This window comes from Oryzias latipes, chromosome 20 (genome assembly GCF_053564925.1).
Source record: "Oryzias latipes strain Hd-rR chromosome 20, Olatipes_Hd-rR_3.1".
In the NCBI taxonomy this organism is placed as follows: Eukaryota; Metazoa; Chordata; class Actinopteri; order Beloniformes; family Adrianichthyidae; genus Oryzias; species Oryzias latipes.
This window is the reverse complement of record NC_136256.1, coordinates 30295579-30367266: the sequence shown is the minus strand read 5'-3', so window position 1 is coordinate 30367266 and position 71688 is coordinate 30295579. Positions and strand designations below refer to the sequence as shown.

Here is a 71688-nt window from a genome sequence, read left to right as displayed (position 1 = left end):
CTGCTCATAAATGTTCAAAACTGAGGCTTTTAAGGTTTAACCTGAACATTGACTGATAATCTACCATTATAATTCATAAGCACAGCAGATATTACAACTGGCCTCTAAAGTAGTCCTCTTTGTTTTTCCTCCAGAGGTTTGTAGATTCATTCTTCTCTGTACTCAGATTCATGTTCAGCGGGTGAAAACCTGAAGTGACTTTTGATTTTCTCATTTCTGTTCAGTGATGAGAGTAAAGAGGATCAGGACTCGTAAGTTCCTAACAAGAGTTCTAAATCCAAAAGGTTTTAGACGTAGAGAAACGCTTCTTTCATGGACAAACATCTTCCAGGCTTTGGAAGTTAAAGGTTAACCACCACAAACTGAAACAGCTACAAAAATGTGAACAATCACAGAAAAGGCAAAAGAGAACAGATGTTTGACTTTTCTAGAAGAGGCCATAGAGGAACTCCCAGGTTTCGGCTTCTTTTAACCAGATAAAAAAAGTCAAGTTCTAAGTTTCAACACAAACTCTGAAAAGTCTAAGGATGCACCAAAATACCATAAAAAACCTGATCATTAATCATAATCATAACCATTAATAAAAGTAGAGAAGCTGTAGGTTTCAGGCAGACGAGGATGAAAGAAAAGTTCATGAGATTCGGATCAGAGATAACCTGAAGGAGCTTCATTCAGACAGACAGCTCTCCTTCACTATTACAAGATCTTAAAACCAAAAATCCAAGCTTTAAGAAAGACTGCAGTGTGTCCATCATGTGACATCGTTCAGCAGCATTCTCAGGGTTTGTCATCACATCATAACCCGGATGAAGGTCCTGGATTGTCTCCGGGATCTTCCTCAGAACACGTGAGACGGGGTCCAGCAGATGTGGGAGAACAAAAATGATCAGATTTAGTGAATCACAAGAATGAATTGGGAGCTGCGTGTTCTAGAACCGCACTGGCACTGTGAAGAACTGAAAGTGTCAGAGTCCAGGTTTTCTGTCACTGTATGTAGCCTTGACTTGAGAAAGAGGAGGAATCTGAAAATGAGCTGCTGCTGGATTGAACCTGTCTCACCTTCCAGCTGTCTCACTTTTCCTGGCAGCTCTGCTACAGAAAAGCAGAAAAATGATGCTAAATGAGATTCCAGCCAAAAAGCATCCATGATGTGTTAAATGTGCGGCGGTAGAGGACTTGTTCCTCTGGATTTCTGTGTCAAACTATGAAAGCTATTGCTGTCGGCGATGCTCCTGCAGCCCTCTGAGCTCCGTGCGTATCGTGGCAGAGACTGGCATCAGGCCTGTTGCCTAGCAACCAGCACTGTGGAAGCTGGCACTGTAGTGTCTTTGCTATAGAAACGGAGAAGATCCTGACAGAACTATTGTTACCATGTTGAGTTAGACGTGCACCCCCGCACGTCTCTGCTCGTTTTGAACACAAACTGAAACTTCTGCAGGCGGCGCTCGGCGGCTCTTCACTGAAAGCATCTCTGTCTCCTCGCAGCTTCACAGGAACATCTACCAGATGCAGGTGATGTTTCCAGCCACGGGCCTCAGCAGCTTCAACTACTCCTTCTCCTACCTCTGTCTCCCAGACGACAAGAATGTCTGCATCGTCGATGACATCATCCGGGCCTTGGAAGAGATCCAGGCAGCCCGAGCCTCCAACCGCACTGTACCGGTCCTGCACTATCCCATCACGCAGCTGGCGGACGGACGACGGGCCTACATCGGTCACCAGCTGGGCGGCGTGCAGGGCTGGGGCCCCGGTGGGACGGTGCGAGCTCAGGGTACTGGAGGCAGGGGGGAAGGCGTGCGCTCTGCCAGGGCGTTGCAGCTCACCTACTACCTGCAGGTCCGTGGCGAGCTGATGGAGCAGGTGGCCGGCCTGTGGGAGAAAGCCTTCTGTTCTGAGCTCAAGCAGTTTGCAGCCTCACACTCCAAGTTGGGGATCTACCCCTCCACCTCGTCTTCTCTAAGGACTGACTTCCAGTTCTCCTCTGTGTTGGCCCACCGCCCTCTGCTGGCCAGCCTAGGCGTTTGCGGGGTGCTGGCCATCCTGTGTTGCTCCATGCAGGACTGTGTGAGGTCCAAACCCTGGTTGGGACCCTTGGCACTGCTGTCAATCACACTGTCTGGCCTTTCTGCTGCTGGAATCCTCAACCTGACTGGGGCCACATACAACTCCACTTACCTGGGCATCCCGTTCGTCATGCTTGGTAGGTGCACAGCCGTTTACCTGCATCTGTCAGAGTCCAAGCTGAGTGTAGGAGAGGCTCACCAACAACAGTAAAGAACAATCTTCTCCTTGTAGAGAAAGCTATCAAAGAAAAGATTGAATTTCTCTGCCAGAGAACATGACTGCATTCGGTTACCAAAAAACATAAAGGAGGAGTTTATGAAGGCTGCATCAGATGTTTAAGAGAACGGATTGTGAATTATTCACAAAAAACACGTGAAGAAACTATTAAAAGCTTCAGTTCAAGAATTAAATTCAAATAAAATAAAAAACTGCAACCCTGGAAGAAGTCTGACGTTCTAAAATTAATGAAAGAGAGGGACCGAGCACGGAAACAAAAAAGAAATCTCATAGTCTAAAATATCAATTTACAACATTAAGAAATAAAGTGGTAAAAAGCAAACAGAAGGCCAAAGCAGATTTTTTCTTGACAATTATTAAGAATGCCAAAGAGGATTCCAAAAGAAATTCAAGGAAACGACACAAAACGTAAAAAAGGTGTAGAAATAAAGGCAAAAGGACAAACTTCTAATGATCCAGATCCAGTTGCAGATGCCTTCAATAGATTTTTTATTGGATCTGTTTTCCAGTTGTTTCTAATGTAATGATTTGCATGTTTGTCCCATAAATGCAAAAGAGCCTCTATTTAGCTTAATGACTGGCACTGAAACTGAAGTCTCACAAACATTCAGGTCACTTAAAACAAGCAGAACAAAAGACATATTTGGAATGGATACTTTTGTGCTCAAAGAACTCAGCTCTACCTTAACATCTCCCTTAACCATTACTCTCCATCAATCATCTCTGAATCAATATTTCCTAATGCATGGAAGTCATCAGTGATTCTAATCTACAACAACAGAAACTCCATGTTGCTTTCAAATAACAGCCCAATCAAGATCGTAGAAAAGCTTATTCCCCAACAAATCATTTCACACCTCAACAATTCCTCTTTTTCTCTTCATCCAATGCAGTTTTAGAGCTCAGCACTCAACAGAGACAGCTAACTGCTTTTTCATAGAAAACATTAAACATCTATTAGATAAGGCTGGGGTAGTTGGGGCTGTGTTTCTCGACCTAAAAAAAAGCTTTTAAAACAATAAATCATAAAAAACTTCTGACTAAACTAACCACATTCAATTTCTTCTTGAACACTATAAAATGGATAGAACCATATTTATCAAATAGATCTCAGTCAGGATAAATCATCATCATCATCCTCCTCTCCACATCTCTACAGGTGTTCTGCGAGGTTCCATTCTAGGGCCTCCAATTGTCTCTGTCTACATGAATAACCTCCCTTCTGTTTGTTCAAATGTCTTCATTTAGATGTATGCTGATGACACTGTCATTTATGCAAATGGAAAAAACCCATCTGAGGTGGCAGAGAGTCTCTCTAAAACAATGGGACATGTTACAGAATGGTTGGAACAGTCGAGTTTAAGTCTAAATGTGAACAAAACAGTTGCAATGATCTTTTCCAAAACAAACCGTGAAAATATTCTGTCTGATGTTTTTGTGGCAGGAAAGAAAATTGAAGTTGTTGAAGAATGTGAATATCTGGCATTTTAATTGATAGAACATTCAATTTTAAATGTCAAATCCAAAAAGTATGTAACTGTGTTAAGTTGAACGTGTCTAATTTTAGATTTGTTTGGACAAATCTTTCACTGCAAGCTGCTGCAATGTTCATGAATGCAATGATCATGTCACACATGACATACTGTCTGGTCGCAGCCAAACAAATCAGCATTAAAACCTCTGGAGTCACTTTACAAACAAAACAAATGCTCGATAAAAAACCATTAAGACTGTGACGTTTTACAAAACACAAACTGTTAAGATGGGAGAAGATGATTAAGTATACAAAACTATGGCTGTTTTATCAAACCATCAATGGTCTGACATCCCCTCCACTCAGTCAGTTTGTTGAAATTAGATCCTTCTCCCAAAGAGACGCGAGTTTTACAGGATTTTATGAGAACTTGATTGACGCTTCGGATCGTCCAATGCTTTGACTAAAATTATGGGATTTTATTTGACAGGTTGACATGTTTGACTCTTTGTAGTGTTTACAAGTGCAGTAAATCATAAATGTAGTATGTAAAAAGAAAAGAGATCCTACCAGCTGCAGATGACAAACTCACACACTGTGAGTACAGAATTTGAAAGTAGCTCTACCTGTCCCATGGATGAAGATCATCATAACAAATAATCTGTTCCATCATACTTGAGAAACAGCTCAGCCTTTAAAAGCCTTTTTCAAGTAGATGATCTGTTAAAAAGTGTTGTGTTTAAAATTTGGATATAAAGTATAGTTTGTATGCATCATCTGGTCATGAGGGAGCATGTCCAGTCTGTCTGATTTACAATCACTGATGGAAAACCTCCAGCAGAGCAACATATCATCTGCATAAAACGGACACTTCCGTCTCTGTTCTGTAGTTTTCGCCTTTTCAGGCTTTTAACTTTCTAAATTACCTTATTTTATTTTTTTTGGTCTGAAGTATCACTCAGACCGTGGTCAGAATGTGAAGAACAATCATTTGCCCTCTGGATCTTTTCTTTTCATTCTGTTAAACATGATGATAGAAAGGATTCTGTTTAATATCCTTTATACCGAGTGAATACTCGATTCTGATTGGCTGATGGGTGTGCATTAAAAAGTGATAAACCACAGTGATAATGCACACCCGAAAAAGTAGTTCTGGTCACATAGCCTACATGTTCTGTATCACTGTGCTAGCTTCTTGTAAACAAACTTTATCTTCATCATCTGGACAAAAACAAGCGGGAAGAGGAGAACTTTCTCTCTTCTGTGATGCTTTATTTAACACATCGTGACGACCAGCATAGATATCGCTTTCCTTTGCTGCCGCAGTTATGACTGAGATGGCGCCGCACCACGTAACAAATACAAAAATAACAAGAATAAAGTACTAAAAACTGATTGAATATTTATTAATTGTGTTAGTGGCATAAGTGGGTAAACGGCCTTCCAAGTGTCCATGATCAGAAATGAACGCGCTTCGCTCCGCGTCAGACGGTTCAGGCTTCCACAGCGTGCGTTAATGTCTGATAATGTACAATTTCATGGGCCATTAACCCTTACTTAATACTTTCCATTCAAAACTAGCGATGCTAGAGGATGAGTGAATCAACTGTCCTGAGGTCGTCCTGCAGAGGGGATCTGGATGTGATCTCTGGAGCTGCAGAGACACTGATTAACATCAAATATTTCAGTTATGTTTGAGTTTTTTTGATGTTTAAGGGTAGGGTTTCTGAAGTTGCAGGAGTCTGTTGGGTTCATTAACGTTTTTATGTTTTTGCAGTTGTTTTTTGGGCTTCATGGACCTGAAAGATGTTTCTGGAAAAACCTTCAGAATTTTTTTAAGTCTTCTTTGTGTTGTTCTGCCGTTCTATGGAGTGATATTTCTGCCACCACGTTGCACACAAGTTGCAGGTGAAAATATTAAATATTTTATTATATATTATAATATATATTATATATGACTGTCACTGGCATCGCCAAAAAGAAATTCGCATACGTTGTGTGTCATCTCACTTTTTTCCTATCTTTGCTGAGTTAAGTTTCGGTTTGACGTGAGCAAAAGCTGCCATTAAACAACTGCTGATTGGTCCAGATTCTAACCAATCAAGTGTCTCTGTCTCAGATTGACGGTACTCTGAGTCAGACTTGGACTTTGGACTTTGTGTCGGTTCTGTTCTAACAGGGTTCTGCCGTTTTCAACCCTTCTGGCCCGTTTTTCTCAGAGTGAAACCCAGAAGGAGCAGCAAAGCAGCTAAAATCAAACAGAGTTTTGTATTTATTCATGTCTGTGTAGAGACCAACGTGTTTAAAACGTCTGCAGCAGGAAAAAAACGTCCGAGCTCCGACTCCGTCCAGTCAGAAGAAGTTAAACTTTTTAAGATTTTATCTGAACTATTGTTTTATTTTAATCAATAATTTTTGAAATATTAAGAGAAAATAGCATTTTTATGACTAATATTTTTTAACTTTAGACAAACGCTCACAAGTTCTAAAACATGAGACACTGTGAAAATGATAATAAAAGTTAAAAATGCTTCTTCTGCTAAATACATTTAGTCTGCTGTGGTGAGCCATCAATCTTTTGCTCATTATTGCTGTTCATCTAATATCCCAAACACGTGTGCAGCATTAAATAATATGTGCTTTAAATCTTTTATGGTTTTGTTTTAACTAACAGATCATAAAGAAAATTACTTTTCACTAATAATTTGCTCTGCAGGATTCACAGATCACACAGACCTGTTGATTTAATGTCAGCAGATAAACTTTACAGTTTATTTTACAGTTTCAGCCATAAATTCACAAATCTGACTTAATAAAAATCAACCAATGCTAAAAAAAGAAAGTATGAATTATTATAATTTATTATTAAAAAATGAAAACGTCTTCATCCAAAAAGACAAAAATGAGGGTAAAAAGAGCTGCTTCAGCCTCTGAGCCTCGGCAGCAGACACATGTTAGATTCATATGGCAATTTGATTGGTTAGAATCTGGACCAATCAGCAGCTGTTTAATGGACGTCAAACCGAAACTTAACTTAGCAAAGATAGGAAAAAAGTGAGATGACACACAACGCATGCGAATTTCTTTTTGGCGATGCCAGTGGCAGTCATATCACGCTAAGTCGCGCTCAAAGTAGTCAGCAAAATCAAAGATAGGACAAAAGCGAGATTTGACACAACGCACGCAAAAACATGTTTTGCAAACGCAAAAAACGTTATTGAAAGCAAAAAAAAATTGAAAGCAAAAAATATATATCAAAGCAGAATAATAAATGATTAAAAAACAAAAATTTAATATTTTCACCTGCAACTTAGACAGTTTTTTGTGCAACGTGGTGGCAGAAATATCACTCCTCACCGTTCAGGAATCCTGCAGAACCATAGAACGTTGTGCATTTAAACCCATCCACTATTGTTCTGAAGTCCAAGAGCTGAGATGTTTTTAAAGAGCAAATGACGGAAAACTTTCAGTCGTCTGGTGAAGAAGGAAAACCTGTTGTAACGCAAACTGCATTTTTAACCCCTAAACTCTGGAAAGAATGGGCTCAGTGAGCATGTGCTGTGTTTTCTCCTGTCTGCTCCGTTAGGTCACGGGCTCTTTGGCTCCTTCGAAATGCTGTCGTCATGGAGACGCACGCGGGAGGACCAGCACGTTAAGGAGCGAGTGGCGAGCGTCTTTGAGGACGTCATGCTGCGATTCTCCGGCTCCACGATGCTCCACCTGATGACTCTGGGCCTGGCTGCCTCGCCGCTCACCAACATGGAGGCCGTCCGGCTCTTCTGCCGCACCGCCGCCCTGGCAGTGACCGTCAGCTACATCTACATGCTCTCCTTCTACAGCTCGTGTCTGGTGTTTACGGGGTACCTGGAGACCGGCTACCGGCACGGCTGCTTCTGCCGGCGCGTCCCCAAACCGGACAGGCTGAGCTGTAAACCAGCCTGGTATCGATGCTTGATGTTCACCCGGTACCAGGATGAGACGCAGACCACCAACCCTCAGCTCGACCCGTCTCACACTCATATACCAAATTCAGACTTGACCCAGACGCGCACAACCATCAGCACGGGCGTGCACGCACATGTGGGTAACTGCACACACTTGCACCCACAGGCCAATGTCTCTGCGAGCACAGACCCCCAGGACTCGCACCTGTTGCTGGGGTGTGTGAGGCGTTGCTATGGAAACTGGATCACCAACACTTATGTGAAACCTTTTGTGGTCCTTCTCTACCTGGTTTACATCTCCTTCGGTTTGATGGGATTTCTCCAGGTGAGATGCCGTCACACAAACCAGCACCTCACAACTGGTGTGAGCTTTGCAGCTTAACACACTGTTTCTGTTCAGGTCACCCAGGGCTCTGATCCCAGTGCAGTGGTTGCCATGGATACAGCGACAGTCCTGTACACACGGGCGCAGCAACGTTACTTCAGCTCCTATTCGCCTGTGATTGGATTCTACATCTATGAGAGCGCCCCCTACTGGAATGCGTCTGTGCAGCGGGACCTGCTGGAGTACGCCAAAGGCTTCCAGAGGATCAGCTGGCTGGAAGCTTACCTGAACTACCTGTCAGACCACAACCAGTCCACCAGCCTGCCAAGGGAGAACTTCACCTACACGCTGCGCCACTCTTTCCTCCGCGATCCACAGTTTGCACACTTTGCAGACGACATCATCTTTGCAGAGCGTGGTCAAGGGGAGGAGCCAGATCTGGCAGCTTCTCGCATCTTCCTGGTCGCTAAGACGACGGAAAACAAGCGCGAGGAGATGTCAGTTCTGCTGGACACGCTGCGGCGCCTGTCCCTTACCTCTCGAGTTCGCTTTCTGATTTTTAACCCCTCGTTTGTGTACTTGGACCGATATGCAGCTGCGGTCAGCTCCCCGCTCAGACACTCCCTGCTGGCCGTGCTTTTCCTCCTGGGTCTGTCCTCTCTGGCCATCGTGGAGCCGCTGGTCTCTGTGTGGTTGGGCCTCACCTTACTTTCCGTCCAGTTCGGGGTGCTGGGGTTCATGACCCTGTGGGGCGTGGAGCTGGACTGCATGTCTGTTTTGTGTCTCATCTCGGCTTTGGGGCACTCGGCGGACTGCAGTGGGCCGCTCCTGTGCGGTTTTGCCTCAGGCCAAGGGGAAAGCAGGACTCGCTGGGTGAGAGCGGCGCTTGAGAGACACGGCGTTCCGTCTCTGCAGACGCTCATCTGCTACAGCGCGGCGCTGCTACCGCTCGGCTCCGTGCGCTCCAACCTCACGCAGACGATGTTTCGCTGCCTCACTCTCACGGCCAGCTGCTCGGCCCTGCACACCTTAGCCTTCCTGCCCGCCCTCCTCACCTTCCTGCCCCCCTCCAAGAACCGAGGCCTCCGACCTGCGGGGGAGAACCAGAGACAGGGGGTGGAGTGCGTCGAGATGAATGACAGCACCAGAGTCGTTGATCAAATCACCACCGTTTGAGGACGGAACACCTTCTCATCCGAACCTGCTGGAGCCGGGTGGGGGCGGAGTCATGGTGGTGGTGGGGTCCTCAGAGCACAACTCCACCCACATGAGGAGAGCCAGGAAAGGCAGCAGAATAAAGCTGGGCATTAATGATTTCAGTGTGTCGTTTCCATGGTTACCTCCCTGACGCTGAATGAAGTTTGACTCATTCACAACTTAAGTACCTGCCCACATAGGACCCCTAAAGAAGCTCCACCCCTTCACCCTCCACATGTGCTTTAGACCTTTATCACTCTGTTTGCCTTCTGCTGCCAGCCGACCATTACGAGCTGCAGAGCTGAGAGCCAAGACTCTATGATTTCTACTTTGATGCTGACCAAATAAAACAATGAAAGAAACTGCTTCTGTGGGTGTGTTGTTGATAGAAAACAGGAAGGAGCATGGAAGGTATGGAAACAACACAATAGGTTTAAAAAGTTCCATGGATTTAGTCTTTCAGGTTGAGGCTGTTTGCCTCTAACCAAAGACCTGACTGCTCTGGATCACATAGACCTCAGAAAACCCGCTGAGGGTTGAGAGGAGTCTACAGCAGTCCTTTATCCTCGCCCAAAGCAGGCGGCGTGTGCACGTTAGCGCGTGCAAAAGACTCACCAGGTGTCGAATGTTTCTCATGTCGCCTCGGCAAAAATCTTCCTCTTGAAAAAAATCATTTATTTGAACAACAGAAGTTCGGAAGGTTTGCAGTTTCAAAAACGCTTTTCCTTCTCACTGTCCCCAAAAACTAAGAGCTACACCTGAAGGCCCGTACACACCGGGACGAATATTCGCCAGCGTTATTCGCCACGTTTTTTGTGTTCACACCCAGGCGATTTTCGCTGACGATGAGCCGAGCGAACATACAATTTCATTCCCTGACATTAGATGGCGCTTGATGTAAAACAGAAATACTCCTGTACACAAGGTGGCGCTGCGCAACTTTACGCTTCTTAAAGTCGCTTTTCACTCAGAAGAAGAGAGTAAGTATTTACGCGCTTGTCAGAATCATACAAAGAAAACATGAATATTTCAAGCACCAGTAGCTCCAACTGCTGCTTGGTTCGGGGATATTTTAGAATGTCCGTCATTATTTCTTCGCGGCTGTGTAGACGCTACTTGGCGTCTATCTTCTTCGCTGGTATGTGTGTTCAGAAAGGCAGTTTTGTGTTTGAGCGCCCCCAAGTTGTGTTTTACTGTAACTTCAGAGGCTCCAGACACGTGTGCAAAAGCGCCATTCTCATTGGTCGAATAGATTTCGACGCAAGGCGTCAAAAAAAATAAATGAACCCGAGGCGGTTTTTTTTTGACGCTTTGACGCGTGGCGTTTTTTCGCGTCGGTGTGCACACTCTCATTGGTGCCCTTTGTTTAGTCACGAGGCGTTAAACGTCGGCGAAAATCGCCGGCGAAATTCGTCCCGGTGTGAACGGGCCTTTAGGCTGCAGGTGAGCACAGATTGCAAGAGAGGAGGAGGAAATAACAAATCCAAATCCATTTTTATATGAAAACAAAGGAGCTGTCATATTATGGCCTGGAGAACATCAGCCTCTCAGACACAGTGGAGGTATTATAGTGGTTTGGGCTGCTTTGCGGTTACATAAAAGGAAGGATATGCTGTAATTTATAAAAAGATCTGCTGCTTAGCTGAACATATGTTGCACTCAGAAACCTGATCATTGCAGGAAAGTTGCACAGTTCAGCATTTAGTAGAGAGGCATCCATCCATCGGTCCAGCCATCTTCTAAACCTGCTTTTTGTCTTTTGGAGTCACAAGGTTGCTGGAGCCTATCCCAGCTCCTGATTGGTGAGTGTGGGGTCCATCACAGAGACACACTCACATCACACTTAAATGGTAAATAGCGTATGCTACTAAAGTGGGCTTTAGTGTCTTGCCCAAGGACACATGGGCAGGCAAGGCAGCAATTGAACCTGCAAAGTTCCAATCAGAGTTGGACCACTGTACCTCTGTACCAGGCCGCCCCAAAGGAGAATTTGGAATGACCAGTTAACCTTTGTGGTATGTGTTTATCCTAAAAGCAGCAGTCAGAGGTTCAGTTCTGGTCCACACCAACTCAAATGTGTTCATCAGGACCAGCCAACGAAAACAGCAGCAGGAGCGTCGTTGCACCGCCCTCTACTGGTGGGTGAGCACACTTACCCAGACGTGACAACTTTCTGAAAGACAACGGGACAAAAGTTTGATTAAAACCATGTTAATAGATGTCTAAAACCCTGCAGCCACTCCATCCTGACCCTTTAGATCAGCTGTTGATGATAAAAGAGAAAACTGATTTAGGACACAGATCAACAGGAAGTGAAGCTAAATGGAGTTCTAAAGAAAGAAGATAGTTGTATGTTTGTTTCTTTTCCACAATAGCAATTGTATTTATGCATAGATGAAAGAATAAAAATCCTTCCTGTTAGCAGTGAACTCCTTCAAGGGTCTCTGCTTCCGAATTTTTTTAATGAAGAAATGATGAATAAAATTCAGAAAAAGACTGACAGAGGTCGGCCCTCAGTCTCTGTTTTTGGGGCAAAAGGCTGTATATTCGGCCCTCAGTCTCCTCTGTTTTTGGGGCGTAAGGCCGTAGATTCGGCCCTCAGTCTCCTCTGTTTTTGGGGTGTGAGGCTGTATATTCGGCCCTCAGTGTCCTCTCTTTTAGGGGCATAAGGCCGTAGATTCGGCCCTCAGTCTCCTCTCTTTTTGGGGCGTAAGGCTGTATATTCGGCCCTCAGTCTCCTCTGTTTTTGGGGCGTAAGGCTGTATATTCGGCCCTCAGTCTCCTCTGTTTTTGGGGTGTGAGGCTGTATATTCGGCCCTCAGTCTCCTCTCTTTTTGGGGCGTAAGGCTGTATATTCGGCCCTCAGTCTCCTCTGTTTTTGGGGCGTAAGGCTGTATATTCGGCCCTCAGTCTCCTCTGTTTTTGGGGTGTGAGGCTGTATATTCGGCCCTCAGTCTCCTCTGTTTTTGGGGTGTAAGGCCGTAGATTCGGCCCTCAGTCTCCTCTGTTTTTGGGGTGTAATGCTGTATATTCGGCTCTCAGTCTCCTCTGTTTTTGGGGTGTAAGGTCGTAGATTTGGCCCTCAGTCTCCTCTGTTTTTGGGGCGTAAGGCTGTATATTCGGCTCTCAGTCTCCTCTGTTTTTGGGGTGTAAGGCCGTAGATTCGGCCCTCAGTCTCCTCTGTTTTTGGGGTGTAAGGCCGTAGATTCGGCCCTCAGTCTCCTCTGTTTTTGGGGTGTAAGGCCGTAGATTTGGCCCTCAGTCTCCTCTGTTTTTGGGGTGTAATGCTGTATATTCGGCCCTCAGTCTCCTCTGTTTTTGGGGTGTAAGGCCGTAGATTCGGCCCTCAGTCTCCTCTGTTTTTGGGGCGTAAGGCTGTATATTCGGCCCTCAGTCTCCTCTGTTTTTGGGGTGTGAGGCTGTATATTCGGCCCTCAGTCTCCTCTGTTTTTGGGGCGTAAGGCTGTATATTCGGCCCTCAGTCTCCTCTGTTTTTGGGGCATAAGGCTGTATATTCGGCCCTCAGTCTCCTCTGTTTTTGGGGGGTAAGGCTGTATATTCGGCCCTCAGTCTCCTCTGTTTTTGGGGTGTGAGGCTGTGTATTCGACCCTCAGTCTCCTCTGTTTTTGGGGCGTAAGGCTGTATATTCGGCCCTCAGTCTCCTCTGTTTTTGGGGCGTAAGGCTGTATATTCGGCCCTCAGTCTCCTCTGTTTTTGGGGTCTGAGGCTGTATATTCGGCCCTCAGTCTCCTCTGTTTTTGGGGCGTAAGGCTGTATATTCGGCCCTCAGTCTCCTCTGTTTTTGGGGTGTGAGGCTGTATATTCGGCCCTCAGTCTCCTCTGTTTTTGGGGCGTAAGGCTGTATATTCGGCCCTCAGTCTCCTCTGTTTTTGGGGCGTAAGGCTGTATATTCGGCCCTCAGTCTCCTCTGTTTTTGGGGCGTAAGGCTGTATATTCGGCCCTCAGTCTCCTCTGTTTTTGGGGTGTAATGCCGTAGATTCGCCCCTCAGTCTCCTCTGTTTTTGGGGCGTAAGGCTGTATATTCGGCTCTCAGTCTCCTCTGTTTTTGGGGTGTAATGCCGTAGATTCGCCCCTCAGTCTCCTCTGTTTTTGGGGCGTAAGGCCGTAGATTCGGCCCTCAGTCTCCTCTGTTTTTGGGGCGTAAGGCCGTAGATTCGGCCCTCAGTCTCCTCTGTTTTTGGGGTGTAATGCCGTAGATTCGCCCCTCAGTCTCCTCTGTTTTTGGGGCGTAAGGCCGTAGATTCGGCCCTCAGTCTACTCTGTTTTTGGGGCGTAAGGCCGTAGATTCGGCCCTCAGTCTCCTCTGTTTTTGGGGTGTAAGGCCCTAGATTCACAGAAGTTCTGTCTTTTTGTCCTGCACTGCGTCCACATGGAGGAGAAGAAGAACGGCTGCAGTCAGGCTCTGCTCCACTGCTTCGACACCGTGCTGTTCCTCTTCACTAAAATCTAACAAAGGCCTGACACTGGATACAGTGGAAAACACCCCTCTGCTGCCCTCTTGTGGAGGGTAACACTGTCGCCCTCAGGCTGCTCCGCTCCTGTTGGATTAATTTGGCGTCTGACGGCAAACATCATTCCTGACGTTCCTGCTGCGTAGAGGACAGACGCATGAAGTTAGACTGGTTTGTCAACATTAATTCACCGTTTCACACTTGGTATTGTTTATCTCTGCCTTTCCCCACTGATAACTCACACAAGTGTGAACTAGCAGAGACGCACAAAGACAGCAGGTCCAGACTGTGAGAAGGAACTGCCTGGCCCCTGGATCCGGTACTACCAGCTGCTGCTTCCTTGGTGAGCCTTTAAACCGAGATCAACAGAAAAGGACAGAAAAAAGAGTAGAACTTTTGTAATCTCCTGCTCCTTTGTTGGTACGTGTTCTCGTGTGCATACAATGTCCTGCAGGCTTTGCATGGCAGTTTGTGATTTCCTGACACTCATAGAAACACGCCTTTCTTTTATGAAACAGGCGTGACGTGAAAGCTCAGCGTGAGAGCAGCCAAGTCAGGCAGCCAAAAGACGAGAAAGAAGCTCTGGAAGGATGGAACCACAAGTTCAGAGCACAGAGAAGATGACATGTCCTCCTCCGTAGGATTCCCACGCCCGTCATCAGCCGATGCTCCAAACAGGCATCAGGTGAGTTCCCTAAACACATCACTCTTTACAAAAAGTAACACATTCAAACAGAAAACCCGAGCGTGGGAGAGTGACACCGCAGGTACAAGCTTCTCATAGATTTTATTTTTGCCTTGATGTGTTTAACCAGAAAAGTTCTGGAAGTTTCTGACTAAAGTGAGCAGATCTGAGGGAAACGCTGGAACAAAACACCTCTATGGATCAACAACAGTAGAAAGTACAGCCTCAACAATGCCGAGAGATGACAAGGTTCCACACTCTGTCAGCTTAACTGAAGATGAAAATGCTTCATCATTTGGTCCAAAAGGAACTAGTTTGTAAAAGTTTCAACCAAATAAATCTGCTCTGAAACATTTCTTTTCTGTTTTTTTCTTAGAGCTCAGGCAGGAATTGTTGAGAAAAAGTTTTCATTTAAAGAACAAAAATGAAATTTGGTTCAAAATTGGGATGTCTTTCTTGTTTCTTTATGACAAAGTTACAGCTGAATTTCAGCTCAAGTCTTTGTAATTATTTCAAAAACGTCGACGTAAACTTTCTGAAACTAAATTCCTTGACATCATTATTCCATCAAACGAACTGAGAACAAAGCAGAACAGCGCAGTAATGACCGGCTTCATCCTTTGGGGAACCTGTTTGTTGCTAAAAAATCCTTTTACCAGTTAGTGTTCATTAACTAGTTAGCTTTACCCACCTTTCTTTTTACGTTTTGAGGAACTAATAAATGTCTAAAAAAGCCAAAACAGGCTTCATTTAAGAACATGTGTTATGTCTTTTGTCTGACGTTACAGTTTAAACAAATATGTTTCTGTGACAGTGAAATAAATGGGGCTAAAATCCTCAAACGCTCATCTTTTTGATTATGTGGATGGTTTTCGGAGCTGAATGAAGGACGCTGATTAAAGAGTGGAAATGAGAGCGCGAGTCTCCTCTGGGCGTCGTTCTGTTATTCAAACCTGAAGGAACAGATATGGGATCATCGTCTTTCTCATTCATCGGGTTCGGGCTGGGCTCTGTTCTTCCTTCACACGATTCAGAAGTAATGAAAAGGACGTTTCTTCTGCCTGTGGCTGTAAAACAACTATCTGTCCTTCAGTTACTTTGATGGATGTGTATATTATGTTTTCCCCTCCGTTTCTTAAAAGTTCTCCAGCGGGTTTGAATGTATTTCTATAAGCAGTTTATGTAAAGGAGCTGTTCTTCTGAGATACAGATCAGATGATTGTTTCTCTGGTTAAAACACAGATGTGCTGATGGCGTGTTGGGGAATGCGTCTGCTGAAGTGAGGCCATGTGATGCTCACACAGAGAAGGTTTTTTAGGCGCATAGAGTCTGATGTAACTTCACCCACAGGTCTGCTCCTCCCTGCTCCTCCGTCCATTCCTGCATTACTCATCTTTGCTCGGTTTAATTTACAAACGAAGACTTTCAATCCTGGCTGAGATTGGAGGAGAAAGTCACTTTTACTGTACCTGTTTTACATGAGCTCTCATTTTTCATTTATGATTTTAATATTGACATTTTTATTGTAAATGTAATTTATTGTTTCCCCCCTAGCCAGGACTCCTTCGAAAAAGAGATTCTTAATCTCAATGGGACAATTCCTGTGTAAATAAAAGTTAAATAAAAAAAAACAAAAAACGAAGACTTTGTCTGGGTTCCACAGCTGTTCCAGTAAATGCAGTGGCTTGAAAATCCATCCTAGGATGAAACATTGTGGGTCCTAATAAGACCAGAAAGCTGCCAGACATCCCAAATCAGCTGTTCCCTTCCACTGCTTTTGCACTCATGACTGTAAAAAAAAAAAAAAAAAAAAAAGCAGAAAACTGAAGGAATTTTGTGTTTTCAGGATGATGTTTGGCCTTTGGTTCCAGGGAAATTGCAGATGGAAACCTCATTTCCTCCAGTTGGTCTGGACTTTTCTGCTGGCAGTGGCTCCTCTCACAGGTAAACAGGTTCACTTATTTTTTGTTGTTTGGTCGGGCTGCCGCTGAAACTGTGGAGCTCTGCGGCTGAAACTGTGGAGCTCTGCGGCTGAAACTGTGGAGCTCTGCGGCTGAAACTGTGGAGCTCTGCGGCTGAAACTGTGGAGCTCTGCGGCTGAAACTGTGGAGCTCTGTCGCTGAAACTGTGGAGCTCTGTCGCTGAAACTGTGGAGCTCTGCGGCTGAAACTGTGGAGCTCTGCGGCTGAAACTGTGGAGCTCTGCGGCTGAAACTGTGGAGCTCTGCGGCTGAAACTGTGGAGCTCTGTCGCTGAAACTGTGGAGCTCTGCGGCTGAAACTGTGGAGCTCTGTCGCTGAAACTGTGGAGCTCTGTGGCTGAAACTGTGGAGCTCTGCGGCTGAAACTGTGGAGCTCTGCGGCTGAAACTGTGGAGCTCTGCGGCTGAAACTGTGGAGCTCTGCGGCTGAAACTGTGGAGCTCTGCGGCTGAAACTGTGGAGCTCTGTCGCTGAAACTGTGGAGCTCTCCGGCTGAAACTGTGGAGCTCTGCGGCTGAAACTGTGGAGCTCTGTCGCTGAAACTGTGGAGCTCTGTCGCTGAAACTGTGGAGCTCTGCGGCTGAAACTGTGGAGCTCTGCGGCTGAAACTGTGGAGCTCTGCGGCTGAAACTGTGGAGCTCTGCGGCTGAAACTGTGGAGCTCTGCGGCTGAAACTGTGGAGCTCTGCGGCTGAAACTGTGGAGCTCTGCGGCTGAAACTGTGGAGCTCTGTCGCTGAAACTGTGGAGCTCTCCGGCTGAAACTGTGGAGCTCTGCGGCTGAAACTGTGGAGCTCTGTCGCTGAAACTGTGGAGCTCTGTCGCTGAAACTGTGGAGCTCTGCGGCTGAAACTGTGGAGCTCTGCGGCTGAAACTGTGGAGCTCTGCGGCTGAAACTGTGGAGCTCTGCTGCTGAAACTGTGGAGCTCTGCGGCTGAAACTGTGGAGCTCTGCGGCTGAAACTGTGGAGCTCTGCGGCTGAAACTGTGGAGCTCTGTCGCTGAAACTGTGGAGCTCTGTCGCTGAAACTGTGGAGCTCTGCGGCTGAAACTGTGGAGCTCTGTCGCTGAAACTGTGGAGCTCTGCGGCTGAAACTGTGGAGCTCTGCGGCTGAAACTGTGGAGCTCTGCGGCTGAAACTGTGGAGCTCTGCGGCTGAAACTGTGGAGCTCTGCGGCTGAAACTGTGGAGCTCTGTCGCTGAAACTGTGGAGCTCTGTCGCTGAAACTGTGGAGCTCTCCGGCTGAAACTGTGGAGCTCTGCGGCTGAAACTGTGGAGCTCTGTCGCTGAAACTGTGGAGCTCTGTCGCTGAAACTGTGGAGCTCTGCGGCTGAAACTGTGGAGCTCTGTCGCTGAAACTGTGGAGCTCTGCTGCTGAAACTGTGGAGCTCTGCGGCTGAAACTGTGGAGCTCTGCGGCTGAAACTGTGGAGCTCTGCGGCTGAAACTGTGGAGCTCTGCGGCTGAAACTGTGGAGCTCTGCGGCTGAAACTGTGGAGCTCTGCGGCTGAAACTGTGGAGCTCTGTCGCTGAAACTGTGGAGCTCTGTCGCTGAAACTGTGGAGCTCTCCGGCTGAAACTGTGGAGCTCTGTCGCTGAAACTGTGGAGCTCTGCGGCTGAAACTGTGGAGCTCTGCGGCTGAAACTGTGGAGCTCTGTCGCTGAAACTGTGGAGCTCTGCGGCTGAAACTGTGGAGCTCTGCGGCTGAAACTGTGGAGCTCTGTCGCTGAAACTGTGGAGCGCTGCTGCTAAAACTGTGGAGCTCTGCGGCTGAAACTGTGGAGCTCTGCGGCTGAAACTGTGGAGCTCTGCGGCTGAAACTGTGGAGCTCTGTCGCTGAAACTGTGGAGCTCTGTCGCTGAAACTGTGGAGCTCTGCGGCTGAAACTGTGGAGCTCTGCGGCTGAAACTGTGGAGCTCTGTCGCTGAAACTGTGGAGCTCTGCGGCTGAAACTGTGGAGCTCTGCGGCTGAAACTGTGGAGCTCTGTCGCTGAAACTGTGGAGCGCTGCTGCTAAAACTGTGGAGCTCTGCGGCTGAAACTGTGGAGCTCTGCGGCTGAAACTGTGGAGCTCTGCGGCTGAAACTGTGGAGCTCTGTCGCTGAAACTGTGGAGCTCTGTCGCTGAAACTGTGGAGCTCTGCGGCTGAAACTGTGGAGCTCTGCGGCTGAAACTGTGGAGCTCTGTCGCTGAAACTGTGGAGCGCTGCTGCTAAAACTGTGGAGCTCTGCGGCTGAAACTGTGGAGCTCTGCGGCTGAAACTGTGGAGCTCTGTCGCTGAAACTGTGGAGCTCTGTCGCTGAAACTGTGGAGCTCTGCCGCTGAAACTGTGGAGCTCTCCGGCTGAAATTGTGGAGCTCTGCCGTTGATTTGACATGCTGAGGGAGATGCTTTTCTAGTCTTCCTTTGTGTGGATGTTTTTTTTTAACATATTTTCTAAAGTTCTTATTTCTAAGTTTCTCCTGGCGGTCTGGGAAAGTGATGAAGACGTATTATCTGGCTCAGCCCACAGATGCAGAGCGCAGCTCAATGATCCAACTAAAGCCCAAACTTCCTCTTTTGTCCATTGCAGCGGTGGGATATTTCCTGGGAGATACCAAAGCAGTACTAAATGGATGTCAGGACCAGTGGACCCTGCAGAGCGCCGTGACCATGCCCAGGCTTTTCCAGATAACGGTGTGTGTGGACGTTCACGTGGTCGTCCCTGGAGCCTGGGTCGCCTTCCTGTACACCTCGGTCCGCGGTCCCAATCCTGACTTAGGCCTGGAAGGAGATGCTACGGCAGTATACGGATGGCTACTCCAAGTCCGACACAGATTTCCTCTGCAGCTAGCTCCAATGCAGTGGCACAGAGTGTGTCTGAGGCGCGACGCAGAGGGCAACACCTTCAGCCTGGAGGTAACGCTGTGCAGTGTCATGTTGTACCGGTCTGCTGCATGTAACCATCCAGCCATTCACAGCATGAGGTCTATTAGTCAACAGTCTATTAGTTAACAGTGGGGTTCCACTGGGCTCTGTCTTTAGCTCTCTGTTGTTTCCCTTCAGTTTTTATGCCGTTATCCCCGCAGGCATCCTAAAACCGTGAGCTGTCATTCATGACGATGTGTTTCGGTTCAGGACTGACGCTCCAGCTGAGCTGCTGCATGATGTTGTTGGAGGATTTTGGAATAAAAAAGGAAAATGTTTTTTTAAAAACAAACTGCACATTAGAACAGTGACCGCTCATCTAAGGAGACTTTTAACCGAAACATCTGAATGAAGACTTTTCCAGACATGCAGGACTGCTGCAGTTATAGTGCAGTCATTTAACAGAAGCTGCAGACTCAAACTCTGGTTTGTTGAGGAATATTTACTGGAATAAAGTGTTAAAATGAAGGAAATAATAATTTTAGACAGAAAAGGTGAGTCGCACATTAAGTTACATGTTGGAACTAATGATGGAGTTTCTAACCTGGAAACTGAACCTTTGGGTTTCCTTTTTTGTTTTTTATTTACATCTAGGCCTAAGGAATTTTAAGAACATCAACTTTAAGGAGAAGCTTTAATAATATTAACATTAATATTAAGGATAATATTCTTAAAACTTAACAGAGATCACAAACCAGGCATAAAGAAGGAGAATTTGTGCCCAACATGACACAGTTGTCAGTAGGCATTACCCAGGGTTCAGTGTTGGGGCCTCTGTAGTTTAATTTTAGTTTTGAAGCCCGATCGCCTGCAAACGAGGGCGTGTACCCCCCCCCCCCCCCCCACAGGTCCAGGTGGATGCAGAACATTTCAATAATGTCCTTCAGTGACCTCCAGCAGAGATTTAAAGGTTAAAGAAAGTGGAGAGTAAATTTTTATGGAAATTAAGAAATGTCCCATGTCCATTTTCCTGTGGGTCTACCTTCCATACCTGTGCAGGTAACCCCAACCCTACAGGATGACATTAAGACACCATGTTACCCTTCGTCTTAGGATGTGGGTCAGGGTTAGGGAGCCTTCTGTGCAGAGTTGGTCACGGACGGAGCTGTGTTCCAGGTCAATGGGCGCATGGAGGCGGAGAGGACGGTGATCGCTCAGGCCATCCCTCCGTCTGGCACCCTGTGGCTGGGCTGCCACCCCAGACTGCAGCCCCCGGGGGTTCCGCAGGGGAAGGTGGAGCTTTACCTGTTTCGCATGTGGGCGGATCTGAACAGCCATGGTTTCTGTGAGGATGGCACTGTGATTGGCTGGGACTCCCAATTCTGGAGTGTGACCAGTTCCAAAGCCAAAGAGAAGGACCCGTACCTGCTGTGTGGTGAGAGCTGCTTTAGATTACTCTGCATGTTCAGAAACGTCCTGTTCCCTCTGAAACATAGAGCAGCATGTGTGCTGTATGTTTCCCAGCATGCACCTCTTTCTGCTGTCAATGATCTTTCACTGAAACCTGTGAACTTGAGAGACCAAACCCTGGAAGAAGTCACGCAAACATCCTGTTGATTCAGAAATGGATCACATTGAAGTTATAGAAATGACCGTTTGTTTGTCATGTCATTTATTGCAGTTTCAAAGTGAAAAATCAATCATGAGACGATTGTTTTTTAAACTCAGAACAGAATACTCAAAAAAAAGTGTTTCCTCGTCGTAAACCTTTATAAACTATAATCCAAAGACGACATTTTCACTTGATTGCATTTTTCTAAAGAAATGAAACAATTAATGATCCAAAATTTCAAATGTTGTGACCGTTTTCAGCCCAACTTTTAAAACAAGGCGGTTTTACAGTCAGTAAAGAAACCATGAACGACCACATGATGGACGCTGACCACATCAGCTCTGGCGTCATCTGCTGGATCTGTACGGCAACGATGAAGCTGGAAGTGGGGTGGCCCCTGACTACAGGTTACTCCAGCCACCTCAGCAACAACCAGGCGCTGCATAAAACCCCTGTTAAGTCCACCCACCTGCCAATCAAACGAATATGGGCAAACTTGAGTTTTGTTCTAAATGACTATGAATGTTAATGTTTAGAGTAAAATTGGACTTTTAACGTGAAGCAGCAGAAAACCGCTTCCTTTGGAAACCTTCCTCTCGAGGTCTTTGGAGGAGCTGCATGAGGGAACGGATTCCCAAAGACAAAGCTGAGAACAAATGAAGAATTTGAGTTCAACTTTGCAAAAGTATCATGGTTTTAGGTTTGACATGTCTGTCTGGAATACATGTTAAACGTAAATCTAAATGTATTTACATTCTGTGCAAAGTTTTGTCTTTCTGCATCCGTTTCTTTTTGACAGGTATCCCGTAAAAGTGCAACTTTCTGGGTTTGTGTCAGATTCTGGGATGGCTCGAAAACATATCATAGACTGAACAAAAGAACATTTATCATTCCCTTTAGCCTGTAAATGTGGTCCTTAAGAATCTGACCAGTCTACAGTCACTTTGTCTTACTGCTGAGGAAAAGCAAACCCACATTTCTGTGAGGTTCAAACAGGAAGTCGATGAACGCTCTGCTCATGCCACACCTCCTCTTGTCCAGCAGTGCATGTCCTTAGAGCATGTTACATGTTGAGTATTGCATGTCTCTGTTTGTCTTGTAGAAATAAAACGCTTTCGGCGGGAAGCAGGAAGCCACCAGAGTTCAGGTGCGGTTCTACCTTTCATACATGCTCTACAGCTCACTTTGCCTTAAAGAACAGAAAATCTAAAGCATTTTCACCTCAGTAGTTTCATTTTGCTTAAATCTGAAGTATTGTTGACATGACCACCTGTAGCAGCATAAAACCAGTTTTAATTGACTATTTCAGGAGCTACAATTGGTCCATGGACTGGTCCTGGAATATCTCGGGTTTTTTCTCCAGGTAAGAAAGACTGGTTACTCTAAACCAGTGTTTTTCAACCAGTGTGCCGCGGCACACTAGTGTGCCGTGGGAGATGGTCAAGTGTGCCGTGGGAAATTGCCCTCATTAACTGATCTAAAAACATTTCCCATCTCCAGGATTTCAGTTCTTTGTTTATCCCAACAGGCCCTGATAAAACACTAAGAAATTGGGAATATGAAAGATCATAAAATACTTTTTTCTTTGTGTTTATTTGATTCTATTCAATACATTTTGATAAGGATGACGATACCGCGATTTAGCCGCAGCTTTAGCTGTTAGGAAATGTTCCGCCCCTTTAACTGTCTCCACCAATCATTCTTGGGATCTTAATCACATGTCATCAGTCTGACCAATCAGAAGTGGTTAAAGTCTTCACTTCCTTGTTCTGAATTCTGCTGAAAATTCGCTCAGTTCTAACAAAAATACCAGCTAGAGCTCGTCTTTAGCGGTGTAGTTTTCCACAGAATCCGGTGTCGGACCGTGGAACAAGTGAACAAAACAATGAAGCTCAGAGACGCTAGTCTGTCTGCGTTCGGCGGATTATTGAACTACATCTCCCATGATGCATTTGGTTATTAAAGTGACAGTGTGAGCGTCTGGGTGCACGACTATCTCCTCTTAACGTCGTGAAACCACAACGACCACAAATCAAACGGTTTTTAAATCTTTTAACTTAACTTTTATTACATCTTTAAAAAAACAGCTGCAGCTTCCAGCTTTTTCTGCCACAATTATCACAAAAATGCATGTGAGATCATGAAGGGACTGTAGATCAATACAGACTACGAGTTTCTCCTTTTTTTTTTTCTTTTTTTTTTTTGAATGCCGGTGTGCCGCGGGATTTTTGTCGAGGTTGAAGTGTGCCGTGGCTCACAAAAGGTTGAAAAACACTGCTCTAAACTGACTCATATACCTGAAGCTTCAAATCTGCAGATGTAAGCTCCTTTAGAAAGGCTTCCTTCCAGAAGTTTCTACAGGTTTGTGACCTGCAGTGGCTATTTTAGCAGGTGCATCTGATGATGGGATGTTTCTGTAAAGACATGGAGGACTTCCATCCACCAGCAGTAAATTGGTAACATGTGACGTTAGATCAGGGACACAGGGTTTTTATCATGGCAATCTTTGCATGGAAAGCTCTTACGGTTAGAATATGAGAGATATTTGAAGGAAAGTTTGATGGATCCTGCAGATTCACGTGCTAACAGGCGGATTCTGGTTTCATGGTTCCTGTAGCGTTTTCCTGCACATCCTGGCAGATCCTGGAAACATTACACACAGGTGAAGGCTGGGCCGTGTTTTAGAAAGACCAGGGGCCTCATTTATAAACGTTGCGTACGCACAAAAGAAGGCGTGCGCCACTCTCTACGCCAGAGGTGGGCACTGAGGGCCGCATTCCTGCACGTTTTCCAGCATACCCTGCTCTGGCATGTTCTAATTGGATGGACACACCTGAAACAGGTAATCAGCCATGAGTAGGGCAAGACTATCTGGAAATCATGCAGACACACCGGCCCTCGAGGCCTGGAATTGCCCACCCCTGTTCTACGCAATAGTTGAGATTTATAAAAAGCAAACTTGACGGGAAAATGTGCGGTCCTTCAAGCTCTGACCCAGGCGTACGCACAAAAACGGGTGAAAGGAGAAACGGCGACGCCGTCGGCAGATGGAACAAACGCGTGAAAGTGAAAATGACAATACTGCCTCTCAGAAATAACATGAAGACTTCACAAAGCAAGTCTGACAATTAACAGCTACACCAACAGCCGTTTGATCGATCAGCAGTGGGAAAAAAAATCAATCAAACGAAAATTACAACTTCATTAATTCAAATGAAGACTTATTTTCAAAAAGAAAAGTGAAATATGTTCTGCAATATTGGCATGTTGTGCAATTCATCCTCATAAATAATATAGTTAACAGAACGAAATAATGTACAAAACTGATATTCTCGTCAATGTGTCCGTCTGGCGGAGCAGGAATAGGTGCGGGCGTGCGGACGGACGGACAGATGTGCTAATTGTCGACTGGGGAAAGTTGTTTTCATAGTAAAACATTTCTTCATAAGCTACAGAATTATGGTATTCATACATACACCATACAATGTCTGGCGTATGTATGCATGTCTGAATGTGACATACAGCAACAAGAAATTACATTTGCTGATCAATTTCCCATTTCCACGTGGATTATTATCGACATCTGTAGCTTGTCAGATGTAATTAAATGGAGGGAAATAAAATGCCCCATCACAATGCGTAATGACACACAATGGCTGATCTGGCGCTCTTAGAAGATGTGGCAAATGGAAGAATTCAGAGTGAACGCATCTTTAGACAGCAAGAAGACTTGCTGACAAACGAGGACGAGTGGTTTATGAGCCGGTTCTGACTTCCTCGAGCCGTCCTGTTGGACCTCTGCGGGCTTTTGGGGGGGTGTCACCCGGTGCATCTGGCGCGTCGGCGTCCCCCTCCGCCTCAGTCACCACTCCACTTAAAAGGGATTCCCCAATTCTTGCCGCTTGTCTCTCATCAAGAGGGGTCAGCTTCCCCCCCGTGGCAGAGACACTCTGGCGATGCAGCGCCAGACGTTTTTTTGCCTCGACTTTGATGTCCGACCATTTCTTTTTTATTTCGGCCACGCTCCGAGGTTGTGAGGCTACAGCATTAACGGCGTTTGCCACTCACGTAGCTTTTCGGCATTAGTAATGCCCACACTGTGCCCTCCAAACAACACTTTTCTCCTCTTTTCCACCTCGCCAACGATAACTTCAACTTCACATTGAGTGAAGTTAAGTTTTTTTGATTTCCTCTCGGTGTTTGCCATGGTTTCGCAATCAATGAATATTCATTTGTGGGCGTTTCACGGACTATTTATGGGCAACTATGGGCGTGTCATGAGGCCGCAAAAGCTGCGCTGCATTTAGAATTGGTTGTGATTTATTAAGGGAAAGATGCGTAGGATGTGCGTGCCCACGGTTTTATAAATCCGAATATTTCTGTGCGTTCGCACGTCCTATGTTTCATCCGTACGCCACTTCTGACGCAAATCCTACGCAAAGTTTTAGAAATGAGGCCCCAGGTCTTCACCAGAGAAGGAAGCAAATCCAAAAGCTGCTGCAGCGTTTCTGAAGAGTTATGCCTTCATAAAAACGCAGAGACGCTTTCAGACACGATGGAAATCCTTTTATGGGCTGCTTTTCTTCTGAATTACAGCGTCCTGCCAAAACATGGCAGAATGACGGCAGAAACTCAGGAACGCTGTCAGGAAATGGCCTTCTGCTTTATGCTGCAGACTTCTTATTGATCTGTCTGCTGCAACTGGATACTTCCAAAACCTTTAATCATCTGAGTAAATGGGTCATTTTGTCACTAAATATGGAAAGGTTCATTGTTTATGAGAGAAATCCTCAGGTTATGAAAACCCATGCAAAAGAGTCATTCAAGGAAATATTAGGTTTTGTTATGGCATAAAAACGTTGCTTGTGGATTCTGGTTTTGTGCAGAGCGACACTAAACGGTAGAAGCAGGAAAGTCCAAACACGGAAGGGGAATTCTCAGAATATAAGACTATATGATCAAATCAGCAGACAGAGCAGAAACAGCTGAGGAGTTGAAAACCTGGAAAGAGAACGTAAGAAAAATGATGGAAACACCTGAGGAAGAAACCAACGATCCTCTCAGGTGATGATCCGGGACCAACCAAAGCCCGAGAACCTCAGAACAGATCCAAAGATTCAGATGAAACGACGGGAGGTGGGGTCAGGATTCGGATGTGGAACAGATGATGTCACCACAACCAGTAGGGGGTTTGAGAGGAGGGGGGCAATTACTTTTCAACTTAATGCCACTTTAATGGTTTCTCCCTATGCAGTGAAATGTCCTGATCTGGTTTCTGTGTTTCTTCTGTTAATGCGTGATGCTTTTAAATGTCTAATAATCACATGTGTGTGGGGGGACAAAGACTTTTTATTTCCTAACTCTGACCTTACTCCACTCTGAAGCAAGGAAAGACAACAGGAAGTCTGACCCACAACGCTGCTTTGCTTTCAGACTGGAAATCCACACCCAGCACACCCAACCAGTCATCTACAGCCAGGTTAACCACGCCCCCCATCACAACTGCAGCCAATCAGCTTGCCTCGAGCACACACATCAGTCCAAGCATGAGTGCAGCTGCCAAACAAAATGCCGCTGATGGATCTGTGAATTCAGGTTTGTCTGCATACTGCAGATAGTTTCTAAATGCAGGAGATGGAAGAACAAAACCTTCATCCAGTCACTGCTTCAGTGACGTTCCCCTCACCCGTTTCCCTGACCCTTTCCCGTCACCCGATCCCCTCACCCGTTTCCCTCACCCGTTTCCCTGACCCTTTCCCGTCACCCGATCCCCTCACCCGTTTCCCTGACCCTTTCCCGTCACCCGTTTCCCTCACCCGTTTCCCTGACCCTTTCCCGTCACCCGATCCCCTCACTCGATCCCCTCAACCGATCCCCTCACCCGTTCCCCTGACCCTTTCCCGTCACCCGATCCCCTCACCCGTTCCCCTCACCCGATCCCCTCACCCGATCCCCTCACCCGTTTCCCTCACCCGTTCCCCTCACCCAATCCCCTCACCCGTTCCCCTCACCCGTTCCCCTCACCCGATCCCCTCACCCGATCCCCTCACCCTTTCCCGTCACCCGATCCCCTCACCCGTTCCCCTCACCCGATCCCCTCACCCGATCCCCTCACCCGTTTCCCTCACCCGTTCCCCTCACCCGATCCCCTCACCCGATCCCCTCACCCATTCCCCTCACCCGATCCCCTCACCCGATCCCCTCACCCGTTTCCCTCACCCGTTCCCCTCACCCGTTTCCCTCGCCCGTTCCCCTCGCCCGTTCCCCTCACCCGTTCCCCTCACCCGTTTCCCTCACCCGTTTCCCTGACCCTTTCCCGTCACCCGATCCCCTCACCCGATCCCCTCACCCATTTCCCTCACCCGTTTCCCTGACCCTTTCCCCTCACCCGATCCCCTCGCCCGTTCCCCTCACCCGTTCCCCTCACCCGTTTCCCTGACCCTTTCCCGTCACCCGATCCCCTCACCCGATCCCCTCACCCGATCCCCTCACCCGTTTCCCTGACCCGTTCCCCTCACCCTATCCCCTCACCCGATCCCCTCGCCCGTTCCCCTCACCCGTTCCCCTCACCCGATCCCCTCACCCGATCCCCTCGCCTGTTCCCCTCACCCGATCCCCTCACCCGTTCCCCTCGCCCGTTCCCCTCACCCGTTCCCCTCACCCGTTCCCCTCACCCTTTCCCGTCACCCGATCCCCTCACCCGTTCCCCTCACCCGTTTCCCTGACCCTTTCCCGTCACCCGATCCCCTCACCCGTTCCCCTCACCCGTTTCCCTGACCCTTTCCCGTCACCCGATCCCCTCACCCGTTCCCCTCACCCGTTCTCTTCTGTTACAGATCCACCTGTGCTGAAGTGTGACACGCGGCAGCTCTGCTCAAATGACAGTAAATCTGACCCCTTTTTGTCCAATCAGAGCTTGTGTACAGGTGTGCGTGCTGATTTCAGCTGTGTTCTCCTCACAGGTGCTTATTTTTGGATGTCTGTCACTGCGCAGGCCGAAGCACATGGAAATCTTCAGGACGTGGTGGGTGTGGCCTTTTCTCCTTTGATGTGTTTCTGTCAGACTTTCTGTATTTAAATCTTAGCTCCAAACTCGTTTAGCAGGTGTGAGAATGAGGAGCAGCATTCCACCCTGTGGTTCCTCATAGAGGTTTCAATGGAAGCTTAGCAGAAGTTCTGACAGCTCGGGTCATCCGACCTGCTCTGGTTCTGGTTCGTTTTAGCAGCCCCACCCCCATAGAGACCTCTCTTACTGGCTGATCATCGGCTTCTTCAAAAGTGAAAAAAACTTTTATTCCGTTTATATCCTTGTTTATTTTGAATGACATTCGTCGCCACCAGCTAATGTTTACAACCATAACCAAAGTTTTGTTGACCTTTCACCTCGGAAAGAGGTCACTATTTTGAATAAAAAAAACACCCTTCTGACCTTAACAAATAAAAACCCCTCAAGATTTGGATCTATGGCCTCCTAAATCCTCGAGCGTCATTGGGAAGCTACTTGGGAACAGTATTGGTTTGAAAGTTTAAAGGTTTTAACTGCGTTAGCATAACGAGCTACGAAAGTGATGGGCGTGTAGCAGCCGCTTAGCCAGTGAGGGCGGGTCAGGAGATGGCCATGGCGGGGGCGGGTCAGGAGATGGCCATGGCGGGAGCGGGTCAGGAGATGGCCATGGCGGGGGCGGGTCAGGAGATGGCCATGGCGGGTCAGGAGATGGCCATGGGGGGGGCGGGTCAGGAGATGGCCATGGCGGGGACGGGTCAGGAGATGGCCATGGCGGGGGCGGGTCAGGAGATGGCCATGGCGGGAGCGGGTCAGGAGATGGCCATGGCGGGGGCGGGTCAGGAGATGGCCATGGCGGGTCAGGAGATGGCCATGGGGGGGGGCGGGTCAGGAGATGGCCATGGCGGGGACGGGTCAGGAGATGGCCATGGCGGGGGCGGGTCAGGAAATGGCCATGGCGGGGGCGGGTCAGGAGATGGCCATGGCGGGGGCGGGTCAGGAGATGGCCACGGCGGGGGGGGGTCAGGAGATGGCCATGGCGGGGGGGGGTCAGGAGATGGCCATGGCGGGGACGGGTCAGGAGATGGCCATGGCGGGGGCGGGTCAGGAGATGGCCATGGCGGGGGCGGGTCAGGAGATGGCCATGGCGGGGGTGGGTCAGGAGATGGCCACGGGGGGGGGCGGGTCAGGAGATGGCCACGGCGGGGGCGGGTCAGGAGATGGCCATGGGGGGGGTGGGTCAGGAGATGGCCATGGCGGGGACGGGTCAGGAGATGGCCACGGCGGGGGCGGGTCAGGAGATGGCCACGGCGGGGGGGGGTCAGGAGATGGCCATGGGGGGGGTGGGTCAGGAGATGGCCACGGCGGGGGGGGGTCAGGAGATGGCCATGGGGGGGGTGGGTCAGGAGATGGCCATGGCGGGGACGGGTCAGGAGATGGCCATGGCGGGGGCGGTTTGCAGGCCGCACAACGCCACACGTGGCTTTAATGTCAACTCTTGTTCATGTAACTGAGGCTTTTTATTTTTAACATCAGATAACTTTGGCAACTTGAAGGTATTTTGAGGTTGTAAAAAATTATAAACTGGTTAGTTTCCACGTAAAACAGGACAGAAGCACTTCTGTGACCTTTCTAGTGATATTTTATTTGTTCCTTTAAAACCCGATTTACTGAGAGGCGATAATAAACTCTGACATCCTTTAATGTTTCCATGATGTTACCAGGCAAGAGTAAATGCTTTACATCACCAAGACAGTGTTAACAACACACCCACACACACCCAGACACACACACACACACACACACACACACACACAGAACCATCCTCTCCGCTTGCATTAAATGATTTAACTCATGACTTTGTCTATAAAATATCTTCTATTTGAATTAACTGAAAGATACTGAAGGAAATATCTGGATTTTTCTCTGACATTTAGGTTTGTAAGACCTTTGTTTGTGATCAAGCCACCAACACACAGCCAACGAACTTCACAGATTTCTGTCGGGGCGGCGGGAACATCCAGGTCAGCCTTTAAAATGTTCCCACCTCCAGTTCCTGCCATCAGGAAGCGTTAACTCTGTCTGCTTGCAGGTGTTGAACGTGTCCTGCTCATCTTCAAATGCTGGCGTCAGGTAAAAGGAGGGCTTCTCTCTGGCTTCACAGGTATGTCACATGACCTTTTCCTCACAGTCATGCACACGCTTTCAGAACAACCTGCGGCGTCCTGTTGCTGCTCAATGGCACTATGTCAGCATGCGACCTGCAGCTCATTGGAGAGTCTGCCCTGCAGCAATCGGCACGACCGATGATGTCAAACATCACAGTTGAGGTGGAGCGAGTCGGTGAGTCAGTTTCTCCTAAATTCCCTGGAAATCCATTTGCAGCTTCATCTGCGTTCCAATGACCATCTGTTGCTTGATGTTCCATTTGCCCGTACAGAACTGGGAAAAAAGGCTTTTGTCTTTTCTGCCCCCCCCCACATGGAGCACTCTACAAAAGAGCTGGAAATTAAAAGAACTCATTCCTCTGAATATTTTTATATCTAGGCTGAGATTGGAGGAGAAAGTCACTTCTAACTTAAACTTTATTTTATGTTTTTAATGTTAACATTTTTATTGTAAATGTAATTTTTTGTTTCCCCCCTAGCCAGGACTGCCTTGAAAATGAGATTCTTAATCTCAATGGGACAATTCCTGGGTAAATAAAGGTTAAATAAAAATAAAATAAAATAAGGAAAAGTGTAACACGTGGACGCTAACCCTACAGACACTTAGAATAGATGTACGTTGCTTTGCATCACATGGCAAAGAGACACCAGTGAGTTTGATAGGTGGCTTTGTGATTTGCATATTGTTTTTTTCAAAGTAAAAATGTTAAATGAAAATGTCCCAATCCCCCGTTGGCAGGTTCCCACAGAGCAGACAAAGTTCTCTCAGCAAAAGAAATAAAACTTAACAAGAAGGCAGAAGCTCCAGTCACCTGCAGGTTCAAAGCCAGGTCTCAAAACTCCAGTTTAAGTCCTTCTGAGTCCTTAAACGTCACATTTAACAGGTTCAAACAAAATGCCCTGTCAGTGTCGGCATATCCGAGCTGCAGACTGCAGCTTTGCATGATAGTGAGACAGAAACCTCCACAGCTCCGGCTTTAGTTTACGTCTGAGCTGCTCCAACGCCAGTTTTCGCACACAAACTACTGTTTGCTGTCTGTTTGTGATACAATAGGGAAACTCTTCTCATCTTATTTGCATCCAGCGAATATGATGTAAGAACAGGGATCAGGCATGCAAACACATGCAGAGTGGATTCAGCTGGAATTCAGTCAAAATCATGTTAAAACAACCAAGTGATTGAAAAAAGGAAACCGGTTCAGTCCGTTTACACTGTTTTCTTTGGTTCCAGGTCAGAATCTTTGTAAGGGTTTGTCGCCATCTACAGGCAGATTTGTGACATGCATGTCCACGTCTTCTCTGGAAGACATCTGTCGCTCCAACGCTCACTCCAGCATCACATGGTGAGCAGAAAACCTTTGCTTTTTTAACCTGTATTATAGGATTTTGTCAGGCTAATCAGGTGGGTTGTCATGGTTACCGACATTGTAAGGTTGTTGGTAGGACTATAAACAAGGCAAGTGTTGGCCCGTGAGGTAAAAGAGATCTTTCTGATGGCATACGTTCTGCTTTTGTTTAGTTGAGCATTTTCTCAAGTGTTGACGGAATCAGCTGTGTAAATAACAGAAGCGTCCACTTCCTGTGGATTAAACATGCAGGATTACTGCAGGTCTTTGTTAGGCATGAATACGACCCATCGGCTCCTCCAAGCATCTTCTGCCAAAAGCTGCAGCTGCTTCATGTGTGTGCTTCCATTACGAAGGACTGGAAAAACGTTATATACATATCTAATCAATTTAGAGTAAAACATACACTGGATGGGAAAAAAGAAATAAACAAGTTCATAAAAAGTATAGTTCTTTATGCTGACATGTATTTAAATTCATGTTTGGCTGTATTTCTGCCTCCGGCTGAATCATTGATTACTATATAATTGAACTGTGTTCTGATCAGCATTGGATCTTTTTTCTGTCTTGTTAAAAAACCTTGCTAACTTCAGACGAGATGGATCCCTCACAGACCCATGATCCCAGATTCACAGATCCATGATCCCAGATCCCAGATTCACAGATCTGTGATCCCAGATTCACAGATCCATGATCCCAGATCCCAGATTCACAGATCTGTGATCCCAGATTCACAGATCTGTGATCCCAGATTCACAGATCCATGATCCCAGATTCACAGATCCATGATCCCAGATTCACAGATCCATGATCCCAGATTCACAGATCCATGATCTATAATCACAAATTGTCAGATTTTCACTTTTATGGAGCTGAATTCTTGGAAAAGCTTTGGATACAGTTACTGATCAACATTCACAGCTGGCTTTGCAGAAATGATCCACCAGAGATCACTGTTGTCTGGTTGAGATCAAACTTTGCCAACATTTAGTGAATGTACTCAGTCTGATCACAAACCATCATTATTATACAGAACAAAGTAGGGTGTGAAAAAGTAAAATTATGGTAAAAAATAGTCACAAAAACAAATATTTATGTGATAAAATACATTTTATGAGTTAAAGATAAAACGCAGTAGATCAACAGAAACATGCTGAAAAAAGACATACATTAATATAGTTATTATTGGATGTTTGGTGTAATTTACATGCGTTTGGCTGTCAATCATCTCAACCTGAACGACATGTGTTCTGCAGCTCCGTCCTGGAGCCGGACTTTCAGCCGCTCTCTAAACCCGGGTCCTCCTCCTGCAGTAGTATGTATCTGACCCCCCCCCCCCCCCCCCCCTTGATCCCTAATCTCAGATGAATGCATTTCTGTAAACCTGTCGTCTGTGCCTTAGAGCCTGCGCCTCGCTTCTGTGACTGCGCTGCTTTCTGCAAATCTACAAGTAAGAAAAAAAACAGCACAAAAACGTCCTGAAGCTGCAAACTCAGGTCATATATGACTTTTTTACTTTGCCTTTAGGTCATTTTTATGCCATGAAACTCAACATTAGCAAAGAAAATCTCACGGTTGAGACCCTCAAAGAAATGGTTAGTCTATCTTAATGAACACATTTCTTTTGAATAGAGAGAAATACAACATGTAGTGTGACTGACTTTGTTTCTGCAGTTCTTACAGCCTCCTCTGGCCGGTTCGTGTTCATCTCTGTCACCGTAAGTCTCTAAATGATTTATGCACTAATATAATTGTTGTTAGACATGCTAAATCATTTGGCATCTTAATGTTAAATATGAAATAAATGTGAGAACCTTCTTGTCCTCAGGTGCCATATGATGCTGAAATACCAGGTAAATTGGACCGATTTCAGGATTAAGCTGTGAACTGACCTGTTATTTATGGGCAATTTTTCCTTATCTAGGCCATTCGATTGGAATGTCATGGAACATCGGAAAGGTACGAGTCCTGTTCTGTCTTTCTATGGGCTCATGAGCAAAAGGGCTTTATTCTGAAATCTTCAGCGCAGTTTAAAGGAGCAGCATTAAAGGGCCCCCGTCTGCTCTCCAGGTTACACAGCTGCATGGTGACTGTGGAGATGTCTGGACCGGTGGACGAATGCGCCCTCAAACAGACTGTGCAGACAATCATGGACAAACAAAACCTTCAGATTGAAATGCCCCTCACTCGCATGAGTTAGTCAGCATGTTTTCCCCATTAGACCCCTAAGGTATTTGCCGCTGACTGGGTTGTCTGTGCCCCCTCAGTGGTGTGCGGTCCTGCTGGTTCGTCTCTGCAAACATTACTGGAGTCCAACTACACCTGGGTGACCAGTGACCTGCAGTCCTCAGACATGTGCCAGGCCGACCCCACCCTGCCTCTGTGGTAAAACTCTGAACAAAGTCTGCCTTTTTCTTGAGAAAAAGGTTTTTGCTGCTTTACCTCAATGACTGACAGTGTGAGTTTTCCCGTCAGCGTGTCTCTGTCACTGACGGCGATTCCAGGATGATGAATGGCTGTTTTTGGTCGAAAAATGACCTCCGTCTGTTTTAAGTTCAGAATCCTGGCAGGTCATTCCAATACCTTAATTTTTCTGGAAACTGTTGGCATTTAAGAGGTTTTAAGGTTACACATTTGACCTGAACTACATTAAAGGTTTAAAGTAACAAATAGATATTCCACGTTGTCAGCTGCAAAGGCAAATGCAGTTTAAAATCTATGGAAAAAGTGCATTCAAAGTGGTCCTAGAATTGATCCTTGTGGTACACCTTTGGTAATGGAAAGAATAAAATTTGCCTAACAGATGATCTTTCCTAGCATGGCAACACATCCCAACAAATGCCGATTCCACACACATGAACAGCTCTGATCTGAGGATCTGCTGTTGTATTTCACTGGGCTGCAGCCACTAACTGTTGGTGGCTCTATGTTCTGGGAGTAGAACCTCAGTTTAGTTTGTGTGGATCAGAATATCCTTATCAAAGAGAAATTAGTTGTCAGTGGGAAAATACAAACATAGGAGCTTTAATATTTTTAAAATAATCACAAATTAGTTGCACCCCTAGCCAAACTCTGCAAAAAGACCTTTGAATTTTCATTCTGGAAAAAACTGTATTTTGTGTGTGTTGTTTTACTTCCAAACTGGTTCCACTTCCACAAATGGCCGATCTGTTTATGGCGTTGCTCAAGAACCCGTTACCAAGCAAAGGAATGGAGAGTATGTTTGAGGAAATACAATCTGTCAAATTCGATTTATGACACATTTACAGCCACCAACCTGACAGACGTGCTTCTTCACTGCGGTCCATCAAATCGCTGGTGTTCATCAAGCACCGTCTTTAAGAGCCAGCAGCTGGTGTTAAGTGACGGAAGGAAAATATCTGGTTCTAAGATCCAAGATCCGAGCTAGAAGTGGAACCAGCTGAGTAGAAAAGGGTTAGTCAGTGTCGGCAGGAGGCTGCTGACCTAGAAAGCTACAGTGTGGGAGATCAAGACAAAGAGACGAAGGGAAGAATCTGGCAGATGAAGGGTTAATGTTTGTAACTCTGGGCAAGTTTTAACCCAGATTCTGCTAATAAGTTGAGGAACATTTGTGCAGCACCGGTTTAGCTTGTTTCCGTGTAACATTTAGTGCTAACTCACATGTTTGAGACAAAAGCTGCTGTTGTTTGTTCTTGTGGATGTGGTGCTTTGGCTGGGTACTGTTTCATTCTCTGAGGACATGTTCCTCAGTTCCCTCTGTGTCAAAACAGGAAGATAAAAACTGATCCCTCAGAACAGCCCTGGCCTGGAGGGATTACCGCTTTCAGGGGTGTGGGGGTCTTTGTGTCTGTTCTTTCTCGGTTCTTGACGCCCAAGTTTGTTATTTCCACGGAGGCTGTTGACCGACCTGTGATCTTCAGTATCAGTTATCAGTTTGATAACTTTAAAATAAACCAATCCTTTGTGAAATTTGAATCAAGACTTAAAAGGAGCGACACCGCAGGTCGTTTCTACCTTCTGCCATCAGACTTCACAACCTTAGCTGCTCCCAGTGAACCACGTTAATCAACATCGTCGACTCTGTCCTATCTTACCCTGTGCAATAACCGATCATATGATCATCCTGTGCAATATTTTGGAATGTATGCGTATATATTGTGTATACAGTGATCCCTTGATTATCGCGGGGGTTACGTTCCAAATAGAACCCGTGATAAGCGAAACCCGTGAAGTGGAAACCTTTATTTTTTTTACAATTATTATACAATGAAATTCACTATTATACATTGAAAAGAAAGAACAAACCATTTAACAGGCTAAATCAATTGTTTTTTAAAAAATAAAAGTACTTTAGAAACGTTTTTTCAACAAATAACTTGTGTAGTGTGCTGTCAAATAATAATTTCAATCATCGATAAAAACAAAAGGCTTTAAATTGCGGAGATTAGCCCCGCCCACCGCGACCCGAGTGGATTAAACGGAGGAAAATTTAAAATGATTATGAAAAAAATAAAAAAGTACAGTGGGACAGAGTGACTCCGGTCTTCTTTTTCACTGCTCTTCATACTGAGCCGCTGCATCCTCTGCAGCGTTTTTTCCTTTTGAAGCCCGCGGTGCAGCTGCAGGTGTGTTTGTTCGGGAGAGGAACATAGTGATAGGCAGTTGTTGTCGCTCTTTTTTCTTCTTTGCTAAAGACCCTCTTACACCGACATGCCCCTATCGATTATGTTGGAGAACTGTAATGAACGGCTCATCAAAGGGTCCCATTCTTGAGCTACTCGCTGAGTGACTTTTTAGCCAATCAGAATGCAGAACACAATGCACAATCCAAATCCGTGAAGTAGCGAAACCGTGAAAAGTAAACCGTGATATAGCAAGGGATCACTGTATAGGTGTTTATACTTACTCCATAGTCTTTTTCTTCAGACACAAATCAGACACAGCTGGTCGTCTCGAAGACCAGGAGAAAACTGAGAGGTGACGGAGCCTTCTCAGTCTTCGGACCAAATATCTGGAACGAATTGCCCCTGTACCTCAGACAGATAGACTCACTTAGTATTTTTAAATCTGCTCTTAAAACATATTTTTTCACTTTGGCTTTTAACTGAGTTGGAATCCGGACCTATTTTATGTGTTTTATGCTTTATATTTTCATGTGCTTTTATTAATTTTTGTGTTGTTCAGCACTTCGGTGAACCTTGTTCTGTTTAAAGTACTTTATAAATAAAGTTGAGTTGAGTTGAGTTCTTTTACATACTGCTCTCTGTTCCTGTACTGCTGCCGCAATAAGGAAATTTCCCCATCGTGGGACTAATAAAGGATTATCTTATCTTATCTTATCTTATCTTAAAATTATGATGTTATTTTTAAAAATGATAGTGTCGGAAAATTGTCGGTAGATTGGCCACAAAAGCAATAATTGTATATATTTTTAAGAACGGTGCTCTTGGAGCAGCTGTAAGTTCTAGTTTATATATATTTTACATTTTTATTTAAAAGTATGTTTGTTAGGATAGGCTCCGCGACCCCGTGACCCCTAAAGGGCTGTTACAGGTTCAGAAATGGATGGACAGTTTGTTTGTTACCCAAAGTGAGTTGTAACCTTTGTTCTTCTGCAGTGAGGCTGGAGAGACACTGGCTGTTCTCCTGACTGACATTTGCCCTCCACAGCTACACAAAACACAACCTCCAAGTCAGAGCACCACATCTCCTGAACCCACACTGAACAACACAACAAACACACAGACCACGACCCTTTCAACACATCTGACCTCTAAACCATCAGCAACATCACAACCAGTCCTGCAAACAAACACAGACAGCATCCCAACAGCACATAAAAATGTAGCTAACACTACTCCTCTGCCCCCCCCACACACACCAACCACAGATGAAGGCTTAACCAAAACTCCTAATCAAACAACTGTGTCACAATCAACAAGAGAACACAATAAACAGTCACAAACAATTGCTGATTCAACTGCTGATATCAACACAACAGATCCAAACGACTTCACAACAGGGGACAAGACCAGCTCTTCCGTAGAAACTGGACCTATTTTGTCTCAACATTACACAACACAAAGTACTATCCCATCTCTGAATAACAACTACACAACAGAAAAAAATGAGATGACAACAAGCAAGGATTACACACAACATAAGAATGTAACACAAACCAGCAACAATTCCCAAATATTCAGTACAACTAAAACCAGCAACGAGTCAACAGAAGAGCACACTGCAGCTGCTGCCACAAGCAAACACACAACAATAGGAAATGCTGCCACGCAAGCTAACAATGATTTAGTTCACACCACAGCTACACCCAGCAACATGAACACAACACCCTACAGTACAACACCCAGCAACACGAACACAACACTCTACAGTACAACACCCAGCAACATGAACACAACACCCTACAGTGCAATACCCGGCAACATGAACACAACACCCTACAGTACAACACCGAGCAACATGAACACAACACCCTACAGTACAACACCCAGCAACAAGAACACAACACCCTACAGTGCAACACCCGGCAACATAAACACAACACCCTACAGTACAACACTGAGCAACATGAACACAACACCCTACAGTACAACACCCAGCAACAAGAACACAACACCCTACAGTACAACACCCGGCAACATGAACACAACACCCTACAGTACAACACCAAGCAACATGAACACAACACCCTACAGTGCAACACCCGGCAACATAAACACAACACCCTACAGTGCAACACCAAGCAACATGAACACAACACCCTACAGTGCAACACCCGGCAACATGAACACAACTCCCTACAGTACAACACCGAACAACAATGAAACATCATCAAAAGGTACAACACAAAGCAACAATGACACAACACTTTACACTAAAACACACGGAAAGAATAACACAATTAATGCAACAACAGCTCTTGAGAGAAGTGCCTCCACAGTCCCTGTTGCATCAACAACTAGTATTATTAATGGTACTATTCACCCAACAGTCACAAAAAGTTACACAATGCCACAAAGTAGCTCAGGAGCAACTGAAACAGCAACTACCACACTCGTCCCCCTGGCCAGTTATACACATTCACAACAATCCACTTCAACAAAAGTACCCTTTAATCGCACAGGTGTGTACAACAAAACTGAAAGCTACACAACAAATGGTCCTTTTACCCCTCGCAGTCACACAACACAAAATGACACCTCCACTACTAATATTAGTTACACAGGAGTCCAATTTCTAACTACAACAATCAGAAATTCCTCAACATTACATGGAACTACAACCAAAATGTACAACACAACTAAAAATTCATCTGAAATCACTGATGAATACATAAAACCTAGCAACGCAACGCCACCAAACAACAACTCTCTATCAGAACCCACAAGCCCACCACCGGATTACAAATCGACAACAGAATATAATTATACAACCCTGAATAAAACACCTAATACCATAACAGCTTACACAACTGCATACCCTGAAACAACAGCCACACAAAATCACACAACTGTCCACAATTTTACAAACCATAGCAACAATAGTGCACTATACAGCAATTTAGTAACAGCAGAAAAAATTAGTACACTCGCCCCAACAGCCAGTCACACAGACTCACAACAGATGGGTGACAATTACACACAAGAGAACAATGGAAAAACCAGCAAATACACAACTGGAGTTTCAACCCCTCCAAACTCGACAAAACACAATAATGTAACTAGCTTTAACAGCTACACAACAGTAAACAATTTAACTATAAAACATGACATTTCCATCACAACTAGCCAAATCAGTACAGTGACACACAACACTACCACATTTATTAACAAGTACACAACAACTGAAAGTCCTACATCCATAAGCAAAAACCTTAACACTGAAAGCAATACCACTACACCAAGAAACATTTACACAAAAGGGTACTACACAACAGGAAACAATGACACAACACCCAGTAACAATCTTACAACTTATGTTACAACACTCAGCAGCAACTACACAACAGGGGACAGCACAATGCTCGACAGTGATAACACAATTTTTGATAGTAAAACAACAGGAATACAAAATTACACAACAGCTCACAATTTCAGCAATGTCAGCAACGAACGTGCACTATACACTACACTCACCCCAACACGCAGTTACACAGACTCAGAACACACTACTTTAATAAGTACCAATTACACACAAGAGTATAATGAAAGTAAAGAAACAAGCAAATACACAACAGAGTCCATTACAACACCCAACAGTGATACTTCAACTTTTAACAATGACCCAACAGCAACACAAAATTACACAACAGCTCACAATTTCAGCAATGCCGGTAACTCAAGTGTACTATACAACACTTCAACAACTGAAACAATAAGTACTACACTCACCCCAACAACAAGTTACACAGACTCAAAACACACTACTTTATTGAGTACCAATTACACACAAGAGTATAATGAAAGTAGAGAAGCTAGCAAGTACACAACATCCAACAGCGATACCACAACTTTTAACAGTGACCCAACAGCAACACAAAATAACACAACAGCTCACAATTTCAGCAATGCCAGTAACAAAAGCGCACTATACAACAGTTCAACAACTGAAACAATAAGTTCTACACTCACCCCAACAACCAGTTACACAGACTCACAACACACTACTTTTTTGAGTACCAATTACACACAAGAGTATAATGGAAGTCAAGACACAAGCAGCTACACAACAATTAATTCATTTACAACTGAGAATGACCCAAAACAAAATGTTTCAACTCCTTTAAACAGCTACACAACAGTAAATGTTGCAATCCAAAGACAAAACCCCACAACAACTTACAATACAACCACAAACTACAACAATTTCACAAAACCTGCAAATCTAACTTTAATCAGCAAAAATGTCCCCACTGATGATACGACAAGAAACAGTTCGACAACCAAATATGACACAACAGGAAAAAGTAACACAACAGTATATGCTACAACACCTAGTAATAACCTTACAACAAGAAATCATACACTGGACAGCAGTCCCCTAACACACAGTACAACAAGAGCCAGTAGCAGTTACACAATAGTATACAACACAACAACCACCAACAATCCTCCAACTACATATGAGACAACAACACACACACACAGCAGTAACTCCACAGTCAACAACACAACAACAGCATTTCTTGGCAGCGATGACACAGCTGACAATGAGACAATGGCCAACAGCGGTTACACGACCCCTGCACCTGCTCTTACTTCTGATTGTCCAAATAAGACAATCACTTGCAGTCAAACGGTTGCACCCACCAGTACACCACAGCACTTCACAAAAACAGTCAGCATCAACACAACTGTGTCCCCAGCTGCTACACAGAAGTTTGAAACCATGCCTACAAAAGACTCCAATGTAGACATTTTGAAGTCCAATCATACAACTGAGCCCCCCCAGGTTTCAATGAGTAAGCAAACCACCGACACAACCACAGTCAACACAAACATGTACTTCACAATAAATGGAGGGAGCATTCACAAAACCACAAAAACAGGAGTCAACGCACCTCTAACAACTACAATCACCACCAATCCAGCCACAGCAAGCACAACCACGGCAAAAGCTGCAAATGCTGTTACATCTAGTACGTAAAATGAAGACATTTCTTTGTTTTGTTTCCAAAGTGAAAAAATAAAACCTAAATTTTGAGATGGATGTTCTTTATTGACTCATCAAGATACACCCAGTAAAGAAGAGGCCCAACTAAATACTCTGTCAAACATTACTAAAGATCCTTCTCAGCTCAACGTCTCTCAGGTAAAGTGTCTGCAAAGCTAAGAGATTCAAATGAGGTTTGTCAATTTTAGTTTTGCTTTGTGACTAATCTTTTTTTTTTTAGATCTCTGATGTGGTGAAGGCCCTGGATGAAGCCCTGAAGGGCCCTTCTATCTCCAAAGCCATTGGACAAAAGGCTCTTGAAGTCATTAGCAACCTTCTGGATGCTAATTTATCAGCTCTTTCTGGATCCTCTAACAGGTGTGAAGAGAGTTCACAGCATCACACACAAAGCTGGCTTGGTTTGTGATTCCTTTAGCTCCTGATTACAGGTTAATTAGGATGGTGGAGAGGCTCGGTGTTGTGCTGGAAGTCAGTGGAGACACAGAAACCCTCTCAACATCGTCACTAGAGCTGACGGTCAGAACCGTGGATGGGACAAACTTTGTGGAAACGTCTTTTCAGGTAACTGACCTTTGGTGCTGTCAGGTCTGTGTGCTGCCCTATGAAGAGACTTCTTTCATCCACAAACAGTTTTTGGTAAATGCTGCGGCATTGTTGGCTACATCCGTGAACACCGACCTGTCCATCACTATGGGCAGGTTGTCCTTTGTGCCATGCAGTCAGTCAGTAATTACAGGCTGTTTAACCAATCACAGCACTCATGTAAATGCGTGTTTAGTGTGAGACTAATATTCCTTCAAAGTCTTGGTTTGTGGAACCATTCTGACATCATTTTTATTTTAAATGAGTACAGGAGGGTTGTTTTTTTCTTCCACGATTATTGAACCCTTGACGGCGACTGATGCAAATATGCATCAAACAGCTTCTGTTCCAAACCAAACTTAATTTAGCATCGACATCAAACTAAAAACATAATTGACATTTTTATTTTTATAACTGGAATTAAATTCAGGCGTCAACGGGAGGCAAGTTGGTGTTTGTCATCAAGTTGCAGTTTTTGCAAAAAAAAAGGCAACCTGAAACATCACATCACAAACCAGCACAGCAAAAACCAACAACATTCAGAGCAAAAGTCTGCAGGTAAATTTTACCAGGCCACTGCAGAAAAGCAAGGCAGCAATCAAGGAAATGTTCTGTAGGAATCAGTATTTGGTCAAAGAAGAGTTTGGGGTATATATTATATTTCAACCGTCTTCTGGTGTTTTTGTGCCTTCAGTTCACCCCCAGCAGCATCCGGTCCAAGAGGGCCGCCTCCTTGCCGGGGTCGGTGTTTCTGCCCAGCTCCCTCACATCTGGTCTCACTCCTAAAGAGCAGCTGAATGCCAACAGGGTCCAGTTCATGTTCTATACCAAAAACTCCTTCTTTCAGGTACATGACATCATTCATTTAATTCACTTTTACATTTTTTTAAGCTTTGAAGCATGTTATGGCTCTTATGTTTTATCATCTGTACATTTTTATCCTTTCTATCTTTTAGTCTACTCAGTGCCTTCTCAGGCTATTCACCACAGTGTTTCTGACCACCGTATATTCATCTTTGAATGTTTTTTTTTAGTCTGTTGTATTGTCTAACCAAATGTTTGAGCATTATTTGTCAAGCACCTTGTGTTCTTTACATGTCGATAAAAGGAGCACTACAAATGAAGTCCTTGCTTGGTTGTTTGTTTGGTTGTTTGGTTGGCTGGTTGTTTAGATGGTTGGTTGTTTAGTTGGTTGGTTGTTTAGTTGGTTGTTTAGATGGTTGTTTGTTTGGTTGTTTGGTTGGCTGGTTGTTTAGTTGTATGTTTGGCTGGTTGTTTACTTGGTTGGTTGTTTAGTTGGTTGTTTAGATGGTTGGTTGGTTGGTTGGTTGGTTGGTTGTATGTTTGGTTGGTTGTTTAGTTGGTCGGTTGTTTAGTTGGTTGGTTGTTTAGTTGGTTGGTTGTTTGGTTGGTTGGTTGTTTAGTTGGCTGGTTGGTTATGTAGTTGGTTGGTTGTATGTTTGGCTGGTTGGTTGTTTGGTTGGTTGGTTATGTAGTTGGTTGGTTGGTTGTTTAGTTGGTTGGTTGATTATGTAATTGGTTGGTTGTATGTTTGGCTGGTTGGTTGGTTGGTTGTTTGGTTGGTTGTTTAGTTGGTCGGTTATGTAGTTGGTTGGTTGGTTGTATGTTTGGCTGGTTGGTTGGTTGGTTGTTTAGTTGGTTGGTTGTTTAGTTGGTTGGTTGGTTGGTTATGTAGTTGGTTGGTTGTTTGGTTGGTTGGTTGGTTATGTAGTTGGTTGGTTGTATGTTTGGCTGGTTATTTATTTGGTTCGTTGGTTGTATGTTTGGCTGGTTGGTTGGTTGGTAGTTTGGTTGGTTGCTTATGTAGTTAGTTGGTTGATTGGTTGGTTGTTTAGTTGGTTGGTTGGTTATGTAGTTGGTTGGTTGTATGTTTGGCTGGTTGGTTGGTTGTTTGGTTGGTTGGTTATGTAGTTGGTTGGTTGGTTGTATGTTTGGCTGGCTGATTGGTTGGTTGGTTGGTTATTTAGTTGGTTGGTTGTTTGGTTGGTCGGTTGGTTTGTTGGTTGTTTGGCTGGCTGGTTGTTTGGTTGGTTGATTCCAACTACATGAGCTTCTAATGCTGCATTTACTGACCAAAGGCCTCTTTATCTTCTGCTTTCTGGTTTTCCAGGACATTCTTTTGAATAATCAGACCACTGTCAGTCAAATTCTGGGAACCAGTGTGGCCAACCTGTCAATAAGCAACTTGAAAGACAATATTAGTTTTACCATCAGTAACCCCAAAAACCAAAACTTCACCCCACAGGTGAGTCTTTGCTTTTGGAAAACCAATAAACACATGAATGTTGTTCAGAATATCAGAATCATTTTATATTTAATTTAGTAACAGTAAAGGCCTACAATAGAATTGGCTCCTCTTTCAATTTGATTCCTTTTTAAAATTGCAGATAACCGACGTCACCTGTGTGTTCTGGGATTATACCCTGAATGGTGAGGGCCTGTCCTATTTGTCTTAGAGGTATGCAAACTGACAGTAATCATTCAAAAATGTTTTTTTTCTGTAAAGGTGAGAAAGGAGGCTGGAGATCCGACGGCTGCTTTGTGGTCAACGTCACAGACTCCTACACAATCTGTAGCTGCAACCACCTGACCTCATTTGCAGTCCTGCTGGTGAGTGTTGGTTCGCATGCTGGTGTTCGCACCACACTGACTCATTTGATGTTTCTCCTCTTCCTCCTTGAATGTCCACACAGGATTTGTCCAGACAAGGCATCATGGACAAGCAGCATGCAGAAATTCTGACCTACATCACTTACATCGGCTGTGGAATCTCTTCCATCTTTCTGAGCATCACCCTGCTGACGTATCTGTTGTTCCCGTAAGGATCTGGTCAAAGCTGACCGTTCTTTGAGGAACATGCAGACTCTGAGGCTCTTTTCTGTGCAGGATCCTGCTCCGGGACATTCCTGCTAAGATCCTGGTCCAGCTCTCCTTGTCCCTCCTCTTGCTCAACCTGGTTTTTTTGCTGAACAGCTGGCTGTCGCTTTTCGATGCAGTCGGGCTGTGCATTAGCACTGCCTTCTTCCTGCATTACTTCCTGCTCACATCCTTCACGTGGGCGGGACTTGAGGCGCTGCACATGTACCTGAGCATCATTCGAGTGTTCACACCGTACCTCAATAAATACATGCTGAAGTTCTCACTGATGGGATGGGGTAAGAGACCCTCCTGTTGGGCTTTTTTGGTTGCTTTCTTCCTGAAGCTGATGCTGTTTCTTTGCTGTGGTTTGCAGGCATCCCTCTGATTGTGGTGGTTGTTGTGATAGCTGTTGACAAAGATAACTATGGCCCTGTGGGATTTGACAAGTACACAAACGCAACCGGGAATGACTTGTAAGACTTCAAAATGAACTTCTTTTCTGCAGATGCTTGGATTTAGTATTTTAGTGACTTAGGTTCAATAATTGAATGAAGATTCACATTAAAAACTGTAAAAAATCAGAAGTTGTAAATAGAAACCAAACCAAACATGCGATTGTTTATTTCTAATGTAAAGAAAGAAAAACTACGGAGTCAGCAAATGTCAAACGAAATTAATCGTAATTTGAGATGTTTCACTCTGACTATTTCAGGAAGGATTTTTATTTTTGAGTAAATATTTGTTCATAATTCCAGTTTTTGCACCAAATGGGTCAAATTCTTCTCACGTTTAGGTTTTTGGAAGTGTATTGACAATTATGCCCTTTAAAAAACTGCACCCTAGTGAGATGTAACCCTTACCAAACAGCCTGGAGAACGCTAAATAAATCAGTTTAGGACTCCAGGAAATGCAGCAAAGGCTGTTGGGAAAATGTGGGTTCACACTGAAGAAAGTGTGGCTAAAATCTGACAGATGGGACAAACCCTCAGTTATTGATGTGAAATGAGGAATCATTCATTGCAGTTTCATCTCTCGTCCTCCAGCTGTTGGCTGCGTAATGAGACCGCCTTCTACGTGGGCGTGGTGGCCTACTTCCTGCTGGTCTTTGTTCTGTGCTTGCTGGTCTTCATCGTGGTCATGTACCAGCTGTCCCGCATCAAGAAGCAGAACCCCCAAAATCAGTCCCCCAACAGGAGCATGATGACGGACATGCGCAGCATCATCGGCCTCGTCCTGCTGCTCGGCCTCACCTGGGGCTTCGCTCTGTTCGCCTGGGGGCCGCTCCGCTTACCGTTCTTCTACCTGTTCTCCATCTTCAACTCCCTGCTGGGTGAGTTTGTTTCTGCAGCTTTTATCCGTATGTTTGTGCTTGTTTAACGGATGAATCTCTCTGCTGCAGGTTTCTTTCTTTTTGTTTTCCACTGTGCCGTGAAGGAGAATGTCCGCAGGCAGTGGAGAATATACTTCTGCTGTGGAAAACTGCGGCTGCCGGAGAACCAAGGTGGGTTTTCTGCGTTCTGTGTTTTCCCTCAGGCTGCATGTTTGGAAGGCAGACGATCAAAGCACCTGATTTCTGCGATTTGTGCTGTGTTCATGCAGCACCTTTGGGTGCTCAGCTGAATACAAACATGTTCACTATAAATAGACCTCCAAACCCATTAGAATATTCGGAAGATGCTCCATAAATGTTAAAGAAGTCACAGATTAATGAGCTAAGGTCTCATCTTCAGCAGCCGTTTGGATTCAGAGTAAAAGCTGTTTTATGAATGAGTGGGTGTCGCGTCAGACGGAGGGTGGACTTGGAGCCAGTTGTGTTCTAAAAGCTGTTCGTCTGGATCAGAACAGCTTTTTCTGTCATGTTTCTAATGAAAACAAGTTATTTGTCTGTAATTTAGAAACAGAGGAATTCTTCACAGAAATTCAACAACTGCAGTTTGATGTTGAATAAAATCAGAACCAACAGCTTAACAGAGTCTAAACTGCTGGCTGATGAGGTTCTAGCTCAGGGATGGGCAAACTTTTGGAGTCTTGGGCCACAAAGAGTTCTAAAATTTGTCACTAGGGCCGAACCAGAGGCGTGGTGTATTTTGGTAATCCACCTCATTAGAGAAAGACATAACATAGAATCTGGTTGAAGACACACTTTCATTTTGATTGAAAACTGATATACATTAAAACAGAACATTTTTGAGTTTTGATTTTTAAACTGTTTTATTGCCAATTGCATCAATAAGTCTATGTCAGTCATGAAAAAATGCAAACTTTCATGAGGTGTTGGAATTATTGGAAAAATGATTCTCCAACTCGGAAAATGCACATGACCATAAAAGAAAAACACATCTTCCAACACCCCATGAATGCAGAGTATCTTTCTGCACCCAGACAAAGGTCAGTTTATTTGTAGAGCACCATCTATGGGTAGACACCAACATTACAGGGAAAATCAAAAATTAATATGATTTAATCCAGTTTGGGGTGACAGATCAAATAGCTTGACGGGGCGCATATGGCCCCTGGGCTGTAGTTTACCCACCCTGTTCTAGCTGAATGCTGACCTCCAATGTCTAAAGTCCCGCTCCGATCGTCCTCTGATGCTTGTCCAAAGTGTTCCCAGTGCTCTTTAAATGATGATGATGCCGTTTGTAACTAAATTCTGAAAACCTGTGTCGTTTTCTAGAACATAATTTATGCAGAGCGGCAGGAGTTCTTTAAAAATTTACCTGTAAATAGTGTGCGGGACTATTGATGTGGATGGAGCAACCCCGCCCCCTTTCCCTGCCCCGTTACTGAGAGCATGGAGAAGGGAGTATTTTCTGCTCACAAATATAGACTTTTTTTTTTCAAATAGCATTTTTTCATTTGCTTCTGATTCACAATTTAAATAAAGAAATAATTTGAATGCTAATTTTCTTTATAAATGTTCTCCATAATCAGAAAAATGTTACAAGAACATGTTAAAAACCAAAAAACTGCATTTTCATCAGCGTGGGTCTTTGCAATTTCGTTGTACCATTGTACCTAGTGAGATTGTACAATGACAATAAAGCTTTATCTTATCTCAAGTGCTGATTCCAGTAACAACCAGGAAAATGTTTTCTTTTGGAGACTAGAAACGTTGTTGGTCAAGAAAGTGTCGAACAGTGTTTTTGTGTAAACACGGACCGTGCTTTGCATTGTTTGTGTCACAGATTGGAGCCGCAAAGCCACCAACAACAAAAAGAACACATCCGTGGCCACGGCAACCACCTCAAACCCCATGTCCACCTCTCGCGGTTCTGTCATCAGTGACGTCACCAACAGCAGCGGTAGGTCCTACAGCTATAGTCCCTTTCTGCTCATCTGCATGGAGCCTGATTCTCTTAACCCCCGCCCCCTCAGGGTCTGCGCCCGCAGACAGCGGCATCTCCGGCGGCTCCAACAACGACGTCCTCCTGAACGACATTCACACGACAAACCCGAACCCGCAGAGCGAAGCCTGACGACTTTCTTTGCTGGTTGCCTGCAGAATGAAAGGTCGACTTAGACTGAGCAAAGACACTCACATGTCTGACAAGATGAAGATTGTAGGACCATGAAGGACTGACATGAGACTGAAGACCTCTAGAGAAGGTTGTTCTACACACGCTAAGGAATAAGGAAGTAGGCGCCTTAGCAGACCTGCTTTCTGACTGAAGAAGCTAAAGAAGCTGAAACGTTTTGGTTTGTTACAAAGCAGTCAGTTGATGTGAGAAGATGAAAAAACAAACTAGATGACGACAAGAAAGACTCAACAAGAAAGACTCAATCAGTGTTGAAGAAGCTCTGCAGTAGCCCTGGAAGTCCAGAGATGCCTCAGTGTGGAGGCAACATGTGAGGGCAGAAGAGTACACGCCAAGAACACTGATCACGTATAGATCAGAGCATTCCAATGTGATCCCTGAGGGTAAACTTCTCTCTTTAAATGGATTTTTAGTTTTAGAGCAGGTGCAGTGCTGCTCATGAGCACTCTGTCAGTAACCTGGACTCTGTGGAGCCGCATGATCATCATTTAACTCAAAAACAGCTGAAACGTGGAACGCAGATGCTAAATGGCGTATACTTATATGGCGCTTTTCGACCGTCCTCGAAGGCCCAAAGCGCTTTATAGTCACACACACATTCACACACTGATGGCTCCGCTGCCCAACACTGGCACCAATCTTCCACCAGAGGCAAAGTGGGGTGCAGCGTCTTGCCCAAAGACACGTCGACAGGGGTGTGCAAGGCGGGAATCACACCTGCAACTTACGATCATGGGTCGACCGCCCTACCGCTGCACCATAGCCGCCCAGATCATGTCCGTTTGTGTGTCCTGAACGTGCAGGAGGACCGAGGACAGGAGAGACTCCTCCAGCACAACCGGACTCTGAGGCACACCCACCTGAGGTGGAGGCGGTACTCAGCGCCTTCAGCGTAGCAAAAGGGAGGAGCCACAGTCAGCCAATCCTATAGTTTCAGATTTATTAAAAATGCAGAACGTCAGTATTTCCAGTAAGATTGAAACATCTGGTGGAGTCTGGGGTACATCGTGGGACAGTTTAGAGCCGTTTCTTTCATGGACTGTTTTTCTGCATCACTCTTAGACAGCAAACTCTTTACTCATCCTAAAGGTCATTGTTTTTACCCTCCAGCACGTAGCCATCGTTTATCCGGTGCATAAAAACATACAGTTTGTCTAAAATACCCTAACAGCGTCCATCATGAGCAGGAAGACGCTTCCACTGCAGGAACACCAGCTTGGTGCCGTTTGAACCAAAAGTTCTCGTTGTTTACCCTCATCTTGCTCCTTTGTAATGAGGAAATGTTCAGAGATAAAAAATTAAAATATAATCTCCAAACCTTTCAGTGTTTGTTTCCAAATGTGTAACATCTAAAATCAGAGGAAATGGAGCATCCATCTGCATCAAGACCTGGACTTTTGCTTTATCACACAAATCATTTATTTCCTTTTTCAGTCTCACTAAAATCATTCAAATCATTTCCTGTTACCCGAAGGCGTCCGCTAGGGGTCAGTATAACCCCACCCCATCTGCAGGGCCTTCTGTGGGTTCATCCCAACAGAACCAGGATCCTGGAAGAAAACGTCTTTGTTTCATGTTTCAAATAATCGTGAAATAATCCAAATAAAACATGAGAAAGATCATCAAAGCTAAACATCAAATGTTCAGCATGAACTGCTGTCATTTAACTATTAATTGATTGTCTGGACCTTCAATGAACCGGCAACCTGTTCAGGGGGAACCGCACCAGAACCCGACAGTAGCTGGGTCAGCTCCAGACCCTGTGACCCATGAAGGGAGTAAATGGGTAAAGACGATGGATGGATGGATGGATGGATGGATGGATGGACGGATGGACGGATGGACGGGTGGACGGGTGGACGGGTGGACGGGTGGATGGACGGATGGATGGATGGATGGATGGACGGATGGACGGAAGGACGGACGGACGGACGGATGGATGGATGGTGAACCTTGCTGCCTGTTAAAAGAGACATTTTTATTTCATTTTTTACATATGAAACAAAGATGAAACTTTATTTTCTTGCAATTAGTTGAATTTTACCTTTCAGCTTGAAAGCAGGAAGTTCGTGTGGATTTTTTAAAATAAATTATAACTAAAGAAAAGAACAGCGAAGAACCTCCTGAAATAGAAGAGTACAGGTTGTTTTAATGTCAATTTGATAGTTAATGTATAAAAACACAGGAGTGATGGTTTAAAAGAGTCTTCTATGCTTCTGCAAGCTGAGCGGTGACCTATAAACCTTTATGGGGGGGCATCAATATGTAATCAAGGTCAGACTAAAGGTCGGCCTCTGTTGGGGGTGCAGCTTAGCACATTATTACTTTCATGGAAGCATCGTCTGCATGTGACATTTTTCTATATTTATTTTGTTTTAAAAATATTAAATATTAGTTTTTTCTCCAGTTTAGTGTCTGGGAAAAGCTCTTCAGTCCTGCTAAAGCTCGCTTATCTCAGCAGACTTTGACCCCGCCACAAGTCGACATCACAGTTCCCACCCCCCCCCACACACACACACCAGACTTAAGATCCAGTTATTAGTATTAGAGTTTATTTTTTCATAGACGGAAATCCAGATGTTTGGAGAAGCACTTTGTCCTCTGGTTCCTCTGTGTTCTATCAGAACGTTTCGTGGATCATTCAGATGTTCCTCTGAGTTCCATCAGAACGTTTCGTGGAATGTTCCGATGTTCCTCTGAGTTCCATCAGAACGTTTCGTGGATCATTCAGATGTTCCTCTGAGTTCCATCAGAACGTTTCGTGGATCATTCAGATGTTCCTCTGAGTTCCATCAGAACGTTTCGTGGATCATTCAGATGTTCCTGTGAGTTCTATCAGAACGTTTCGTGGATCATTCAGATGTTCCTCTGAGTTCCATCAGAACGTTTCGTGGATCATTCAGATGTTCCTCTGAGTTCCATCAGAACGTTCCGTGGATCATTCAGATGTTCCTCTGAGTTCCATCAGAACGTTTCGTGGAATGTTCCGATGTTCCTCTGAGTTCTATCAGAACGTTTCGTGGAATGTTCCGATGTTCCTCTGAGTTCTATCAGAACGTTTCATGGATCGTTTAGATGTTCCTCTGAGTTCCATCAGAACGTTTGGTGGATCGTTTAGATGTTCCTCTGAGTTCCATCAGAACGTTTGGTGGATCATTAAGATGTTCCTCTGAGTTCTATCAGAACGTTTCGTGGAATGTTCCGATGTTCTTCTGAGTTCTATCAGAACGTTTCAGATGTTCCTCTGAGTTTTATCAGAACGTTTCGTGGAATGTTCCGATGTTCTTCTGAGTTCTATCAGAACGTTTCATGGATCGTTTAGATGTTCCTCTGAGTTCCATCAGAACGTTTCGTGGAATGTTCCGATGTTCTTCTGAGTTCTATCAGAACGTTTCATGGATCGTTCAGATGTTCCTTTGAGTTCCATCAAAACGTTTCATGGATCGTTTAGATGTTCCTTTTAATTTCCATCAGTACGTTTCGTGGAATGTTCCGATGTTCCTGTGAGTTCTATCAGAACGTTTCGTGGAATGTTCCGATATTCTTCTGAGTTCTATCAGAACGTTTCATGGATCGTTTAGATGTTCCTTTGAGTTCCATCAGAACGTTTCGTGGATCATTCAGATGTTCCTTTGAGTTCTATCAGAACGTTTCATGGATCGTTTAGATGTTCCTTTGAGTTCCATCAGAACGTTTCGTGGAATGTTCCGATGTTCTTCTGAGTTCTATCAGAACGTTTCATGGATCGTTTAGATGTTCCTCTGAGTTCCATCAGAACGTTTCGTGGATCATTCAGATGTTCCTTTGAGTTCCATCAGAACGTTTCATGGATCGTTTAGATGTTCCTTTAAGTTCCATCAGTACGTTTCGTGGATCATTCAGATGTTTCTCTGAGTTCCATCAGAACGTTTCGTGGATCATTCAGATGTTCCTCTGAGTTCTATCAGAACGTTTCGTGGATCATTCAGATGTTCCTCTGAGTTCCATCAGAACGTTTCGTGGATCATTCAGATGTTCCTCTGAGTTCCATCAGAACGTTTCGTGGATCATTCAGATGTTCCTTTGAGTTCTATCAGAACGTTTCGTGGATCATTCAGATGTTTCTCTGAGTTCCATCAGAACGTTTCGTGGATCATTCAGATGTTCCTCTGAGTTCTATCAGAACGTTTCGTGGATCATTCAGATGTTCTTCTGAGTTCCATCAGAACGTTTCATGGATCGTTTAGATGTTCCTTTGAGTTCCATCAGTACGTTTCGTGGAATGTTCCGATGTTCCTCTGAGTTCTATCTGAACGTTTCATGGATCGTTTAGATGTTCCTTTGAGTTCCATCAGAACGTTTCGTGGAATGTTCCGATGTTCCTCTGAGTTCTATCTGAACGTTTCATGGATCGTTTAGATGTCCCTTTGAGTTCCATCAGAACGTTTCGTGGATCATTCAGATGTTCCTCTGACTTCTATCAGAACGTTTTATGGATCGTTTAGATGTTCCTTTGAGTTCTATCAGAACGTTTCGTGGATCATTCAGATGTTCCTTTGAGTTCCATCAGTACGTTTCGTGGAATGTTCCGATGTTCCTCTGAGTTCCATCAGAACGTTTCGTGGATCGTTTAGATGTTCCTCTGAGTTCTATCAGAACGTTTCGTGGATCATTCAGATGTTCTTCTGAGTTCCATCAGAACGTTTCATGGATCGTTTATATGTTCCTTTGAGTTCCATCAGTACGTTTCGTGGAATGTTCCGATGTTCCTCTGAGTTCTATCAGAACGTTTCATGGATCGTTTAGATGTTCCTTTGAGTTCCATCAGAACGTTTCGTGGATCATTCAGATGTTCCTTTGAGTTCCATCAAAATGTTTCGTGGATCGTTTAGATGTTCCTTTGAGTTCCATCAGTACGTTTCGTGGAATGTTCCGATGTTCCTCTGAGTTCTATCAGAACGTTTCATGGATCGTTTAGATGTTCCTTTGAGTTCCATCAGAACGTTTCGTGGAATGTTCCGATGTTCCTCTGAGTTCTATCTGAACGTTTCATGGATCGTTTAGATGTCCCTTTGAGTTCCATCAGAACGTTTCGTGGATCATTCAGATGTTCCTCTGACTTCTATCAGAACGTTTTATGGATCGTTTAGATGTTCCTTTGAGTTCCATCAGTACGTTTCGTGGAATGTTCCGATGTTCCTCTGAGTTCCATCAGAACGTTTCGTGGATCATTCAGATGTTCTTCTGAGTTCCATCAGAACGTTTCATGGATCGTTTAGATGTTCCTCTGAGTTCTATCAGAACGTTTCGTGGATCATTCAGATGTTTTTCTGAGTTCCATCAGAACGTTTCGTGGAATGTTCAGATGTTCCTTTGAGTTCCATCAGTAAGTTTCGTGGAATGTTCCGATGTTCCTCTGAGTTCTATCAGAACGTTTCATGGATCGTTTAGATGTTCCTTTGAGTTCTATCAGAACGTTTCGTGGATCATTCAGATGTTTCTCTGAGTTCCATCGGAACGTTTCATGGATCGTTTAGATGTTCCTTTAAGTTCCATCAGAACGTTTCGTGGAATGTTCCGATGTTCCTCTGAGTTCCATCAGAACGTTTCAGATGTTCCTCTGAGTTCCATCAGAACGTTTCGTGGATCATTCAGATGTTCCTCTGACTTCTATCAGAACGTTTTATGGATCGTTTAGATGTTCCTTTGAGTTCTATCAGAACGTTTCGTGGATCATTCAGATGTTCCTTTGAGTTCCATCAGTACGTTTCGTGGAATGTTCCGATGTTCCTCTGAGTTCCATCAGAACGTTTCGTGGATCGTTAAGATGTTCCTCTGAGTTCTATCAGAACGTTTCGTGGATCATTCAGATGTTCTTCTGAGTTCCATCAGAACGTTTCATGGATCGTTTAGATGTTCCTCTGAGTTCCATCAGAACGTTTCGTGGAATGTTCCGATGTTCCTCTGAGTTCTATCAGAACGTTTCGTGGAATGTTCCGATGTTCCTCTGAGTTCTATCAGAACGTTTCATGGATCGTTTAGATGTTCCTCTGAGTTCCATCAGTACGTTTCGTGGATCATTCAGATGTTCCTCTGAGTTCTATCAGAACGTTTCAGATGTTCCTCTGAGTTATATCAGAACGTTTCATGGATCGTTCAGATGTTCCTGTGAGTTCTATCAGAACGTTTCAGATGTTCCTCTGAGTTCTATCAGAACGTTTCGTGGATTGTTCGGCTGTTCCAGTTCCTCTCCATTGATCCTTGATTGTCCTAAACTGTCCTTCTGACTGTCGGATCATGAACTCTGACCTTCTTTCCATCTCCTTCTGCTTCCTTGAGGACCTGCTGGATGAAACATTCTTGTAGTCTTGGATTCTGTGTAACCCTTGTTCTATCTTAGGCTCTTTAACATTGGGAGTTGGGTCATCTAGACCCAGTAGAGAGTGCTCTGAACATTTTTTCTTCAATGATTTGTGATCTTCACTCCATGTATCTGAGCTCCGGCCTCAGAAACTCAGACAAATACCTTTGATTTGATTTCTAGTCTGCCAACGTCTCTCACATGTTTGACTCAATAAACCTCCCCCTGATTCTGTAATCAGCATTCTCCTGTTTCCTCCAGCCTCCAACACAACAAACAAATGGCCGCCCGCGCTCTGCCGTCACGTCTGCAGGCAAACACGGCGCCTAATAACAAGCAGCATCAGCACAAGTGAGAGCTCCTCAGGGAGCAATCAGATCAATGAGGCGCAGCACTCAATCAGAAGTTGATTGATGGAATGACGGAGGCGGCAGCATTTTACGCTGTTTGAACGAGAGAAGAACAATTCAACTTTGGATTTGTCACCGACGTTTCAAGTTTGTTTGGATCACAGATAATCATTGACATGGCTATCAGACCCCCCACCCACACCACCACCACAGAACTGGACCAGAACCAAATGACGCTCTGTTAATTCACTTCTGGTGCCTTATGGATCCTAAGATCCACATTTGTCATCCATTTAAATTCTACCATGTTCTTCTGTGACTGATCAGTCCTGGAAGAGTCCTGGAGGGGTCCTGGAAGATTTCCTAACCGGGTGCAATCTGGACAATGGCTGCTCATCATCAAGGCTGTAAATGTCCACATTTTTTCCCATCATTCCTCGAAACTGTGATTACAGTTGAGGCTAAAGCCAGAAGTATTTTGCTTCATAAAGGTTCTGAGCTTCCAGGATTATAAAAAATTTAACTCGTAAAATTTTGATGAAACTGTGGGAGGCGACGGTTGTTTGGTTGCCAGACGGTTGTTTGGTTCCTTCAGCGGGAGTCAAACCTGCAGCCAAACGGCTGCAGATGAGGCTTTCAGTGATGAGTCAACCAGCAGGCCCGACAGGTTCCTGTGCATGAAGGCAGAACCTTCAATGAGTCATTCGGATCCAACTGGCCGACACCCAGCAGGAGACCCCAGTGATCCAGCAGAAGCCTGATCACTAACCTGAAGATTCTGCAGAAAAAACCGTGACCACTTGCACATCGTTCACGTAAACAAGTAAACAGGTAAACTGGTAAACTGGTGTGACAGCTTCCTGAAACTGGATCTGTCTGGTAACAGCAACATGCAGTAAAATCTCCAGTCAAAACCTCAAACCGCAGAAAAAAAGCGGAAAATCGGGATCACGAGGAATTCGGTCCTCTGTGGGGAATCAAACCGCCGAACTGACGGTTTGCTCAGGAAACAAAGCAGGTTTGCATTCAAACCGAGTCACTTGAACTGTCCGTGGAATGATGCATGTATGAGTTGAGCATCAACAGTAGCACTTTGGTGGGTGTTTTTTCTGCAGAATGCGTCCGCTCAGCTTCAGCCTGAGTCTTCATGGCTGCATCATCTGCAATTTGTCCATCTGATGCGGCTGAAAGCAGGTGTGACAGGAAATAAAAGGCTTGTGCAGCCTTCCATGAAGGATATTGCAGTTATTAATCTCTGTCACTAAGTAAAGCCGGGAGGCAGCCGTGTCCAGTTGGCATGAAGTTATGACAGAATCATAATTCAAGCAAAGTGTTTTTGAATGAGAAAATCTGCAGCTTCAGAATGAAACTGCCACCGGGTTCAGATTTTCTTATGTCAACTGAAACATCCGATCTTTTATGGTATATTTAGGTATTTGAGTATTTTTGAGGATCCGTCAAAAACAAAATGTTGGACTGTTTGGTTAACTAACATGTGGTGGTCTGAACTCTGAAAGGGTTGATCAATCAAAAACCAGCTTCCTGTGAGTCTGTCTGTGTGGATCATTGAATCACAGCGGAACCGGAGGGGGGAAGGACCGAGCAGCAAAGGTCTGAAGCTCATTTATAAGGAACTTTTATCTACTGTTCAAAGGTAAAGAAGACAGCTGCATCAGCAAAACTACCAGGTAGAGACTAACAGGGTAAATGTGGGAGTTTGAGAAAAACCGTTACTCGCAATACACAGTAACTACCTCCCAGGTGGGGGTGTAGCTTATAATTTATCATTGCAAACTTCTGCTACAACTGGAACTTTTCCAGTAATGTGCTTGTTTCATGAATCAAATGTGTAACAAGGCCAAAGATGACATCAGCTCCTCCGTCAGTGTGTGCTTTTTGTTCTCCCACCTATAGAGACACAGATCCACTCCTCACCACCTGGTGGCGATAGTTCAACATTCACCGCCAACAGACCAGTAGAGAGTGAAAAAAGGAAGGAAGCTCCCCACCCCGGTGATGATCATCTTCCTCCATGAAGACTGGGAGCAGATGGAAACCGACCAACATCCTGGGAGAACCAGAACTCATCGTAGGCCTGGAGACTGGATCTCCTTCAGGTAATGAACCATGATCTTCAGAGGCTTCTTTGAGAAAAAATCTATCCTATTTTTAATGTGGCATGTCTGACCAGCTTTCAGAACGGTTCTGTTGGCAACACGAATTTAAAAATCTGGATGGAGGAGATTCTGAAAGTTTCTTGTTGTTTCTGTCTCCATGTGAAGAAGACTTCATCTTCCTCAGACACCTGTTTTCTGTCTGACTGAGTTCAGTCCACAGCTGCTTCCAGTTTGTCATCCTTTCATCTCTTGGTTTTCTTTACGTTTTCAGTTTAACTATAGTTTTCAAAAGTAAATGTGGTTGTAAAAAGTATTTTTCTTTGGCTCATCCGTGACCTTCAACTTGTCTGTTTGACCTGTCCTTTGTGGCTGATCTTAAGTTAGTTTTTATCATCTTTCCTCAAACCTCAAAGGTCTGACTGGTCCCTGAGGGATTTCCCCGTCTAGTTTAGAGCAGCAGGACTGCCTGCATCCTGCATCAAACCTTCGTGGATGTAATGCTAAATGGGTCTCCTCTCCAGTTTTGAGGAGCTTCCCTCCTTGCCTCCATAGAGATGCCAGCTCTTCTGTGAGGACTCATCAGGGCTGGGCTGACTTTGGACCTCAGAGCTGGAAATGGTCTCAGCTGGACACATTTTTATGGTTACCTCAGTATTTAATGTTTAAAAGTTGAAAGCTCGTGTCTCGGATGATGCACTGAAAAGAGTCGAGCAGTTTTGGAGGTTGCTGTCAATTTTGAAACCAACCACAGTTGAGCAGTGGATCAACAAGAAAGCTCAGAAACGACACAAGAGCTGCTTTAATCTCTTCTAAAGGAAACGGTTGCATTATCAGTCCCTTGAAAGCTTCCCCCTCAGGCAAGGCTTTTAGAAAATGGACCCTGTCCTCTCTCTGCCTGCTTTTGGGATATAAATAGCGCATCAATTTGACGTGCTTTCCATGTCAGTTTGTGGAGGATGTCTGGCTTTCTAATGCAGGCAGGAGAAAGCAGAAGTTCTGAGGGAACTCGGCCATGTTTGACTCCTTTTGACAGCTTCTTCACAAACTCGTCTGTCCCCCGCGTCTCCTCTGAACCGATCGCTTGTTTGGTTTTAATATGCAGTTCCTTCATGAAGATGAGTTTCAGGCCTGTGGAGGAGGAAGATGATGAAGGTCTGATCAGCTCAGTCATTAGTAGTGATGACTCTTTGGGACACAGAGGGCCGTTTTGACTGAACTCTCCATCAGAGCTTCACACAGAGAAACCAGGCGGGAGTCCGTGGATGAAGAGCGGTTCTCCTCAGCCTGCAGCCCATCCAAACATTTCCTGCTTCTTCCTGTGAGGCTGGTGGCAGATTGCTGAGCTTTCCGGGGCGCTGACAGTCCGTCTTTATCTTTTGTAGCCTGGAGCTGCTCTTGCAACATCAGCAGGTTGTTTCTGTGGCAGAGAGCTGGGGATGTGCAGACATGTCAGCGCTCCGGCTGCAGAGACGATCCCATTAACTTCCCTGTCCTCACATGCCGTTAGACATCGGGAGGAGGCTTTGGAGGCTCATGTTTGATGCTCTTGTAGCATTTAATGCCATTTTTGTTCTGCGATAAAGAGAATGTTTGGTCTTCACACTCTCCTGTTGAAAACTGAGGTTTAGCTGCTCTTTAAATTGGCTGTGAGGCGGATTCTGTTCAACTCACAGATGTCAGGGAAAGGTGGAGGAACAGGACTGCTGCTGACAAAGCTGGAACTCAACAGACTTTACTGGCTGTCCTGTGATGTGAAGGGTCTGAGGTGGACTACACGGCAGCATGAGAGGGGCCCGCACCAACACACAGCCCCAGATCAGCTCACACTGTTAGACTGAACATCTTCCTGTTCCTGCATGTGTTTTGCTGATGACGAGCTTGTGGCACATGCACGTACATCCACATGCATGTACATTCACATGCACGTACATCCACATGCACGTACATCCACATGCACGTACATGCACGTACATCCACATGCACGTACATCCACATGCACGTACATGCACGTACATCCACATGCACGTACATCCACATGCACGTACATCCACATGCACGTACATGCACGTACATCCACATGCACGTACATGCACGTACATCCACATGCACGTACATCCACATGCACGTACATCCACATGCACGTACATGCACGTACATCCAAATGCACGTACATCCACATGCACGTACATGCACGTACATCCACATGCACGTACATCCACATGCACGTACATCCACATGCACGTACATGCACGTACATCCACATGCACGTACATCCACATGCACGTACATGCACGTACATCCACATGCACGTACATCCACATGCACGTACATCCACATGCACGTACATGCACGTACATCCACATGCACGTACATCCACATGCACGTACATCCACATGCACGTACATGCACGTACATCCACATGCATGTACATCCACATGCACGTACATGCACGTACATCCACATGCATGTACATCCACATGCACGTACATCCACATGCACGTACATGCACGTACATCCACATGCACGTACATCCACATGCACGTACATGCACGTACATCCACATGCACGTACATCCACATGCATGTACATCCACATGCACGTACATGCACATGCACGTACATCCACAGGCACATTCACGTGCACGTACATCCACATGCACGTACATGCACGTACATGGACCAGCCTTTCACTCTGCTGTGTTTGTGTTAGCGTCGTCTGAGTCAGAGACTCTGAACAGAATCCCTACATTTATCATAAATCTCCTTTCAAATCCTCCAAAGTTTACAATCATTTCTGTTTAGTTTTTCATCTGCAGCAGAAAAGCTGCTAAAACATCTCAGATTGGAAGGCCTTCAGTTTTCAGAATGAGCAGAAGGTTGAAGAAGATGAAACCCGGAGAGATCTGTTTTTACTTTAACCGGCCCAAACATAAAGCATAAGAAATGATGACAAACCTGCATCTGGTCGGATGGAGAAAATCCACCGTCCCGGTCCACTCAGTGAGGGGCTCTGCCCCCAAGCCCAGACTGTTTGGATGACTGGTCCAGGACATTTGGGTCATCGGTACAGTCAGAAGATGAAGACCATCACGTTAAGATGAGGAGCTCAGTCACACAGAGCTGATGAAGATGTTCCCATGACAGAAAACGGGTCAGGAGCCATTCCTGAAGAGGAAGTAATTATCTCATCTCAGGCTGATTATCAATCGCTGCATTTGTTCCCTGGCATCATGGGGTTCATTACCCGTCCTCTTCAGGGGGGGTTCTGTTTTTGTTTTAGGGTCCTGTGATATTAAACTCAGATCTCTTCATTGTTCCACTTGAATGCAGATCTTTGAGTTTGGTCCATTTTTTGACACATTGAAGGTTTTCTGTGAGATCAGCATCATTTTGGGGATCATCCTGAAACAGTTAGGCTGCCATGTGAAAACACTTGATCGATCAGCATATCTGGATCAGATGGGAGAGACAAAGACTATTCTTCTAGCCTGTGCTCTCCTCGCGACAAAGCTGAAGATGAAAAAACTCATCATCATTTCTAACCATGTTTGTTAAGCTAACGAAGACGAGTGGACAAACTTTACTCGTTTATTTCAAAGGTGTGTCAGCTGCTGGTGGGCTGGTATCGTTTAGGCAGCTGTCTTTGCTCAGCTGGAGGAACTTTCAGACCTGTGAAAATCAAACATCATCAAAGAAATGACCTTCAGGGATTCATCACGACTCCAGATCTGTTCCTCCTGGTTGGGAGTCATGGGTCAGGACTGATATGGGTCAGGACCGCCATGGGTCAGGACTACAATGGGTCAGGACTACAATGGGTCAGGACTGCCATGGGTCAGGACTGATATGGGTCGGGACCGCCATGAGTGAGGACTGCAATGGGTCAGGACTGCCATGGGTCAGGACTGATATGGGTCGGGACCGCCATGGGTCAGGACTGCCATGGGTCAGGACTGCAATGGGTCAGGAATGATATGGGTCGGGACCGCCATGGGTCGGGACCGCCATGGATCAGGACCGCCATGGGTCAGGACCGCCATGAGTCAGGACTGCCATGGGTCAGGACTGCTATGGGTCAGGACCGCCATGAGTGAGGACTGCAATGGGTCAGGACTGCAATGGGTCAGGACTGCTATGGGTCAGGACTGCTATGGGTCAGGACTGATATGGGTCAGGACCGCCATGGGTCAGGACTACAATGGGTCAGGACTACAATGGGTCAGGACTGCAATGGGTCAGGACCGCCATGGGTCAGGACTGATATGGGTCAGGACCGCCATGGGTCAGGACTACAATGGGTCAGGACTACAATGGGTCAGGACTGATATGGGTCAGGACCGCCATGGGTCAGGACCGCCATGGGTCAGGACTACAATGGGTCAGGACTGCCATGGGTCAGGACCGCCATGGGTCAGGACCGCCATGGGTCAGGACTACAATGGGTCAGGACTACAATGGGTCAGGACTGCCATGGGTCAGGACTGATATGGGTCGGGACCGCCATGGGTCGGGACCACCATGGGTCGGGACCGCCATGGGTCAGGACCGCCATGGGTCAGGACCGCCATGACTAAGGACCGCATGGGTCAGGACTGCTATGGGTCAGGACCGCCATGAGTGAGGACTGCAATGGGTCAGGACTGCAATGGGTCAGGACTGCTATGGGTCAGGACTGATATGGGTCAGGACCGACATGGGTCAGGACTGCTATGGGTCAGGACCGCCATGAGTGAGGACTGCAATGGGTCAGGACTGCAATGGGTCAGGACTGCTATGGGTCAGGACTGATATGGGTCAGGACCGCCATGGGTCAGGACTACAATGGGTCAGGACTACAATGGGTCAGGACTGATATGGGTCAGGACCGCCATGGGTCAGGACCGCCATGGGTCAGGACTACAATGGGTCAGGACTGCCATGGGTCAGGACCGCCATGGGTCAGGACCGCCATGGGTCAGGACCGCCATGGGTCAGGACTACAATGGGTCAGGACTACAATGGGTCAGGACTGATATGGGTCGGGACCGCCATGGGTCGGGACCACCATGGGTCGGGACCGCCATGGGTCAGGACCGCCATGGGTCAGGACCGCCATGACTAAGGACCGCATGGGTCAGGACTGCTATGGGTCAGGACCGCCATGAGTGAGGACTGCAATGGGTCAGGACTGCAATGGGTCAGGACTGCTATGGGTCAGGACTGATATGGGTCAGGACCGACATGGATCAGGACTACAATGGGTCAGGACTACAATGGGTCAGGACTGATATGGGTCAGGACTGATATGGGTCAGGACCGCCATGGGTCAGGACCGCCATGGGTCAGGACTACAATGGGTCAGGACTGCCATGGGTCAGGACCGCCATGGGTCAGGACCGCCATGGGTCAGGACTGCCATGGGTCAGGACTGCCATGGGTCAGGACTGATATGGGTCAGGACTGATATGGGTTGGGACCGCCATGGGTCAGGACCGCCATGGGTCAGGACCGCCATGAGTCAGGACTGCCATGGGTCAAGACTGCATGTGGCAGGACTGCCATGGGTCAGGACTGCTATGGGTCAGGACCGCCATGAGTAAGGACCGCATGGGTCAGGACTGCAATGGGTCAGGACTGCTATGGGTCAGGACTGCTATGGGTCAGGACTGCTATGGGTCAGGACCGCCATGAGTCAGGACCGCATGGGTCAGGACCGCATGGGTCAGGACCGCATGGGTCAGGACCGCATGGGTCAGGACTGCCATGGGTCAGGACTGCAATGGGTCAGGACTGCAATGGGTCAGGACTGCAATGGGTCAGGACTGATATGGGTCAGGACTGCAATGGGTCAGGACCGCATGGGTCAGGACCGCATGGGTCAGGACTGCAATGGGTCAGGACTGATATGGGTCAGGACTGCAATGGGTCAGGACTGCAATGGGTCAGGACTGCCATGGGTCAGGACTGATATGGGTCAGGACTGCCATGGGTCAGGACTGCAATGGGTCAGGACTGCAATGGGTCAGGACTACAATGGGTCAGGACTGCCATGGGTCAGGACTGCAATGGGTCAGGACTGCAATGGGTCAGGACTGCAATGGGTCAGGACTGATATGGGTCAGGACTGCAATGGGTCAGGACCGCATGGGTCAGGACCGCATGGGTCAGGACTGCAATGGGTCAGGACTGCAATGGGTCAGGACTGCAATGGGTCAGGACTGCAATGGGTCAGGACTGCCATGGGTCAGGACTGCAATGGGTCAGGACTGCCATGGGTCAGGACTGCCATGGGTCAGGACCGCAATGGGTCAGGACCGCCATGAGGAGGGACCACATGGGGAGAAAGCTGATCAAATTCTACCAAGACAAATTATTTCCCCACAGTCGTGACTGCTGAAACTAATGGAGGATCAGAAACCTTTTTTATCGTCTTTACATGATAAAAACAGCGGTCTGAGGAATCACAGCTGGGATGAGTCTTCTGGTTTTGACCCGTTCTGGTCTGGAGATGGACGCTGGTACAACAGCCCAAACAGACGATCAGGAACCAGCTTTGAGGGGTGTTTGGCTTTGGTTTCTCTGAAAAAGCCCGATGCTTCGTCTGTGAGTTAAATGGAAGATCATTATCCTTCATAAATAAACGCTCATGCTTCAGAACTGTTCTGACAGTTAGAAGCTGACTCTCCAGCTTTTTAAGCTGTGAAGGAAAGTGAAGACACTCCTCTCCTCCTTTAAATCTTCCTCGCAGTGTTTTTAGTTTACAAGCTGGCAAACAAGTCCGTCCCTCCCTCTGCTGTGGCAACGTGCTTACATGCTCGCGGTGGGTTTGTGCACGTTTCTCCTTCACAAGGGCACTTTCAGTGAAGACAGAACAAAGTTTCAGGAAACCTTTGAACATGCTTTAAAGCTTCAGTCTGTCCTGATCAGATTAGCAATGAGGACCAATCTGGGTCACAGAGATCTCTGATCGTAACCTCACAGCAGATCAAAGTACGATGAGTCAGCCTTTCAACTTCACATGCACACTACCGGGTGACCTTGAGATCCTGCTGAAATGCTCTGTTGTTGGATTTGAGTGACACAGATCCCACAGATGAAAGCTGTTTGGTGCACAGTCTGTGGTGGATCCGGCTTGTTTTTCAGCTTCATCAACACTGCAGGGCAGAAATGCAGAGGATGAATCCATTCTTTTAGGACCAGTCCACTTGTTCATCTGTTCAGATGTGAACCTGCTGCTGCGATGGTGGTCATCGGTTCCTACATTTTGGAGATAAGAATTCATGTTGAATCAGTCATAGGAAGCGGCTCCAAACCATTACACTTCCACCTCCAGGTCAGACTGTTCCTGTGATGTTTTTTCATTGAAAATCTATCAGTTTGAGTTCAGAGAAACCCTTCCGGAAAGTTCCTCTTCTATTTGCTTTCTTTGTTAGTGAGAATGTTTGAGGCTGTTTTCCCTGGAAGTTAATTTTTTTGTTTTATGTCTCACTTAAGGAGGAGTGAAGCCATCAATCTTAAGTATGGTTGCCGTTTTTAACTAAATTGCAAAGGAGGGACTCATTTCTCCAGTTTCTTTATGTACAGTCATTACTGCTGGGTGTCATTTGGGCGTCACATCTGTTCTGGGTGGATCTAACATAACGACACAGGTCAGGTGTTTCTTTACATGTCTGTACATCATCCTTTCTGCACCATTGAGCCCTGTAAATCTATAGAAGAAATGTAATAAACATAAAGTAGACCTGGATAAAACGATGCCAAAGAAATACAAAACATGCAGAAGACAGTAGCTTGTTTTCACGGTTCTCTTTAAATGCAGCAAACAGCATCAGTGTTGAATGAAAGTTTCCTGTGTTTACTCTTTTGTATTTGATCTGAGAAAGTAATTCACATTTGCAGTCTTCTACATTTCTTATGTGCTTCAGCCATAAGTTGGCATCCTGTTTGCCTAACCTTAAACCTTCAAATCCTATATCCACACTAAGGTTTCTTCTGCTAGTTTCTAGCACACAACAGTAGTTAAGCTATCATGTACAAACAGAACCTGGGACATTCATTTATTCTGCTTCTGCGTGGTTTCACCTTGCTCCCTCAGTTATGTGTCAGCTTAAAACATATAAAGGTATGAGAGTAACTTTCAAACATCTTTAAATCATCTTCAATTATATGTAAAGCATTTTTTAACCAGAGGTGGAGCATTTCATACATTCTGTGACGTGTTGTCATGGTAACGGCTACAGAACCAGCTGCTGGCTGTGCTGCAGCTGCTGTGTGAGGACTAACCAGCAGAGGAACGTGGTCCATCTGCTAAACGTCATGTTCTGTGATCCAAAGCTTCATTTCAGAGGAAAGTTCTTCTCTTAGCGCTTGTTTTTGTCCCTATGACGAAACAAAAGTTTGTCCATCAGAGGTTTCCTAGATCGCTATGATTGAAGAAACATCCTCCATGAACTCTGATCAATAAATGTGGATCAACAAACAAACTGTTTCTTCCACTAATTTAGAATAAAGTGATCTATGAACATGGATTAACTCTGTAACAAACAATAAGGTCAACGAGACGGAAAGACAGACAAACTACTTCAAAGTTTTGCTGTTGATGGTTGACAGACATCCTGTCATGTCCATCATAGAGACATTTGAAGGACAGACATCCTGTCATGTCAGTCATAGAGACATTTGAAGGACAGACATCCTGTCATGTCAATCAGAGACACTTGAAGGACAGACATCCTGTCATGTCAATCAGAGACACTTGAAGGACAGACATCCTGTCATGTCAGTCATAGAGACATTTGAAGGACAGACATCCTGTCATGTCAATCATAGAGACATTTAAAAGACAGGCATCCTGTCATGTCAATCATAGAGACATTTGAAGGACAGACATCCTGTCATGTCAGTCATAGAGACACTTGAAGGACAGACATCCTGTCATGTCAGTCATAGAGACATTTGAAGGACAGACATCCTGTCATGTCAATCAGAGACATTTGAAGGACAGACATCCTGTCATGTCAGTCAGAGACACTTGAAGGACAGACATCCTGTCATGTCAATCATAGAGACATTTGAAGGACAGACATCCTGTCATGTCAATCATAGAGACATTTGAAGGACAGACATCCTGTCATGTCAATCAGAGACACTTGAAGGACAGACATCCTGTCATGTCAATCAGAGACACTTGAAAGACAGACATCCTGTCATGTCAGTCAGAGATATTTGAAGGACAGACATCCTGTCATGTCAATCATAGAGACACTTGAAGGACAGTCATCCCGTCATGTCCTTCCGAGACATTTGAAGGACAGACATCCTGTCATGTCAGTCATAGAGACATTTGAAGGACAGACATCCTGTCATGACAATCAGAGATATTTGAAGGACAGACATCCTGTCATGTCAGTCATAGAGACACTTGAAGGACAGACATACTGTCATGTCAATCATAGAGACATTTGAAGGACAGACATCCTGTCATGTCAGTCAGAGATATTTGAAGGACAGACATCCTGTCATGACAATCAGAGATATTTGAAGGACAGACATCCTGTCATGTCAGTCATAGAGACACTTGAAGGACAGACATACTGTCATGTCAATCATAGAGACACTTGAAGGACAGACATCCTGTCATGCAATCAGAGACAATTGAAGGACAGATATCCTGTCATGTCAGTCATAGAGACACTTGAAGGACAGACATACTGTCATGTCAATCATAGAGACATTTGAAGGACAGACATCCTGTCATGTCAGTCATAGAGACATTTGAAGGACAGACATCCTGTCATGTCCATCATAGAGACACTTGAAGGACAGACATCCTGTCATGTCCATCATAGAGACACTTGAAGGACAGACATACTGTCATGTCAATCATAGAGACATTTGAAGGACAGACATCCTGTCATGTCAATCATAGAGACATTTGAAGGACAGACATCCTGTCATGTCAATTATAGAGACACTTGAAGGACAGTCATCCCGTCATGTCCATCCGAGACATTTGAAGGACAGACATCCTGTCATGTCAATCATAGAGACATTTGAAGGACAGACATCCTGTCATGTCAATCAGAGACACTTGAAGGACAGACATCCTGTCATGTCAATCAGAGACACTTGAAGGACAGACATCCTGTCATGTCAGTCAGAGATATTTGAAGGACAGACATCCTGTCATGTCAATCATAGAGACACTTGAAGGACAGTCATCCCGTCATGTCCTTCCGAGACATTTGAAGGACAGACATCCTGTCATGTCAGTCATAGAGACATTTGAAGGACAGACATCCTGTCATGACAATCAGAGATATTTGAAGGACAGACATCCTGTCATGTCAGTCATAGAGACACTTGAAGGACAGACATACTGTCATGTCAATCATAGAGACATTTGAAGGACAGACATCCTGTCATGTCAGTCAGAGATATTTGAAGGACAGACATCCTGTCATGACAATCAGAGATATTTGAAGGACAGACATCCTGTCATGTCAGTCATAGAGACACTTGAAGGACAGACATACTGTCATGTCAATCATAGAGACACTTGAAGGACAGACATCCTGTCATGCAATCAGAGACAATTGAAGGACAGATATCCTGTCATGTCAGTCATAGAGACACTTGAAGGACAGACATACTGTCATGTCAATCATAGAGACATTTGAAGGACAGACATCCTGTCATGTCAGTCATAGAGACATTTGAAGGACAGACATCCTGTCATGTCCATCATAGAGACACTTGAAGGACAGACATCCTGTCATGTCCATCATAGAGACACTTGAAGGACAGACATACTGTCATGTCAATCATAGAGACATTTGAAGGACAGACATCCTGTCATGTCAATCATAGAGACATTTGAAGGACAGACATCCTGTCATGTCAATTATAGAGACACTTGAAGGACAGTCATCCCGTCATGTCCATCCGAGACATTTGAAGGACAGACATCCTGTCATGTCAGTCATAGAGACATTTGAAGGACAGACATCCTGCCATGTCAATCAGAGATATTTGAAGGACAGACATCCTGTCATGTCAATCAGAGATATTTGAAGGACAGACATCCTGTCATGTCAATCATAGAGACACTTGAAGGACAGTCATCCCGTCATGTCCATCCGAGACATTTGAAGGACAGACATCCTGTCATGTCCATCATAGAGACACTTGAAGGACAGACATCCTGTCATGTCAATCAGAGATATTTGAAGGACAGACATCCTGTCATGTCAGTCATAGAGACACTTGAAGGACAGACATACTGTCATGTCAATCATAGAGACACTTGAAGGACAGACATCCTGTCATGCAATCAGAGACAATTGAAGGACAGATATCCTGTCATGTCAGTCATAGAGACACTTGAAGGACAGACATACTGTCATGTCAATCATAGAGACATTTGAAGGACAGACATCCTGTCATGTCAGTCATAGAGACATTTGAAGGACAGACATCCTGTCATGTCCATCATAGAGACACTTGAAGGACAGACATCCTGTCATGTCCATCATAGAGACACTTGAAGGACAGACATACTGTCATGTCAATCATAGAGACATTTGAAGGACAGACATCCTGTCATGTCAATCATAGAGACATTTGAAGGACAGACATCCTGTCATGTCAATTATAGAGACACTTGAAGGACAGTCATCCCGTCATGTCCATCCGAGACATTTGAAGGACAGACATCCTGTCATGTCAGTCATAGAGACATTTGAAGGACAGACATCCTGCCATGTCAATCAGAGATATTTGAAGGACAGACATCCTGTCATGTCAATCAGAGATATTTGAAGGACAGACATCCTGTCATGTCAATCATAGAGACACTTGAAGGACAGTCATCCCGTCATGTCCATCCGAGACATTTGAAGGACAGACATCCTGTCATGTCCATCATAGAGACACTTGAAGGACAGACATCCTGTCATGTCAATCAGAGATATTTGAAGGACAGACATCCTGTCATGTCAATCATAGAGACACTTGAAGGACAGACATCCTGTCATGTCAATCAGAGATATTTGAAGGACAGACATCCTGTCATGTCAATCATAGAGACACTTGAAGGACAGACATCCTGTCATGTCAATCAGAGACATTTGAAGGACAGACATCCTGTCATGTCCATCATAGAGACACTTGAAGCCAATCATAATGCAGCATTCTCCTGGACAATGGGATCACTTCATAATCCTAAGTGACCCAACTTAATACAGAACACTAACCATATTTCAAATGACATGAATGTAGGAGAGGAGAAGAATTCAGACTAAAAATTGAGACTGAATTGGGATTGAAACTTTCCGACTCTGATCCTCAGACTTGAGCTGGACTCCCAGCTGAAGACCAGAAACCTGACTTGGACCTGAGGTTTGTCATGTCAGGCTGACATTTGACACATTCACACTTATTTTTCTTGACTTACAAAATAGTCAAATGTAAGTGTAAAAATGTAAAGAACGATTTCCGTTTCAGCATCAGTCTCCACCCCACAGGCCCCGCCAAAGACAGGGAACAGTTCTGGAAAACATGGTGGAGGTTTCTGCCGCAATGCTGGAGAACAACGTCTGCTGCAAATGCAGGTGTGAAGCTCCAGCTACGAGGAGGAGGAGGAGGACACTTAAGATGTTCAGTCGATGAAAACAGTTGATAAAAAGCCAAGAAATCTCACCAGAAACGACGTGGCCATGTTTCCTGATTACTTACTGTTAATGGAAGATCTAATTAATCTTTGTTTGTACAGCCTTTTAAATACAAATTGAAGGTCAAAGAACAGATCTTAGTGAATAAAGACAGAAAATGCAGTTTCGTAAAAGTATATTTTCCTGAAACACATCAGCAGAAACTAGAATTAAACAATGAAGAGACACCTCGAGTTATTTTCAGTCACAGGAACTTTGTCCTGCCTTTAATATCTTTAAGCCTTTCAATCTGGACTAAACTCTGTTCAATTCAGTAGAAATAATCTAATAATGGAAATGGGTTAGGGTCACGCTGGACCCACTCTGATGAAAACTGTGTTGTTGGTGGTTTGACCTGCATTTTTCTGATGATGAAGGACATATAGTATGTAAAGCAAATTCAGATTAAATTTGGATTTCTGGCTATTTCTTGATCCAAATGGTTGTGAATCAGGAGCAGAGGAAAAATGCTGTTTGAAAAAGATCATATCTGTTTTGTAGAAAATGTGCTCCGCCCCTTTCTGATCATCCATCTGCAGACAAATGGATCCATAAACGTCTTTGTTTTCCTCGTCTGAGCTGGAATCTGGATCAGAACCGTACAGCTGGATAATGCTCACTTTTTTTGTTGCAGCGGTTGGTGGTTTGAGGGGCTGTTAGCTAGCAGCAGAGTGTGTAAACAGATTGATGATGGAGAAAAGGGGTGGGCTTGCTCCGTGCCGCCCACAACTTGGATCAAGTCCTGCCGCTCTGCAGAAACTATTTTGGTCCTTGGCTAAAAACAGCATCATCATAAGGAAAAGACTGCTTGGAAGCAGATCTGAAGGAGTGGGACTTAAACAACACCAACAGCCAATCTCAGTTTAGGAAAGTTCTGGATTGGTGCAGCTTTGACAGTAGATGAGGAGTTGGGCTGATTAGAAAAGGAATTAAAGATGGAACAGGGTTGGTCCATGGTCAAACTAAAGATCTGTGAGGGACATGTTGGAGTTACCCGTGAAGAAACCGTTCTTCAAACAAATGGCTATGAAGTGTAACCTGGAGAAATCTGGGTTGTCGGGGCAAGCAGGACAAGATGGATGTATGGATGGATGGACCAATTTGGTGGATGTATGGATGGATGGATGGATGAGTGGGTGGATGGTGGATGAGTGGGTGGATGGATGGATGGATGGTGGATGGATGGATGTATGGATGGATGGATGGATGGGTGGACGAGTGGATAGACACATCCATGAAGTCTTTCCAGGAGAAATTCTCGTTCTATTCCCAACAACTTCATATTTAAACAGTTTATTTGAATGTTTTTTTAAGACACGCGGGCTCGTCATGCTAGCATGCTGCATCTAAAGGGCTGCAGGAATGAATGAAGCATCTTAAAACAAAGACCTGGGAGGAAATGTCAGCAGGGGGTTCCTATCTGATTCCATCTGCTCTTGTTTTCCACACCATCTTCTTAATATTCTTTCTTGTCCATAATCCATTTCTAAAGTGGGATAATTGAATTTTCATGAGATTACGGCTCCCATCCCAAGTGTGCATAATTCCTTGATATGACACAGCTCTCTGTTTGCAAATGTGCTTTCCTGCTGATCTCATTTCTTGTTAATGCCTATTAAGATGGTAATCACAAGCCTCATTATCTGTGAAAATAAGGCCGGTAAAGTGTCGGAGCAGAGTCAAACTGGCAAACAGACACTGTCTGATCCGGGATTGGACGGAGAATCCGTCTTTATGCTGCATGATAAACAGGTCAGACATGTCATAGGAAGCTTTGCATCGAGTGAGAATGCTGTGGGGGGGTTCATGCAGAAATCTTTGGCAGGTTAGCAGGAACTGCTCAAAGATTTGTTCTAATGGTTCCATTGGGGCACACTATAGTGTTTCTATGTTTTCTACTTCAGAATATTTGTTTCTGCTGTTATTCCTCTGGCACTTTAGTTTTTACATGGTGCTTTAGTGCAGCTGTCCCCTCCCAATTATTCTCCCCCTAATTAAAAGCGGTGCCACTTTTTGAAGTTCAGGTGAACTGATGGGAACTTGGGGCTGGAGATGGTTTAAATGTCAGCCGGGTTTGATCCTCACCAGAGCAGCTTTCCTCTGGTTCGCTCAGGTGTGAACGCTCACCTGAGCGAACAAAACAACCAAAATGTTCACTGACTGTTGA

The 71688-nt window shown here is 45.2% G+C and overlaps 2 protein-coding genes and 1 long non-coding RNA gene across 8 annotated transcripts in view; all 3 read left to right on the top strand.

Annotated features, from left to right (window-relative positions):
* The window catches only part of ptchd1 (patched domain containing 1), a 15015-nt gene extending 5412 nt beyond the window's left edge, over positions 1–9603 (top strand). For all 4 annotated transcript variants that reach the window (XM_078938701.1, XM_020712756.3, XM_011489126.3 and 1 more), the window contains 3 exons: positions 1486–2200; positions 7362–8044; positions 8120–9603. In XM_078938701.1, coding sequence (XP_078794827.1) covers positions 1486–2200; positions 7362–8044; positions 8120–9220 — 2499 coding nt within the window. In that variant the 3' untranslated portion in view covers positions 9221–9603. The remainder of the gene's footprint in view (positions 1–1485; positions 2201–7361; positions 8045–8119) is intronic.
* Positions 9604–13943: 4340 nt separating this feature from the next.
* Positions 13944–49343, top strand: adgrg2a (adhesion G protein-coupled receptor G2a). 3 transcript variants are annotated; one of them, XM_023950251.2, is made up of 37 exons: positions 13944–14056; positions 14232–14398; positions 16245–16342; positions 18947–19272; positions 20398–20656; positions 21936–21980; positions 22143–22196; positions 26267–26428; positions 27670–27717; positions 27796–27857; positions 29774–29860; positions 29929–29969; positions 30046–30179; positions 31236–31347; positions 32607–32665; positions 32753–32800; positions 32878–32945; positions 33025–33068; positions 33179–33203; positions 33275–33309; positions 33421–33545; positions 33618–33735; positions 36951–40990; positions 41084–41163; positions 41246–41382; positions 41454–41586; positions 42302–42454; positions 43739–43873; positions 44016–44058; positions 44135–44238; positions 44322–44446; positions 44515–44783; positions 44861–44960; positions 45531–45817; positions 45887–45988; positions 47676–47792; positions 47866–49343. In XM_023950251.2, the coding sequence occupies exons 2-37, from the start codon at positions 14379–14381 to the stop codon at positions 47964–47966; spliced, it is 7896 nt and encodes a 2631-aa protein (XP_023806019.1). In that variant the 5' UTR covers positions 13944–14056; positions 14232–14378; the 3' UTR covers positions 47967–49343. The 3 variants fall into 3 exon arrangements, with proteins under 3 accessions (XP_023806019.1, XP_078795062.1, XP_023806018.2); XM_023950250.2 differs by having other exon boundaries at positions 13954–14133; XM_078938936.1 differs by lacking the exon at positions 21936–21980.
* A 7180-nt stretch (positions 49344–56523) lies between these two features.
* On the top strand, positions 56524–69947 carry LOC111946656 (uncharacterized). Its single transcript, XR_002872359.2, has 3 exons — positions 56524–56833; positions 69161–69210; positions 69316–69947. It is a non-coding gene; the product is annotated as an uncharacterized LOC111946656 (long non-coding RNA).
* The last annotated feature ends 1741 nt before the right edge of the window (positions 69948–71688 follow it).

Bases quoted from the DNA above. Each gene is read 5' to 3' on its own strand.
- adgrg2a (XM_023950251.2), top strand. From the start codon at position 14,379: ATGCTCCAAACAGGCATCAG. The intron at 14,399-16,244 runs GTGAGTTCCCTA...TTGTGTTTTCAG, and splicing joins ATGCTCCAAACAGGCATCAG to GATGATGTTTGGCCTTTGGT. The intron at 20,657-21,935 runs GTGAGAGCTGCT...TTTGTCTTGTAG, and splicing joins GGACCCGTACCTGCTGTGTG to AAATAAAACGCTTTCGGCGG.